The sequence below is a fragment of the Diplotaxodon limnothrissa genome, linkage group LG17, assembly GCF_057381915.1.
Source record: "Diplotaxodon limnothrissa isolate DT_005_m linkage group LG17, D_limnothrissa_male_GT1.1, whole genome shotgun sequence".
Lineage (NCBI taxonomy): Eukaryota > Metazoa > Chordata > Actinopteri > Cichliformes > Cichlidae > Diplotaxodon > Diplotaxodon limnothrissa.
This window is the reverse complement of record NC_140612.1, coordinates 5,626,502-5,687,449: the sequence shown is the minus strand read 5'-3', so window position 1 is coordinate 5,687,449 and position 60,948 is coordinate 5,626,502. Positions and strand designations below refer to the sequence as shown.

At 42.9% G+C, this 60,948-nt stretch overlaps 2 protein-coding genes across 2 annotated transcripts in view; one reads left to right on the top strand and one right to left on the bottom strand.

The window, feature by feature from the left end:
* Positions 1–266: 266 nt before the first annotated feature.
* Positions 267–37,637, bottom strand: arid2 (AT-rich interactive domain 2). The gene is made up of 21 exons (XM_085376015.1): positions 37,156–37,637; positions 36,939–37,032; positions 35,883–35,980; positions 22,972–23,105; positions 16,457–16,675; positions 16,054–16,121; positions 15,110–15,179; positions 14,748–14,998; positions 12,757–12,853; positions 12,447–12,656; positions 11,965–12,129; positions 8,984–9,062; positions 8,713–8,847; positions 8,159–8,388; positions 4,153–6,602; positions 2,315–2,469; positions 2,094–2,232; positions 1,895–1,980; positions 1,655–1,778; positions 955–1,046; positions 267–856 (listed from the first exon to the last, which is right to left on the bottom strand). Exons 1-21 carry the CDS (start codon positions 37,245–37,247, stop codon positions 745–747), a joined length of 5,100 nt encoding a protein of 1,699 aa, XP_085232141.1. The 5' UTR covers positions 37,248–37,637; the 3' UTR covers positions 267–744.
* Positions 37,638–57,144: 19,507 nt separating this feature from the next.
* Positions 57,145–60,948, top strand: part of gas2l3 (growth arrest-specific 2 like 3) — a 16,430-nt gene continuing 12,626 nt past the window's right edge. Inside the window, exons 1-2 of the mRNA XM_085375628.1 lie at positions 57,145–57,259; positions 59,459–59,514. Coding sequence (XP_085231754.1) covers positions 59,491–59,514 — 24 coding nt within the window. The 5' untranslated portion in view covers positions 57,145–57,259; positions 59,459–59,490. The remainder of the gene's footprint in view (positions 57,260–59,458; positions 59,515–60,948) is intronic.

Sequence of the window (60,948 nt, the reverse complement as noted above, 5' to 3'; positions counted from 1 at the left end):
ATATTCACAACATATTTACAAGATTCTTTTTCATTAATTGTAATGGTATTTATTTCAATAATAAATAAGTGAAAATATATTGACTCAAGTAAGAAAACCAAGCTACCAAGTGTCTAAAGGAAAAAAAACAAACAAACAAAAAAAAAAAAAAAAAAACAAATAAAAAAAATTCTCTGCGCCAGTTGCCAGCCGAGTCCTCCTCCACCCGACCCAGTGGGACACCTTCAGTAGCCCTGCCCCTTGCTCGACTCCCCGCCCACCCGTAATCTTCAGTCAACCGCCGCTCACGCCACACATGAGCTCACGTGACAGAGAAAAAAAAAAAAAAAGAATTAAGAAAAATAAAACTTGAACAGAATGTGCTCGTGTTTGGGGTTTCGTCGGTGGAGTCCCGTCGGTGAAGCAGTCTTAATGAGCTCCCCCTGGTGGACAGCTGGTGGAAGACCCCATGGCAGTTTTTTTTTTTTTTTTCACCCCCCTTTGTGTGTGTGTGTGTTTGCATGTGTGGAGATGGAGGGCGGGGGTTGTGAAACACAGGTTCAGCAAGGAGGGGAGGGGCGTGGTTTGGGGCGGGGGGGGGGGCGGCAGACGTGGCAGAAGGAGGGTTCCTTGTTCCGCTTCCCACCCTCTGCTCTCCCCCTGCGGACCCGCTACGGCTCACCGGCGGCTTGCTCCTCTCGTCACAGGAGAGGGACGGGTGGGTCGGTGGGGGATCAGAGAGTTGTAGAGGTTGTTCTTTTGCCGTCAAGCCTGGAGCGAGCGCGTCAGTTCGTAAAGGCATTTGGCGAGCGTGGTGGAAACCTCCATGTTACTTAGCGCGAGTACGGAGAGGTGAGTCTCATGCCTCTTTAACAACCTGAAACAAAGAAGAAAAGCCTTCAGCTTTTTTTTTTTTTTTTTTTTGGGGGGGGGGGGGTGTTATGCTAAATTCACTTAATGCAGCAGGTTACTCACGTGCGACCACAGTCAGAGTGCTTGGCGATGTTCTTTAACGTTAAGGCAGCAGTAAGTCGTATGTGTTTGGTCACTGGTCCCTCTTTCTCATCCTAGGGGAGGAAATGGTTAAGAAATAGAGTCACGTACTTATACACTAGGACATAAATTATGATCAAGTATGCTGACACTTTTGCCAGCAAATAAAAATTAGATACAAAATTTTCGGAACGGACGAGATCCAATCAGAACTAGTAAGTTGTCTAGAAAGGCGGGACAAGTTTGGAAGTGATCCAATCAGAAGTCTGCCCTCAGGATCAGTACACCTGGCTCATGAAAACATGACAAAATATCAACAGGAAGAGAAGAGCAAATAAGAACTCTCATCTTAGTTGGTGAATAAGTTCAGATTTAGTCTATTATAATCTTATGACGTTTAATCGACTAAAACTACCTCAAATACCTCAATCATGACTAAAAGAAAACAAGTGTCAACTTGAGCTTCTCCAACCCCTCACAGAATAGAAAACTACCAAATTCCTTTAGCCTCAGATTTCCAGTCAATCATAAGCAGCAAGATGATGGAAGCTTCAGAGCAGCTTAAGCCCTCCTCAGTCAAACATAAGAGTGTGTGTGTGTGTGTGTGTGTGTGTGTGCGCGTGCGTGCGTGCGCATATATGCAGGGAGAGATGAAGGTAGGCGTCAGCCTTGTTCTACTCACAGTGAAGTCCCTGAAGACCAGGTTTCGAGAGCCTCTGCGTAGGGCCATGAGAGCTGCGCTCGGATGATTGACGATTGCTTTCGGTGCTCGTGGTGCCGGAGTGCTGCCTGCCGCTGGCGGGGTCCTTCACAACACATCAGGCATTAATATTTTTCGAGCAGCGTGACATTTCCTTCTATGTTGAACATGATTTGTCTTTTAGTCTTACACATTATGATAAACAGAGACGGGTGTACATACTGGGAAGAAGTCTGATTGGGACTTTGCGCCTGCTGCTCCTCTAGCTTGAGTCCGGCTAGCAAAGCCTCTCGAGAACAGTGCTTATCCTGGGAACACAAGGAGCAGAAGCTTAATTTCATTTCTTTTTTTTTTTTTTAAAAGCCACTATCAAATAAGTAACAGCTAAAAAGTGCAAGAAATAGAAAGTAAGGAAATTTACCTGCAGATGTGTGATGAAGGACAGTCTCTGCCGGGGAAAAGGTTCACACCCTTCCCACAGACACTGCCCTCCATACACATCTTTCCCCCCGTGTTGCGTTGCTGCGTGGTAAAACACTTGGGAAGGTGTTTCAAACCACCTGAATAGGAGAAATTGGGAATAAATGAGGAGAAGCCTGAAAAAAGCTCAGTGAAAGTTAACAAGAGTGTGAATGCCCGTACCGTTTACAGAACTGCCACAGACACTTAAAGTTCTGCCCTGCTTTCCGGCTTTGCTCTGGCGGCACTGCGGAGGCTTGCTGTGCTGGGAGGTGAGGGCTGTGGTTACCCGCTGGTGCAGGCTGGGACGTGGGGGGCGGGGACGGGATAACAGCAGGCTGCGGAAGAGAGAGGGTTTCAGAAAAGCTGCTCCATTAGAAGAATGCTGCGGGCAGCATCACAGACAGCAGCTCATTTCAGCGAGAAAGAAACGAAGGCGTCACGATTGTTGGCTGAGATGTAACCACGGCCGGCTAATGGCAGGAGTTGTTCTCTCAGCCGCTTTGCTGTGGGAGGTGGGTATCAGCGAGAGCCACATGGTCTTAACTGGCCTCACCTTCTTAACCTCCAAAAACTCTGCGCTTTCAGAATTGGGTTTTCTGGTCTATGAAACTATGAGAAGCTTTACACTGAGCAGCAGCTTAAACGAGCAGGGTAACCTGTATCCACCTGCTGCTACTACTGTCAGACATTACTCTTATCCTAATGTAATGTGCACTCAAATTGTATACATACAGTTACAGCGCCAACTTAAAAAAAATAAATAAATAAAAAATCTTAAGCTACTAGCAAGAACATAACGAGGGAACCTTTTTACAGTGTTCTAGGGCTGTTTGATATAACGATATATATCGGATGACGATATAAAAACATCTATCGTTTAATTTTACGCTATCGTTTGTTTCGTGGTGTCGCAAAATAAACTGTTTACAGCAATATTTTTTTCATCGTTTTGATAGTCACAGTAGTGGGTATATTAATTTCTTAGAGTTCTCTCTTTCTCTTATATTTTAATATAACCAATATAATACGGACGGACAAGCGCCTGTTTTTATGCGTTGTCGTTAGCAACAATGACGGTAAAACCATCGCGTGTCCGCTTGCTTATTTTCCACGTAAACCTTCCACGTAAAGCTCAAGATCCTGTTGAGACTTTTCAGAATAAACTGAATCATGTGAAAGAGTATGCAGAGTATTTACGGCAAAAAACAGCCGTCAGGTGCTAAAAAATAAACCTTAGACTCAAACGTTAGAACAGAACATTTCCCCGCAGCACGCTGTGTAATAAATACTCAAAGAAAACGGCAGCCGTTACAACTTATGTCTAAAATGTATCGTTTCATGCATCAGTTAAAAACACTCAACTCTAGATAAAGGACGCCCAGTTGGAAACACTTCACGCAAGTCGAGCTGCCCGAGATTCACAGAATTTACAGAAAATGTTAAAGATGGCGCTGGCACGGCTGGCAGCCTCAACCCAATTTCCCTCGGGATGAATAAAGTATGATCAATCAATCAATCAATTTATGTCGTTATCGGGACGATAGATGTCTTATATCGGGATATGAGATTTTGGTCACATCGCCCTACAATGTTTTACATGACAGTCATTGAAGCGTCTTATAGTACTTCACAGTCACAGAGATCAAGAACAAACATAATTTCATGCATTTCAGGCTCATTTGTCATCCAGCAGAGGCATCTGGTATCATGTATTTGGCAAGAAAGAAAGCAATGCAGAATAAAAAGCAAATGTTCTTCCAGTCACTTTCTCTGCCCATCTGTACCATGTTTTGGAGCAGGAGATTTGAAAGAGTAAATGTAACTTAAGTGAAGCTGACACAGGATTTAACAAAAGACAAGCTACTGACAAGACTTGCTGATACAAATGCTTTAGTATTTACTTAGCGTGACAGAAAAATCAAGACACATTTTTGTGGCAGACCTAACACAGTCACACTACGAGAAGACGGCGCGGATAAAAGCGGTTTGTGGCGACACTAACCCTACAAGTGACTCACCGCTGTGCCAGCTGCCTGTGTGGGTGAGCAGTTCCTCTGCTGAGTGGCGTTCTCTATTGCTACTTTGGCTACTGTGCTTGGGTCTGTTCCTGCTGGCACCGCCACCATCGTGGCACTGCTGCCGGCGTTGTTGGGGTCGCTGATGGTGATGATGCGCACTCCCACTTTGTTGGGGATCCCCGAGGATGCCGTTGTTGCGCTGCGGTCCTCGTTCTCGGCCGGCCTCTTGAGGCCTCGAGCCTCGGGGGCCACCCCATTAGCAGGAGAGCCTGCAAGACTCTGGGAGGTAACAGTAACAGAAGGAGGGAGAGATGAATTGGGGAGCAGTTGCTGTCTTAGCACAGGCGCAGCATGGACCAGCCCCAAAGGTCCGTTGGTTAATTCCGAGGGGGGCCTGTTGCCTATTGCCTGGGGTCCGTTGGCCAGGCGCTCAGCCTGCTGGGCTTTGGCAGTGTCCTGCTGCGGTGGAGGAGGACTAGGAAGAGGGGGATCTGAGCTGTTGGCTTTCTCAGAGGGGCCCACCTCCCCATTCCCCCAGTACTGTTTGGAAGCGATGTGATTTGGAATGTTTTTGTTAAAGTTGCCGCCACTGTCACTCCGATCAAAGTCACACACCCCATTGACAAGAGTCTTTTTGGGGTCGGGGATTCCCTCGGGAGGGGTGTTTGGGCCTGGAGAGAGAGCCTGCTTCCCGTTAGCAGGGTGACTCTCCGTAGCGGGGCCATTGAGTGCTCCCTGGCTGTTCCCTGAGTGGTATGGAGGTAGATTCGACTCCATGCACTTCCGACCATTTAGCAGCTTGGCACCTTCCGCAACGTCACCGTTACTGGTTTTGCCCTTGGAGGCGTCTCCTTCTGCCAACGAGGAGTTCTCCATCACCTCTATCTTCCTCTCATGGACGTGCAGCCCTGTGGCATCTTTGGCCTCCTCCTCCTTTTGACAAATGATTTTGTCTCCTCTGAGTGGAGCTGGCAGTGGCGGTGGCGGTGGGGGCGGCGGCGGAGGTGGAGGAGCTGCCGGGGCATGTTGGGGCACAGTTCCAGTTGAGAATGGAGGAGGAGGGACACCTGGGGCCACAGCTCCCTGGCTGACAGCAGCAGTAGAAGTGGTGAAGCCAGTGTTGGGGACCACGGTGAATGTGACTTGTCCAGGAGGGGCAGGGCCCTGAATGATAGTAGCTCCCCCTGAACTGCTTGCAGAAATAAGCTGGCCTGGCAAAAGCTGAACCGTCTGGAGGCCCGGAGCTCCAGCAGCTGGAAGCTGACCTGGAACTAGCTGAACATTGAGCTGCTGAGGTTGAGACGAAGGATTTTGGGTGGTGTAGCTTGTCTGATAGATGACCGGTGAACTGGGGGTTATCGTGTTGTTGGGAGGGGGCACCTGTGGAGCAGGTAGGATTAGCTTTCCTCCTGGAGTAGAAGGTCCCCGCTTTGGAAGCAGTAGCTGTTTGATCAAGCTGGACTCAGTGGAGGTAGGCTGAGAGGAAGGAGGCTGGGAAATAAGCTGGAGAGGTGGCTGTTGTTGGTGCTGCTGTTGATGCTGTTGCTGCTGCTGAAGCCGTTTCATGGACAGTGCGTGGCTGACAGTTTGACTGGGCTGGACCTGGGTGTTGGAGTGAGAGGTGGGAGGTGGGCATGGATTGGAAGAAGCCCCGGGTTGCCCTGCTAGCTGGATAGTTTGGGTGCCAGGGATGGCAGAGGGGTTGGCGAGAACAATCTGGTGGATGGCAGGGGTGTAGGCTGGGCTCTGCTGGGGGTTGGGACTGACTATTACTACACTCTGCGCTTGCTGCTGAGGCTGCTGGTTGGGAGTAGCTATCGTAGCTGCTGGTCCACCTGACTGGTTTGGAGCTGGTTTGGGGGCGATATTCTGAAATGTGACTCGTGACCCCTGGGAATTGGGCACGCTTGTAATACTCAACCCCTGAGCAGCTCCCACCTGGATGGAAGAGGCGGGTGTGGATGCAGCTGCAGCAGCACACTGAGGTTCTACCTGGGGAGCTCCACCCTGAGGCCCAGACAGAGGAGGTGTTTGAGGCAGGGGTGGGTGCTGAGTCACGCCTTGTACCCTGGCGGTGAGGATATGGCCCTGTGGTACCTGCTGAAATAGCGTGACAGGTGCCCCAGTGGGGAGCATGGGGGAGTGTTGCTGCTGCTGTTGTTGCTGGGCCGCTCCTGGAGGGGCGGGGCTTTGAGGGGCGTGGTTCTGGGTGGCCGGTGCTGATGTTGGAACCTGGACCACTGGACCAGGCCGGACCTGCTGTGGCTGCAGTGCTGCCAGAGGATTTGGTGGCATCTGTGGAGGCACCTGCGGGGGCACCGGGTGTCGGGGAACAGTCGGGTGGCTTGCGGCAGGAGGTTCCTGTGCTGTGGAGGCCATGGATGGGGTGGAAACACCGAGGTTGAGGCTGGGGCCTGGAGGCCGGACGAACTGGGGCCCGGGAGGTAAGCCTGGTAACAAATGAACAGAGAAATACAAAAACATTGAGGAACAGGGTGAAACTCGTGTCCTATTTACTTACAGTATAAATCAGTAAATAAACTGCCTCCCATGACAACCAATTAACGCAAGGAAGACATTTCTGTTCAACACACATCATCGTTTGATTAATCACCCCGTAAGCCATATTTTGTGATTAAAGTTTCCCCATTCAGCACCAGCTGTAGTGTCTGTGATGTTCAGAAGCGCCCCACAATTTCAACAATATGGGAAAGTGTAGTTTTGGTCATTTGGGCAGGTTTTGCACCTGCAAAAGAGAAAACAGCAGTGCAGTGCCTGTTCAGGGACAACTTAAAAGACATGTCCTAAATGCATCACACACACACACACACACACACACACACACACACACACACACACACACACACCATGTGTGTGTCATTTTGCTAGGGCCAGTTCAAAACAGGCAGTTTGTGAGTTGCAGCATTCTCAAGAAGCACTTACACAAAGAACAGTGATGCAAGTGTTTAGTTAGCACAAACCACTGACAAATAAGAATTACAAGGAAGAAAAATATGTCCAGCTATCTTTAGAAAACCAGTTTGAGTGTTACACAATTAAAATGATTAAATGTCAGGGTTTTTTTTTTTTTTTTTTTACAACCCTCACAAGGCTCGTTTCAGGATCATCTTGGTTCTTGGGTTAAAGCTCGAAGTTTAAGTTAGTGTAAAGACTTCAAACTTAGATATAAGACTCTACGCTACGAATGCAATTCAAATCAGTTAAATCCGTTATTCATTTAGCGTCAAATGAGTCATACGGAGAAAACAATCAGACGACCACTTTTGGGCAAGCGCTTGGCAACAGTGGGAAGGAAAAAATAAATAAATAAAATGAAATAAAATACAACTCAGTCAAACAGAACGTTGGGAATGCATCAGTAGAGCAGCAGACACACTGCTTACAAATCAACTTTTAGCCAAAAGATGAGAGCTGCTCATCCAAACAGCCTCAAAGTTAGCATTGCGCTAATGCAGGCCCTCAATAAATCTGCCAAGCTGGATGTGGATCAGGCAAACAGTTAAAGAAACAGACTGACACGTTACAATAGTTATCAGCAAGAGTGTAAAAGACTAGCTCTAAATAATGTCTTCACTGTTCATTTCATGACCTGACGCAGCAAAGCTGCACTCTCTCAATTTCACTAGCCAGGTCCTCCAAGTAACTTCTTTTCCTTTGATCGTTTCCTCAATATATTTGCTTTTGTAATTAGTTCAGCCATCTCAGTCCCAGCGGTACCAGCTCTGCTCTCTACAACCCCGCCAGCATCCACCTCTGCACTATCACTATTCTGGTGTGTGTTATAGCTCCTATGACATTTAGATGTTTTCTGAGTTGTTGACCAAAACCTTTTTCTATTTTTTCCCCCTCTCTGAATCCCATCAAGTCTGAGCCACAGGCAAACAAATCATAAGGTCAGCATGTAAAGTGAGAAAGCAAAAGCTGGCTCTGTGTACAGGTTTATGTGTAGCTTTTATGTGAAAGTGATTCACTGTTATAGCTTTACCTGGGGGTGGGGCCTGAGGGTCTCCAGGTGCATCGTGTCGGGCTGCTGAAGGTGGCGGCGCCGATGCTGCTGCTGCTGGAACCGGCTGTTGCTGCTGCTGAGGCTGCTGGTAGTACAGCTGGATGGGCAGGGGGATCGACCGCCGCCTTAGCCCCACCAGGAGGATCTGAACTTGCCCGTTGGCCTTTGGCTCTTCTTGCCTCCGCATCGTGTGGTTGGGGAACACAGTCCTGTGGTGGCAGGAGTAAAGACACCCATAGAATTCTAATACTTGATTTGTGTATCTACACATCCATATTTGACTAAATCAGACATTTAAAGCATACAATTTTCACATTTTCTGGTCCTTCAAACCTTCAAGAAACTTGTGTCCTACAAAGCTGGAGGATGCATGTAATTATTACTTAAACTGATTTATTAAAGTTGCTCTATAAAATGAGAAAACTGTAGAGAATCTGTTGTGGCTCATCTCTGTTCAGAACACAGACATTAAGTGGTGTTTTACACTGGAGCAACATAGAAAGGATCAGACAGGAGGAGGAATCAGGACTGACCGCAGGCATTTGAGAAAGCCGGTGGAGTTCAAGATGTTGCTGCGGCCCATTTTACTGCATGTGGCCAGGTACTCTGAGTACATTTCAGATCGAGACACGGAGCCCTCTGGGTTCGTCTCAAAGTGTGCATTTAGCCTGTTTGGAAGAAGCAGAGAGCATCAACGGAGAGGGTTTAAAGCAGGGAGACACAGCAGCTCCTTCCTCACACTAAACTCTGTTTTTCCTTTATTCAAATTAAGACTGTGCACGACTAGGAATACATTCATCTCACCACTGCAGTGTAAACTTCTCCCCGTCCAGTTCAACAATGCCAGGCGGAGGTTGAGAGGATTGAACTGAAACTCTTGTTACTGAGGAGATAAAAATGGAAAAACCCATTTACATTAGAAACTGATTTAATGCTACAAACTGCACTGCAAAGCAAAAGGAAATTAAAGCTGCAAGCAGCGTTATGAGGGCCCTCGCACCCCCGGCGCGTCGAGCTACGCCCAACACCTACAACCAGCACCTCCGATCTGATGTCACATTGATGAAATTCATGCATTCAACCACCAGCTAACATTTCATCTCATTCAATCATGATTATAGTCGTCCCACTAGGTGGCGCTCTAACCATTACTGACAAATGGCATAACAAACATTTCCGAGCTCGAGTCTCATCACGCCTGCGACCTTTGGGACATATTGGACATTTTGATTTTGAGTGACAGCAGATTACTGCTTTTTGGCGAGTGACTGAAACTCCACATGCCGCCATGACCACCCCGTTTCCCTGAACGTAAAAACCTTCGCAATTTAACATCACAAAGGTCTTTAGATTCCACACACTGGAGATTGGTTCAATATGATGAAATCCCTTGGAGGAGTTCGTCAAAGAACGGTGCCTGGAAAGAGGGGAAAATGTCACAAAAATTACACATTAATTTTAAAATGGCTGACTTCCTGTTGGATTTGGGATATTGCTCCAAGAGACTTTTTTGTACATCTTGATATCTCCTATAAGCTTACCAGGTTTCAGTTAAAGTACAAGGCATGGAAACGGTAAAATCAGAGCCAAAATGTCACCTTCAATCCAAAATGGCGGACTTCCTGTTGGGTTTAGGACATTGCCATAATAGACTTTTTTGTTCGACTCTGAACGTTATATAGGTGTACCGACTTTCAAACTTGTAGGCCATACCCATACCGGGGGCTCGCGTTTTTCATTTTTCTAGGTGGCGCTACTGAGCTAATTTTCCCTGGCCATGTCTGAGAACATTAAAATACGTAAATTTTCACCAGACCTGACGCGTGTGCAAAATTTCATGAGTTTTCGAGCATGTTTAGGCCCTCAAACGGCCAATTCATTTGCCGGAATAATAATAATAATAATAATAATAATAATAAACAGAGCAATTACAATAGGGCCTTCGCACTGTCAGTGCTCGGGCCCTAAATATGCACCGACTCAATTTCAAGAAGGTAGTGCTACCCAGGCTAACCACTAGATGGCAGCAAAGTGATAACTTTGCAGTAGCAGGCCTGCAGAGTACAACTTAGGAATGACACTGCCAAGGTTAGAAGGGTTTCTCACACACACACACACACACACACACACACACACACACACACACACACACACACACACACACACACACACACACACACACACCCCCCTCTGAGGAGTTGTTGCAGTTGTTTTACATGTGCACTGCCTTTTTCCTGACACACAGACGCGTGTGGTAAAAACGCAACCCCGCATTTATTTTTAAGATAAATCAGTGACTTTCTGAAGTGTTGCATGTTTGTTTTACTTAAAGTTTGTATTTTTCTGTCTGCTTCAATGCACTGGTTTCACCACAGACACACAGAAAAAGCTCAAAAACATTTTACAATAGCTTCTTGAGTTGTTTTTAAACTGTGCCCCCTCTGCCATGGAGAAATCTGCAGGCCTGCTTTGAGTACTCATTGTGTAAAACCTGATGTAAAATGATGCAAACAGACTTCTGTTTGGTTTCCTGTTGGGTTCGTGCTGGTGAAGCTGCACTCCAGTAACTCACACGTACAGCTCACAGTTCTGAGGAATTATCCGATACCCTCTATCTGTACAGCACACCAACGACAGAGTAATCTCTGGTGGATTTAGTGGTGGTGCTTTGAGGGCATTTGCATTATCTAGACGCCTTTCTATGCTCTTTTTGCATAAAAACTCCTCTTCCATCTCGACCCCTTAGTATCAGATGAAAATGATACAAGGCAATGATATAGGCATACCAATTGTATTGACTTAAATTCCAGCTCTTAAAAGTTTTGATGCCGTCTAAAAATATCTTGTGTGAAGATTTTGAAAAAGGCCAATAGCGATACAACAGCTGTTCTTCAGCAAGCATGGTGTTTACTGCTACGTCAGTCTTTGTTGCCAGCAGCACATGGCTTCTCAGTAGTTTGGAGACACTATAGAGGATCAATGCAAAACCCAATGAGGTTACGGATCTGATGTGCCAATCAGATCCGTGGTTTGATCCCTGGCTCGTACAGGCTGCGTGCTGAACTAAGGGCAAAATACTGAACCCCTTAACTGCCCCGGATTCATCCATCAGACTACAAACACTCTATACAAGAACCATTCCATTTACCATAACATCTACTAAGAAACAAGCTAACTGCTTTGAGATGGGTAAACATCAGAAAACAATAAGAGGAAAATGTGGAAAGACTTCACGAGTAAGCAGGAGAAAAACGAAACCATTCCTCTTTAAAAAGTATAAAAAAAAAAAACCATCAAAGAGGCTTGTGTCCTCTCTGTGAAACACTGCTATACACAGATGTAATTACTCATGTTTGCAGAGGTCTGCAGGATCTCTCACAGCTCTTCATCAAGTTCAAACAGGAAACCCCTCCACCATCTCCTCTGTGTGTGTCCAGCAGACCTCTTTTGACTGTCCTGTCTCAAAGTCTGCTTGTAGTTTACAGACTCTTACAAGCTGTACAGTAACGACCTGTATCTGCACTTTTTCCCTGGATGATGCAGCTGGCATAAATATTAAGTTGGACCCAGAACGCTGATGTATGACTGACAGCCTAAGACCAGGTGAACTAACTGACAGCTCTATCTCAGGTGGCCACACTCAGCATCTTCACCATTTCCATCTGTTTGCTCTACATCACACCACTGAATGCAAATCAAAGCAAAACAAGCTCTTTTTAAATCTCCCCTCTCACTTCCGGGTGTGACTGTATTAAGCCATTCAGCTGTGTCAGACCACTGCTCACCTGGTGCTGGAGCTCCCTGCACGGCCGCGGGTACCTGCTCGACCAGCTGTGGTCGGACCTCAGCTGCCTGGTCGGCGTTCGCCTGATGCTCAATCAACCGCACCGCTGTTAGGGCGTCAGGTCCAAACGTATGAAGGTCTACAGATACTAACCGAACCAACAAGTCTGAGCAGGAGAAGAAAGAACATGGGGGAAAAAAAAGATTAAATAATGAACTGTGATTCATGAACAGCTACTTTAGTACAAGTCCTCCTTCTTGTGGCTGCTCCCTTTAGAGGTTGCCTCCATCTGACACCATCCCCAGCATCCTCATCTGTCACACCAACCCTCTGCATGTCCTCCTTTATCACATCCATTAATATATTTTAGAGCTGGAAATGAGCCTTCTTTAACAGTCAGGCTAGCATGACAAATTGGGAAGCAGACATTACCACAAGTGGCCTCCGTGAGTTATAAAGCACGAGGTAACGGTCGATTTGTACCTATGCTGTGGTCAACGAAGGCGATCTTGCTGCATGGGATCTCTCCGAGCTGTGCCAGCAGGTATAGCACCTCCAAGGAGGCCATGAGGAGCATGAGGTCCGGCAGGGTGAGGAGCAACATGACCTCCCTGTATGAGTCCTGGTCCACGTACTCACAGATTAGCACACCATTGTCCTCCACTTTGCTGAGGTTACCCAGGATCTCCATGGCTAAAAGACGCACAAAACACACACGCAGTTAATTAACCCATGATCCTTTGTACACAAAAATACTTTGCTAGAGGCAGAAACTAAAGTAGCAAACACCTACCTCTCATTTTGAGAAACCTGTCCCTGGACATCAAGCATTTAGTGATCGTGTGAAAGATCAGATGTGTCGTCCGAAAGTCAACGGGATCCAGCTGGAGCTACAAGAAGTCAGACAAGATTTATACAACGGTGCCATCATCACTCCAGCAAGTCAGCTGGCAAGACCTGCAACATTCATTAAAGACGTTTTACAGTGGACTCGCTGCCCCGCCGTGCTGAGAGCAGAGGAGGAGACAGGAAAGCCAACATTCAAATATTAAGTGCACTCAATCAAATCAAAGCACAAAGTTACTGTAATTTAAAAAAGAAAAAAAAGTACAAGGACACATGAATTCCATGATGGCAGCCACGATGTGTTGAGTATAACATATTAGGAAAGAGAAGGTGTTTGAAAATGTTTATATTTACATTCTTGCAGTATCGCATCTAAAACCCATGACTCAAGTAATGACATCAAAAGCTCAACTGTCTCTGTGAGGCACACAGTTTCCACTAAATATGGGCCACACGGACATGTTTTTTATACCAATAAACATTCAGTTTAAAAGGAAACAGGCCGTGGCCAGTGGCCAGGCTGTGATGCTCACTGCGGCCACAACTCAATTTGAAATATTTCTGCATGTTGAGTCTTCAGTATTTGTCTAAAGCCGATAAAAATAAATAAATATGAGAATTCACCCCGGTCTAATAAATATATAAATGTTATGCTGAAAGGCCAACAGTGTGGAAATGATGCTGATACACCATCTGTTGTCGTTTCTCCTGGAAACCTACAGCTACAGCTGATACACCACGTGTCTTCTAATGAATCTAGTAGATATGTCCGCATATTTATGAGCAGGAACTAATTTAATCATTAATCCATCTGATTTTGGAAGAATATAAGCATGTTAGGCTGTTCAGCAAGTGAAAGTTCGACAACAGTCACTGCTGATTTCCACTGCTGAAGTCCAGGAGCTGGCAGCGGTTAAGCTACTCTGGTATTCTTTATTTTTTGTCATTTATACACTCACAGGGCGTTTTATTATTAGGGGGTACCGGGTGGGACCTCCTATTGCTTCAGAACTGACTTAATCATTTTCAGCAAGGTGCTGGAAACACAGGCCAAAATCACTGTACTGGATCTTGTGGCTGTGGAAACCTATTTGAGTGCAGCGAACTCATTGTCATATTGGAGAGTCCAGTTTGAGATGATTTGAGTCACTGTGAACTATAGCCTCGGTTTCCTGTTCTTTGCTAAAAAGAGTGGCTTCTGTAGCTCATCTGCTTCAAGGTTCGATGTGTCGAGCTTTCAGAGTTTACAGTCCATCAGCAGTCTCTGAAATATTCAAATGCCTGTCTGGCACCATCAACCAAAAATAATAATACAAAAAAATCACCTTCCTTCACTATTCTGACGCTTGGTTTTAAAGCAGGTCATCTTAAACATGCCTGAATGCTTAAATGAGTTGCTACTATGTTATTGGCTGATTAAATAGCTGTGTCAGTGAGCATGTGAACAGGTGTACTTAATAGCATGCATGGAAGTAATCCTTGCCTCTACTAAGGTCAAAACATGAAATCACTTAGCTGGAAATGATCCCAGACTTTAAATATGTGGCTAACTAATGTCGGATACACCCGTCACGCTGTCATTTCTTGCATGCCACACTGGCAGCTTAAGAGAGAAATTGCAGATTGAACTGAGTCTATATATTTTTGCTGCTGTGTTTTGGTAAGGCTACAAGGGGTTTAGCTAACACATGAACTGCACTGAAGGACGCCATCACACTAACATCAACTCAACTTGCTGTTCTCAAGCTCCACTGAAGTATTTTGGGTAAGAAATGACAACTCTGTGTGTCACAGTGACCTACATTTGAAAGCAAATTTCCTTCATTTCTTGTTCAGCTTAACTACTTCACTGATCTGACACATATCCCTAACACGGGAAAGGGTACCTCCACGTGAAGCTATTTTTAGCACATTGTACCATCACAAACCCACACCTACCTCGGCAGCCACGTTGCCCAAAGTGTCCAGTCCGAGCTGTCGGAGTGAGATGAGGTTACAGTGGGCGCAGAGCAAAAGGAAGCGCAGGCACGTTCGGTTGGCCGCCAGCAGCTTGACGTTGGCCTCCTCGAAGGAGAGGTTACGCAGGATGACGGCAATCTGCAGCACCCGCTGGGCCTCCATGTCGCTGATGCCCGCGGTCCGCGGAGGGTGGAAGAGGCTCTGCCAGCGCTCCGCGCACGACGTACCATCTGCAGAGAGAACAGGAACAACTTACAGCGGGTGAGGGTATAAGCACATAGTGTATGAATGGGAGGGGTGCTCAAAGGAGGGACATGTGTACTGTATAAGTGTGCATTTACCTTGTGCTGGGTTGTTCTTGTCCCAGATCAGCTCCCTGACTTCAGCGTCCTCCACCACCTCTTTCCAGAACTGTGAACAAATAGAAGCTCTTAGCTGTGCGCTCCAAATTCAGCTAATAATTCAGCTGGATCCAAATTCAGCAGCAGTGGGTTTTTGGGATGGTCAGACTGCCTCGAACAGCCCTAATAAATCTGCAGCTACCACAGTGTGAGCATAAAAAAAACTAAGCTGGGGTATGAGTAAGTCAGTTAGACTTACTTAAGGAACAACTTTAAAAAGAGGGTGACCTCTGTGGTTGCAAAACAAACTTGAACTTTATAAAAGTGCAAGAAAGAAAAATGACCATACAGCTCTCATGATTTATGCTAGTAAACATTGTCAGTGGCATAGATCAGATCAGCTCACCGTGAAGCTGTAATCTGACACAAGACCTGCTGCCAGTCTTGTGCATGATTGAAATATTACAAAAACAGCCTGGCTCAAGACTTTTGCATAAGACTGTACAGTTTCAAAATAAATAAAAACAAGTCTTCAGTAAATTCAGAACAACCTGTAGATGTATTGTTGATTTGAGGTCAGCCTTCCAACAGGATACAAAGTATCTTTGACCTCACTGTGACCTCGTGACTTGGAGCCAAAGTAAAGCCTGTATGACTGAGGCAAAATTAAATCCTACAGTGCATTATTTGTCTGTCCTGACTCGACTTTTATGCATGCCTCTTAAATCGACTGAGATCAAAGTCATTTGACCTCCATTCTGTCTTAAAGATGCCTCAGAGAAATCCCTTTGTCAGGATTAAGTGCTGGATTCCTGCCAATCTTCACACTGTACAGAGTCACACGTGCTCTGTGGCTTCTCAGTATAAGCAGCGCACATTTAGCAGGAAAAGGTCGGAGAACATTAGACTTTTTGTAAAAAATAAATTAAAAATGTAGAACTTACCCTGACGAAGTCTCGGGAGGTTTTCTCCTTCCAGTCCATCCCAAACACCCCAGAGAAGCTGCCTAGCGCTGCAAAGACACAGAGGGATGTTAGAGGGAGCGCCTGGGCTTAGCATGGTATTATCTCTCTCTTTTCCCTTCTTCTTCAATTCCCCTTTGACAAATTATATTTAGGGGTTGCTAAGAAGACAGAACCTTTGATCCTAGAACAAAGAGGTGAGAGAGGGGAGGCGGCAAACTGGGAAAATATTTGGAGATTCATGCCCACAGAATAATTGCTCCTCTTTACGGAAGCACAATTAAAATGAAAATGCTTTTTTACTAAACCAAGGTAAACAACCTCAGTCTTTTTATCTAAATGTTATAATGCTACTGTTCAGTATGTGAAGAGCTGAGGAACGTACAGTCATCGAAGACGCCGGCGTGTGCCAGAAGCAACGTGACCAGTTTGGGGTCCTTGTCCAGCTGCATGGCGTGCTTGCTCTCGTTGGAAAGCAGCGTGCAAACGTTAACGGCAAAGTCCACTTCATTGGGTAGGCCCGAAAGGAGAGACAGCACCAGTTTGTTGTAGTCACATGGTGGAACGAAGTCCGTAGACAGTCCATAGCTTTGGCGGAGATAGTCTGAAGGGAAAAAAAAAAAAAAAAAAGGAGAATTAAATATCAGTGAGGTGGGAGAAATGTCACATACCTGCTTTCTATAGCAACCTCAAGCAAACAAACTCAGTTGAGGTTATACAAGTGCTGTACAGGTTATACAAAACATATTTTATACATAACAGTCACAGAGTCACAATAAACACACTAAAAAATCATCTAAAGTAAATAAGGCTGTTTGCTCTTTAAGGTGTCACCACCTTACTTAACAGATCCTGGATCGTGAAACTGATTGGAAGTCGGAGTGAGGAGACCAGCGTAGGTGTGATGTGATCCGGCCGTTTCTCCCCGTCAAAACACGAGCTGCTGCAATTTAGTGCAGCCAGGCGACAAAATAACGAGCGATCAGAGCCAACATATGAAGAATGCCAAGAGGTAATAAAAGCATGAATTACTCTGTCAAAGTCTTATGGCAGGAGCTAGGCCTTCACCTCACTGAGGAGCTTTAGCTGCCTTATTCGCTGTAGTCATTTTTACACGTGCTCTGTAGCCCTGAACCCTTCCAGGAGAGAGTGGGAACAAGCGCTCAACACCTACACTGAACTCGCCAGCTTTGTGGTACAAAGTCTGTGTGCTGATGTGAGCAGTGCAGGTCACACAGCAGTGAAGCGGTGAGCACTGTGGCCTCACAGTGTGGAGCCTGTATGACACCCTCCCCCTGCCGTCCAAAGACAGCCATGTTAAGATAAATAGTGACTGGCAATCTGTCAAGCTCACGACCCTGACTTTGACAAGCAGTTAAGATGACGGATGGGTGGATGGAGAACATGGCTGACAAAAACTAACGCTGTGTGCTACATTTTTACAAAAGGGTAAGTTCAGACTGTGTCGTGACATTTTTCAGAGTTCAAGTATGAGATCAGCTTCTGATTTAGCTGCGACGCTGTGAAGTAATGTCACCTGTGACATAAAAGAAGATGCGGTGGTAGTCACGACATGAGCGGGTGACAAGTGTGAAAGAAGCCAAAGTGTTAATTAGGAGGTTTAAAGTCAGGTAAGGTTCATCATGGGCCTCCTGTCAACAGCCATCAGTGACTCTGCAGTTGGTTTGGAGTTTTATTTGATTTTAAATGATCAACAATGAAGCAGGACAGCACATTGTATGAGTGTTTTCAAAGTAATGACAACATCATGTAAATCTGAGCAGTGAGAAGGCGGCGGCCTTCAGCCGGTCCCTCAGAGGACTACATTTGCCTGCACACTTTCAGCAAGTTCAGCCCCTGTTTCCATTTCCTTTAACTGAAGTTTCAGCAAACGAAATGGGCACGAAGTTGTTTTTAGCTCAGATTAGTCTGATGTGTCTGGTCTCGACTTATGAACACCCTTTAACTTTTAATTGCATCTGAATGTGAATCAGTCAGCCTCCATGATGAAGGTTTTATAATCAAAAGACTTGTAATCCCAACTGCTAGCTGTGTGGGAAAAACAAGGCCCGATTTCACTATTATTACTGAGAAGCTCTCCGGTGTGGAGGTGCAATCATTTTGTAAGCAAAGACCTGAGATTCCTCCCTGTGCTACTGCCGGATTTTCTGCCATCCATCATTTTGTGTGCATAGGTGTCATTTCCCTCCCCCAAACAGTGGCTATTTCACTGTGGTGCAGGGTCTTTGTAGACTGCTGCCTCTGGAAACCAATCATAACAGAGAGAGAGGGGGGAGTCCTGCTGAGTGAATCTGATTTCCATGCTGAAAAGGTTTGTGAAGCCAAATGTAATTCAGCTGAGCTGCCATTATAGCAGCTACGGCTCTATTCAGAAGCTGCCTGCCTGAGCTTGTCCTCCAGCACCTGCAGCGAGCCGGCCGCCGAACAGAGGCGCAGAGGACTGATAGACATCGGCTCGTCTGACGGGTGCAGGCTTTATGAGCAGGAATGAATTAACAGTTGTCGCGCGCCTCAGAGACAACAGCGTAAAGAGAGGCTCGGTGAGAGGTTTCCAGAAAAGCTGTCAAATAATTACCGCTCACTATGCAGTATAGTTATATTTAAATTCAGGGCCTGTGGTACAAATGGGCTTCATTTCTCAAAGATCTACCAGAGGCAGTGCACAAAAATCAGCCAGTATCCGCTCACTGCAGACACATCAGTGTCACTGTGAATAAAAGATACCTTCTTGCCATCAAGTATGTATGTAAGGGGTTTCATGATCACACCAACGGGACGCTAATATCGGTCTTCATAAACAATTTTATGGTAGCTTCAGTAAGTGTTGCAATGATAACACGAGGGCCATCCCACTTGTGCCGAAGCTTTGCTGCCATGATGGAAACTGGCAGCTGATAAATCAGCCACACATTGCAAACACCAGCCAATAGCAGCCTTGTTAATTGTTACTGGCCTAGCAGCGAATCAGAAGGCAGCGTCTAATCGGAATCTGTTGTGTTAAATCAGTTTTACAGCAGTTAAATGTTCAAAGATGGCGTAATTTCAAATGTTGGAGTTTACAACCAGCGTCAAAATGTTTAAATAAAAACAAAAATTCTAAATCAGCTCATAAAAGAAGGTAAAGAAATGCACATTTAACATTTATCGCTACGACTCGTAAATAATATAGCCAAGATGACCATGTGCCAAGCCTACAAGCATGCTAGCAACCTGTCAAAAGTCTCAACTTCAAGTTTTGCGAAGATGATTCCCAAAACGTTGAGGGCCAGACGTCAAACCAAAGAGTTTGGTGCATGGCGGCAAACATTCATGCCACCTTAAAAAGGCCTCATAGTTCCATATTATCCTAATAGAGCACATAGTTCTCACACTTAAAACTTACTTGTGATTCCTAAAGTTTCTAAAAGCAGAGCCCTTTAATCATGAGCCCCCTAGTCTGTGGAAACAGAGCTCATAGTTTGCATTTGGGCAACAGACGGTACTTTTACAGGCTCTACGTTTTTTACTGTTCTTTTTAGGCTCAAAACTTTATTTTCATATAGCTTCTTTAAACCCAATTCTGAAAATGTTGGAACGATGTAAAAAAATTTAAATAAAACCAATTAAATGACTTAAAAAGCTCATAAACCCATAAATGTTTTCACAATAGAACTAAGAAAACATGTTTAAACAGATGTTTTACCATTTAATGGGGATAAAAAGAATTCTAAGGCAGCAACAAAAGGCTAGAAAACTAAGATATCCAAAAAAGACGCAGCTGGACAAAGATTTTGCAACTATTTAGATTAACTGGCAGCAAGTTAGCAACATGCCTGGGTATAAAAAGAGCATCTTAGAGACCCAGAGTTCCACTCATCTGCAAAAAACTGTCTATAAATTGTAGAACACTTGTGTTCCTTAACATAAAATTGCAAAGCCTTTGATCATCTCATCATCTACAGCAAATACCATCAAAAGATTTAAGAGAATATGGAGAAATCTCTGTGCGCACCGAGCAAATGAATACCGGATGCCTGTCATCTTTAGTCCCTCAAACAGATGTGACTGACATGGAAATCACCGCATGGGCTGTTTAATGCTGCAATTAGCAGAGCAACAAACTGATGAACTCATTAATCTTCTGTAATCTATTTTCTTCTTAAATATACAACTTGTCAAATGTGTCGATGAAAATATTTTCCAATTCATTTGTAAGTTAAGTGCTAATGTATTTATAGGCAAAACCTGAGAAATTAAGCCAACAATGAAGCCATGATGAAATTGGTGGTTGCAGCTCTAACTCTGTGGTGGTCAGGTTAATACCATCTTTGTGTGCTGCTTAAAGTTAGGTGAATGTACAGCTGCTGTTTCGACCTTTAATGGTGAAAACAACACGCTGAGAGAACCACAAGCATAAAAAGTGTGGGCGTCGAAAATAAAAGTCGCCGTAAAGCTACGCAGAACTGTTACACTTTGTCATCATGAGCTCTCCTTCCATCATACAGATTACAACTGATTTAAAATTAATGGTTTGAGCCAAGGGCATGCAAGAGCGTTTGAGTATTACAAGCACAGAATTAGTGAATCATCACCGCTCAATACGACATAATACTTACAATCACAAGCTTTAGGGGAAAAAAAGCAGGAATAAAAGTGTTGTACAACAAGTATTATGGGGGAGTAACTGTTCTTTGGCTAGTGAATGAAGGTGGAAGGGGGGGAAAAAAGAAAAAAAAAACCTTACAAGCCGCAGTTAAGTTCACCACCATTTGTCGTGTTTTCTGCCCCTCCATGGTCGTGTTTTGGAGTCAATTAGCTCAGCGGGCAGCAAGGAAAGAGCCTGCGACTGAAAGGCTGGAGACTCTAATCTAAAGTGAGGCAAAGGGAAAACCAACAAGTGCTTCCCTCTTCCCTTCATCAATAACTGTTGTCAGGACAGTCAATTACCTCTGAGAGCAGCCCAGCGGTCAGCTCTACAACGTTGTGAGGCTAATGGATATCTCACACTGTGTGTGTGTGTGAGCGCCGCCTGACAAAACAGACAAGAGGCCGGCCTTGGATGCATACGCAGAAACATTTTGTGTGAAATATAATGTGACTCTTCAGGGGCTGCTTTTTGTAAAGAAAGTGGCTGCATGCCTGGCTTTGAAAAATAATTAGTCAACGCTTAGGTGTGTGTAAGCAACTTCCAAGAAAATGAAAAAGGCACAGACAAATCACTGCATGCTTCGCAGGCTCAGCTCAAACACAGCAGCACTTAGCAAGGTGAAATCTGAATTAAATGAGTCACTGTGTAACAAAAGGGATTAAATGAAAAGTACAATAAAGCAGAGTCGTGAATTGGACCAACAGCAGAGAGGCTCGACTATCCCACAGGTCGTTTACTTTAGTTATCCTGACACAAGACCAAAATGCAGATTTCTGCTAAAATAACGCAAATTGGTCTCTTTGGTTTTACTCGTACACAGACCAATCATGCTTAGATCGCTAGTCAACCTCTAAAGGAAAAAAAACACTCATATTTTAGAGTCTTTGAGCCTCTCATCGTGCCATCTTTCTCAGCAACAAATTGATTAGCCATCACAGATCAACAGTGACCGGCTGGTAGATGTCATTAGGTTTGCAGATAGAGGTTAACAAGGCAGACGCCAACTGTCTGAAGTAGTAACTGAAAGACAGACTGAGCTACGCCTCAAGAGCAGCCTGGCAGGCGAGCCGGTCCGTTCTCTCAATTGGACCAAAAACTACATAAGTCACCAAATACACTCGTTAAGAACAGTTCACGCACCTGTGCAGCCAAGCCAAGCAAAGTCTATGTGTGGGGTGAACTGGGCTGACACCAATGTCTGGCTTTTCCTGGCAAAGAATAGACCTTCACTGAATAACTACACGTAGCAGTAAAGAGACAACACAGTGTGTTTGAAATCCTGTAATATACTACAGCAAACCCTGCCAGGAGAATCAGGACTGAGGGGGTTTCCTGTGTAGTATTTGGACTGCAGAGAGTATGAAGTCTTGATTATATGCAGTCGTCGACACCTGGTTATTCAATGGCTGAGCAGTCATTCCTACCATTCAAAGTCTGCTGCCATGGGTAGTTGAACTATAATGTAAATTATCCACAGTCAGGAAAACAACCAGGCACGAGGTCATCTGCGTTAAGTCTGGCGATCACTGTAATTCTACATCAGACGGACCCAAGTGGATCCTGGTGGACTTGAGGTATAGTTGAGCCTTAACAGACCCAGTCTAAACAAAAACCCTGCATCTTAGCAGGTGGATCTGGCATCTGTGTAAAGCACAAAGGCTGTGGATGAAGGGAGAGCTGCCTGCCGAGAAACACACATAAGGATGCCCTACGCATGCTTAAAGGCTCAGACGTTTAAAACTAGAAAATTACAATTAGACCTTTTACAAAAGGCTGTATCACATGAGCTCATTAGTGTTTCTAACCTCCACAGCAGAACGAGCAAATGAAGCCTGCTTGATGCCAGAACATGAAAAGCTCACATGAATTTGTAACACACCACAGTGTGTCATCTAACACTATCGGAGACAAAGCTCTCCGATTCGTCACAATAAATTCAAGTGATGAAAACAAAAATCCTAGAAACAAATGGCAGAGTCGTATTTCTGTGCATATGCTTAACCTGAGGGCTGATCAGCTCTGCATTTGTTGCACACACCCAGCGCTGATGAAGTGATGCGCTGCTGCAATCATGCCTGTGTGAGGACTGAGTGCTTGAGTTAGCCAAAGGGCAGAGAGAGACCGAGACACAGATGGGATGAACTTCAGAGAAATGAACAAGTGAGAAAGAAAACGTATGCAAGCAGAAACTGGACACCTGTACGTGACACAGACGTGACAGAGAAACACAGTGATCACAGACAGGACTTTACCTGATACAATGTGTTGCTGGTAGTTATAAGAGTTGGGAATTGCACCGATTGGAAGAGAGGCTTTGGGATTCCCTGGCTGCGCTTCCTCGTCATCCTCGCCAAAGTGGTGGACTTTCTCATACTTCTCCAAGTATCTGTGCGGCGGGAAGAGAGAGAGAGGGAAAACAGGATAAGCAAACATCTGAGCTACTTCCTTTTCAAGGTGCAAGGTTGTTTTTTTTTTAATGCACACGGGCAGATTTTTGAGAGCACAGAAGGGCTGAAGTCGATGTTTTAGAGTTTTAAGTTAGTTGTTGGCTGAAGCTGTTCTAAGAATGAGGGCAAACAAAATTTCAGATTAACTGGACTGCTTTAGAAAATGTGAAGGAGAACTTTATTACTCTTAACTGCATCTTCATAAGTTATACTTCTTTTCCTGCTGACAAAGGCCTCCACCCATTCATGCTACAAAGTGAATGCGTAATGCAACAATTAAATGACAGAAAGTTCCTGTTTTTTCAGTATCCACTATAGAAATGTATGACTTTTACAGTAGTAAAAGATTACTACTACTACTACAGTAGTAATCTTGCTATTTTTTTTATTACAGGACAGTCTGTGCAATGAGCTAACAGAACTTTTTCAATAATGTTACACATTTATTTCTTACACTTTAAGCCCAAAGCATAATTTCTTTATCATGTCGAAAAGCAGAGGTATCATTTTCTACTTCTTTTTCTGATATTTAAAAATACCCGAGGGATTAAATGTGTCGCTAAACTTCTTTACAGTGACAGAAAGGAGAGCTTACGCTGGTCCAGCCCGCATAAGATCAAAGAGGGTCCGATGTGTGCCACAGTGTAAAATCAGTCTGACATCCCAGCTCTAAAGCTTTAGGAAACAGAGGCAACGCAAAGACCGTTTTCAATTTCAGCTTTTTCTAAATCCGGATCTCTGAGTCGGAGAACAAAAACAACAAATAACTTTTCTTCATACACACATTTCCTTCAGTGATATGGCTTTAAATAGCTCGGCGAGAAGAAGCCACAAAACAAAAGAGCAGCCGTGATGGCAAAGATGGAAAGAGCACAACTGGCAATGATTTGTTTATATAATAAAAAAAGGAAAGAAAAACCCCAACACAAATAATGCTCTGTGATAATCACACACTCTTGCATGGTGAAAAGTCCACTCTTGAATTTTCAGATAGTGCTAAACATGTGCAACTATGCCCGATAAAAAAAAACAACGAACAAACAAACAGTAAAACTAAAAGGAATGAAAGAAAATAACACTGTTTGTAGTTACTTCTCATAGTTGCGTTGGAGTAGGTTTATACTGTAAAGTGCCAACACTGAAGTACTACCATCCTTAAAGACACAGCTACTAGACGATACAGCCGACCGCATCCACAGTAATCTCTCACTGCAAAAAGCCACTGATTGGAAGAAGAAGAACCCACAAGCATAGGAGAAACTACACGAGGAAGACAGCAACTAGTGTGGCTGCCGACACGGATCTGAACAGACTGGCTGATACAAAGAGAGTCGGGTACGGAAGCACTTTGCGTTTGCAGCGGATAACCACTGGCTGATAACTGATTCTCAAATGATAACATCCAAATGATGCAATCATCCTTTTCAGACCACATGAGAAAATGCTTAAAATTTAGTAAAGCACCTAAAAGATCTCACAGAACTCAAGGTGAATGAGTTTCAGTTTGTATTAACATTATTCTCATGTCATCCTTAAACACACTTTAGCATTTTGTTGACATTCCTGCTGTGAAGTCAGCCGTGACCCCCTGTGTTTACAATGGCTAACGTAAGATAAATGCTTAAAGCTAATGTACTGTAACTAACATTACACCTTGTAGTCACATCAGTAAGCTACTCAGCAATCATCCCAGCATTTCAGTCTGTGTCCTGTCAGCAAAACATATTCTTAACATTTCCTGTTACTTTAATTTACAGATGAATGCTTTTATGTCCATTTTTGTGATTTATTTAGGCTAATAAGTCTAGCAGGTGGAGGGGATTTAGGGCAGTGTGTCAGATTCAGTTAATCTAGAGCTAAAGCAGAGTCTCTTTGAGGAATGCCCACATTGTTTCTGCAGACTCTCCTTGCTTCTGTTATGCATGTTGCAGACAGACGATTCACAGCTGGTCCAGCTGAAGAACTAAAAATGCATGGGTTGAGTGTCACTGGGTCTCCTACTAGGATGAGAAAACGTTGATGTGACCGACTCTGGACGTCTCTGTGGGAAATGTGTTACAATAAACTATTTGGGAGATACTAGAGTGAAGTAACTAAGGGAAATATGTCAATTAATGTAACACACTTCAAATTACAAGCAGAGTTGAAGAATGAGACGATGGAAGTAAGATCAACACCTGCTTTCACTGGAAACAACAAAAAATTATATAAATAATGTGCTCAAATTAAACTCAAAGCAATACAAGTAAAAGGAAAACATAAAAAAACAAAACAAACAACTAAAATTTCCGTAATGAATGCGACCTGTACGCAAAAATGCCCTGAGGCCTTTGGGGTCACTTTACTGCTTTACTTTATTAAAACTATGTTATGTTACAGCATTACCTGCTGGTGTTATTATGAGGAGTGCTTTGTGTCATCAAAAGGAAACGCCCCATTGCAATTAAACTCTCTCAAGGGTGTGCAGCCTACTACCCATTTACCTTTGAGTGATCTGACTTTATCTCATTGCATAACAAGGTGATATAGGCAGTATTTCCTCTAACGTAAAATTAGGACAGAGTTTGTTTGTTCCCTGAGTGTGGCAGCTAAAAGCAAATGTCTGCAACACCAGCATCACAAACAGGCCAGCACGGCCTCAACTGCGGCCCTCAAACCGGTTCTTTAAAATGTGAAGTCAAGCTCCTTACTGTGTGACTTATCACCCTGGCACCGAATCATGCAAATACTCAACTAGCTTCCAGCTCGCCAAAGGAAAAGGCAACACAATAAACACACCAGATTTCTCCCCCACCCCACAAAAATGCAAGAGTTCATGTTCACTCCTAAACTGCCCTGCAATCACTAGAACTGCAGAAACAAAGCAGGGAATGAAAGGAGCTAAACATCCTTTTATGGGCTCTGAAGTCTTAAGTAAAGAATGACATACAATGGAAATAAGCACACAAAAAGAAAGTACCGTCTTTGCATAACATGCACACCTCTCACAGTCATAAAGGGGGGCTTTGCATGCTTTCTTAAATTTTAAATGCCGCACTTTCCATGCACCTGAACTGCCGGTTGTTAGGCAACTTTGATTTCAAATGAATGAGCTACATACACATTTTCCTCACTTTTACCTGCTAAAAATCTATGGTAGAAGCAGCTGCAAGCCAAAAGCAAATTCCCTCTCATTCTTGGGAACTTCTCACTCAACTTGCATGGAAAAGAAAAAACGTTCCGAATGAGCATGTGACTGCAGATTCAGACTTTTTTACATATCATAAATACCTCGTAAAAATGTGCACAAACACCACACACACACACACACACACACACAGTAAAATACCTTAGTATTACCAGTGTGGCAAGCCCAGCTTGTGTGGCTGTGAGTCACCGAGCGAGTGCTGTTTCTGAATTAGGCTCTGCTAGTTCATCGTGGCCGAGGTAATCCCCCGTTCGCTGGCTGCCGGGTGACACGCTGGACTATAAATACACTCAGCCTTCATTTGCAGAGAGAGACAGAAAGTGAGTGAGGGAGGAAGAGCAGGAGAGCGATAGGGCCTACTCCCGACTGCAGCGTCATCAACCGCTGTCTGAGTACAAGCATGAAGAAAGGAAAAAAGAAAAAAAAAAAAGGGGGGGGGCATGGGAAGAGGGGAGAGGAATGGGCTGCAGATGCTTGTGCCTTCACTTCCCCTTTTTCCCCACCCTCATGCGCGCATTTTGAGAGAAACATCAGTCCCTTGCAGCTTCAGTAGCACGCGACCACCAGGCAGCACAAACCGCCGTGGCTTGCCTCAATATTACTACAACCGTTTAGGGAAGTGTGTGCATGTTTTTTTTTTTGTTGTCACAGAGCGCCTATTTTCCCTCCAAAATAAATGGGCTGAGCACGCCCGCATGGGGGAAACTCGCAAAGCGCGAGCAGTGATGAGCAGACCCCGGCGCAGACAGCTACTGTCATTAGCGTGGCGTTATTTACGGACATCTGGATCAGGGATTGGGCACTCTAGTCTTCAGTTACTCTCAACTACCCAAATGCCCCCAGTGCGTGTCAGTGTATGAGAGTGGACTGCCCCCTGCTGGACGAGGACGCTGAGATTACAAACACACACAAAGTGAAAGTTTCTGCAGAGAAATGTTTGCTGGGGTTTAATGGAGTTGGCTGCCCAGCGCAGGCTGAGGGTGGTTTACTTTGTCAATAATCACGGGAGCGATTATGGAGGTCACTGAGCCAACTGAGAGCGGGATCACTGACAGCACTAACCATTTGTTCAACTTAAAGCCAGTACAGAGCATACATGTCAACTGACTCATGATGATGCAAAGTTGCTTAAAGAAGACTAATCTTTTCCTCACTTTCTAACATGCATATAGCGTATATAAAAAGGGTGGAGACACCTTAAAAAAATTGCCAAAATTTCAAGTATTGATATCAGCACACTTTTTCTCCTTTTGGCGCTGAAAAATGTCAGTAAGCACAGAAATCCTCATACAGTCGTTTCATGCACTGCTTTGTTTACGAGTGGTGGACAGTCAGAAGAAAGCTGCCTTAAAAGCAGAGCAGCTAAAGCAGAGGAGATGTAACGATGCCCAGTATGAGACATATAAAGATTATTTTGAACTGTGAGTCATGCAAAGCCACTCCTGTAGAATCCACTAATAAAAATTTGGCATTGAGAATGAAAAGCGCCACATTGGCACTGTGCTCTGCTGAATGGAACCAACGCTAACTCGTCAAGGAAAAGTGTGACCCGAGTGTCTCTATCTTTTTTGGAAAATCCTGACATGAGCTGTTAAAGGGTCCTTTCCGCTGAAAAGGATGCCTCGGCTACATCGGACTTTGCGATGATAGCTTTTCACCACGCAGGCACATCATTGCCTTGAAAATGGAGATGGTGACCACTCACACATTTTTTCTAAAACCAGTTATTTTGTAACACTATAAATAGTAGGATGAATCATTGGTATGGCTGTATATTCAGAACTAGGGCTGCCACGATTAGTCGACTAGTCACGATTACGTCGATTATCAAAATCGTCGACAACTAATTTAATAGTCGACGCGTCGTTTGAAGATTTGTAAGATCCCAGAAGACACAGGAATAAGTAGTAGGATTTAAGAGTGTAATAACGGACTGAAGATGGCAGCACTGCATGTACAAGGATGCCAGCTGCCGTTAAACCCCGAAGAAGAAGAAACTGTGTCCCAGAATTCATAGCGCGGCCCTGCTCAGTTTCCAACAATGGCGGCAGTTAGTTAGTTTTAATGTTACTCTTATTATTCTTTCTGGGTCACAAAATAAACATTTAACATATTTTCAGACGAGAATGTAGCTGTGTAAACTTCAAACATCTGCTCAGTTTATCAAGACACCACATATTTTCAAAAGCGCTCCGACGTTTCCGGAGACGTCTGTTACCCACTAGCTCGTTAGCTAGCCGGAGTTACAGGCTCACTAGAGCCGGTGAGAACACCGGACTCCCGGCAAATCGTTTTCAAACCCACCCCATCTTTCGCTACTCAGGTTAAATATATATAAGTCACTTAGAGAACTTAAAAATGATATTGTTTGGCTTTTTTCAGTATTTTATTTGTTCCTGAGTAAATCGGTTTGGCTGAGATTAAAGTTACAGTTTTTACACAGCTTAATAAACGTCAAGCAGACAACTGATTATCAGAAGTGTGAGATGCTCGAGAATATACTCAGGTGTCCTGTTATATTTTAGATAGCAAGGAGCAGACGTCTGAGTTTACTAAACTTCTCCAAAACAATCTGCAAACTTCATTAAAATTTAATAAACTATCATCTTGTCTTTATTTTTAGTTAGCACATACCTTAAACACTTAAAGCTGTAGTGATGATAGTTATATAAGAGCAGATGCATGCTCGTGCAATAAGCTGTACGTTTTACGTTCAATGGATGCATGATCTGATTAGTCGACTAATCGCAAAAATAATCGGTGACTAGTCGACTATCAAAATAATCGTTTGTGGCAGCCCTATTCAGAACATGCTAAAGTGTGATCCATCCAAACTGTAGCTGTGATTGGTTTTGTGGGTTCCACTATTGCCCCGACAAGAAGAAATCAAAAAGTATTTATAATTTCATTACTAAGGACATTTGTTTATATAATAAATGTAAAAGCTGCAATATTACACTGAGGGATTTTCTAGGCTGTTAACTGTCTGGCTGATAAAATTGGAGGGAAAACAAAAATCTGCCTAAGTGGTTAGTCTGAATGTGAGAAAACAGTTCAAACTGAGCACAGTCTAATGGATGAGGTTAGAGACAGTCTGTGCAAATATTGTGTGTGCATTTAAGAGTAATTTGAAACAGTTAATTACATTCTTCAGTAAACCAGTCGTATTTTAAATGCAGTTCATACATGTGGCACTTTAGGCTGTGCATAACACAATGACACGTGTTTACTATGTGTGGCCAACGCGATCAGAACGACAAGAGTCATTTAAAATAAATAAATTAAAACCTTCCCAAAAGCAGACACATTTTCTCGTTTGGCTCTGAAGTTATCTGCTTTCATTTCTTCATCACATCCCATCTGCCTTCACGGGTCCCGAATGCAGCAATGAGACCCTTTTAGACACTTAAGGGGGATCCACACAGCAAGCGCGGGGCAAGTGGGACCAGCGAGTGGGCTGGTCAACCCTACTAATATGTCAATCATTATTTTCCTTCACTCTTATTGGTAGATGCTTTGATCACTTGTGTCAAAGCTGTGGAAAGCTTAATCTGGGAGGCACGCCTGCAGAATAATGACTTTGGTCAGACAGACAGGTATCTGTAGGTGACACTTTGGAATCATCGGTTAACTCAAGCTGTACACTGACTCATACTTCTAGGGGCCGACAAGCAACATGCAGTTTACCTGTATGGTCGACTAGTGGCCCACATTCCTAAAACACAACATGCTAAAACAATTATTGAAGTCAGTGCTACTTCAGCTTACTGGGAGCGTGCTCAGCTTTAGGTTGCCAACTGGCTCTGGCTCTCTTGTAATTTGCCTCCCCCACCCCTCCTCACTCAGACCATCAGTCTATAGATCTTCGCTGCACAAGGTGCTTTGACTGCTCACGACTTTGAAGCCACATCTATTAATGTAAGATGTGACGGTTAACCTGAATGCCACCTTCCCTCAATTTGAATGCAGCCATCAGTGATATGCCTGTGCCTCCCCAGGTCAAAGTCTCCCGTGAGAAGGCCTATGAAAACAATAACACTTGTATGGGCTTATAAAGTGTTTCTCACTAGTGCTTGCTTTAATTGTCTATATAGCATGTACATAATCTTATCATGGGTGTCTTCCAGCACTAGAACATTAGAGATTTACTCTTTAGAGAGTTTACTCTTTTAAGACACGGGTTGCTATTAACTTGGGATTGACTAAAATACAGAGAATAAACTCCAGTTAAAAGCAAACCGCAAGCTAAGTCATGCAGTTCTTCTAAAGAGCTTAAGAAAATGGCAAAGTCTGGTTGTGGCTCTGCCAAATACATCTGCCTGTTAGCAAGGAAACTGAGAGAAGGAGATTAGGCTATCAGTGGTGGCCAACACTGCTGGAGGGCAGGTCAAATTACAGACAGACCCAAAAAAAAAAAAAAAAAAGTCCCAAGAGCCTTCAGATGTTATCTGTGATAGAAGGTTTGCTCTTGTATTGTGCAACATCTTCTACTAATGCGTATAAAACCACAGGAGGCAGCACTGGTCCACATGCCTCTCTCGATAACTCATCTTCATTTAGGCGACCCTGAGCAGCAGCTAGGATGGAGCAGGAGGAATACAAAGAGAGCTAATGCAAGCCAGATCAAACGCCACTTCATCCAGATGTTTCAGGAGAACTTACAGGAGGCTGTGCAGCATGGCACAGGAAGCAGTGGCACCAAACAGCCATCACGGTGCATGGCATAATCTGATAAAACGGTGTGAAAATTAACACCTGCTAGAAAAATATGTGTGCAGTCCAAAAGCTGGGCAATAGTTCAATGTTGTGTTTTCATTGGTTTGTTGCCTTCTAGAAACAGCAATATCACGTGTGTAAAGCTAAAGACCTGATGTTTAACGAACTGCACAGATATGTGTCGTTAGCGGTGATTCCACACTTTATCTGGAAGATCCGTGTAGAATGTGTAACAGCTGATTTATTGGACATTTATCAACTTGTTTGTTTTTACCATTAACCATTACTCTAAGACCAGAATCAGCCATTAACTGCTTCCCCAAAAGAGGATTTCGCCCTATACCGGACATACTCCAGCTCCACCAGCTCTGAAAAGCCATTCTAACCAGAACCTGCAGCAGGTGGAGAACTGGTTCATGTGTCATGCTCACCAAAGCTACAATGGCAGAGGAAGAGTCCATACATGGCTACAAATAAAAGCAAACAAACAAAAAAAAAAAAAAAACAGGTGTGACTTCATATTTAATTTGAGAATGCATGCATGTCTCCTGTTGCAGTGCACATGCACTCAAATGCAACCTACCATAAATAACACATCAATCTAAACCGACTGCCACCATAGACAGTACAAAAGATTGCTTTTCAGACCCAAAAGCTACATCAAAGTCAAGGTACAAGTGCCTTAGACATACATCCTTTCAGTGAACACCAGGGGGTGATCCCCAGGGTGGGGGGAGACTAACCAGAACATAAAGTCCATGTTGTGAATTTTGCTCATTTTAAGAGTCAGAAAACGTGTGACCGACAACCCATTAACCAATGAGTTTTAGTCATATCCATTCCTACTCGTCACATCTAGTTTGAAAACACCAACAGGGCAGCGGTGAAAGTATCCCAAACCAAAAGCAATGTCTATATTTCATTCTTCGATTGCAATGTAGATCTATTAACAGATGTTATCCCTGAAAGTTGCAGTTACTTCAAAAGGTTTCGGTCTCTTTGGGCAAAGCATGGTTCACTATACAGACAGAGTGACAGGACACAAGATCCCCAAGGCTGATACGATTCTATTCATTTGACACTTTCTCCTAAGAACATAGATTCAAATAAGCATAAATTTGCATTAATCATAATCCACTAGCAGTGATGTCATGCTCACATGAGTGTACCACCTTCTAATTGTAAGGGTCTAAAAGAAGGGTCACAAGGCAGAAACGGTTGAGAAATGCACAGCTAACAGAAGAGGACTTGATGTGAAACATCCTACTATTGAGTGAAATGAATAAACCCATGAGCGGGATTGCACCTGCTTCTCCGTGTTGCTGTTAGCTTTTAAAGAGTGGTCTGCACAAGAAGCACCCTGCTGAACTCTGGAGACAGATCGCTTAGTGTTGGCTGATTCAGCATCAAGCAGTATACACAAAGACCTGTTTCTGTTTGTCTAACCACAGTATTGAAGGAAAAAAAAAAAAAAGCAAACTCATAAGCATAGCATGAGTCAAAAGGTGAATCCAATTTGAAACACTCATGAATGAACACGTGTGCTGATCAAATCAGACTTATGATTTCAAAATAAATGCATTTTGAAAGAAGGCATTTGGATAAGTAAATATAACACAAGGGGCTTTCTGAAAACTCTCCCCGTTTAACAGTTTAAATGTGTTACTGAAAGCCAGAATAAGCCATAAGTACAAAATAAAACAACTGATAAATTGTCCATTTGAGCTTTTGCAGAAGCTGGAGTGAATGTTCCTTGATGTCAGGTTCAAGGGCCCTATTTCCTCCCAATGGGGTTGCAGCAGCGAGGGCAAACAAAGGTTAAAGCGGGGTATCCGTCACCTGACTTGGTTTCTAGGTACAGCACGCCTCAGTTTGGGAACAAAAAGTAGTCGAAGACTAAAGCTATTTCAAAACACTCTTCATTCACTCTCAAATTACAGAGTTTGCCCGAACAAACTGCATGATGGTGTATTAGTGGGAACAACAACAACAAAAAAAAAAACAAGGTTGTGAAGGTTCAAAGTTTGCTCCAAACCACTTCCAAATAATATGAAACTACTAATGGAAGAGAAAACCGTGGGAGACGTGAAATTGTGTTGACTGAGAATCACTTGAATCGTTGCAGCCATGGGAAAAAGTGGAAGCAGTGTTGAGTAACTGGAGGCCAATCCAGCAAAATTCAGGGTAGAGTACATATAGATATGTCAAATTATAGAAGGGGGAAAAAGGTAGCAGGCTGACAGGAACAGATTTGGAGGGGAAACGTATAAACTGGCTGCAGTGATGTAGCAGACTGTCCTATTATCTCCCCAAACTCCTTAAATCCCTTTAAATTTTCACACTTTTTCATGTTGTGTACAAGTCCTGGCCATATTCAATATATTATTTAACACTCTCCTTCACCGCCCTCCCTTGGACAACATCCTTCTGTATGTCTGACTGACTGATCAGGGATTTTCTTAATGTCGCACCTCTTATTTACATATGTATCTCGTGCCCCAACACTGCCAGTAAACGAGCCCAAAAACAGAGCTGCGTCTTGACTGCGCCCTCAGAGTGTCAGAGTGATCTGAAGCTGGTGCTTTGATCCAGACACGAATCCATCCACCCCTGAAGTTGAAATGAAATCAGCGCCATTGGTGAAGATTGATGTCAAAGCAGCGCTCACAACACGTTGAAAACGAGCTGGAAAAATGTTTCTGGCACGCGTCGCTCACTTATTACAGTGACATTCAGATATCAAATAGATGGCAGTGGGAGCTGGCACTGAACTTCAGCGCTGCTTATTACTCTGCGCTGAGTGGGAAGCGCTGACCAGAGAGGGGGGCCACATCGTGATCGTCCCATTCATTCAGAGAAAAGAAGTCAGGGCAACAGGCGGTGCGATCCTGGTGAAGGTTTTCAGAGCTGTACTTTTCTACCTGGGAACTCTTGGAAAATAATTCAGAGAGTGGATAAAATAAATAAGGAATGAACACTTTAAGATGGGCCTGTTTAAGATAGCAGACTTAAAAAAAAAACAAAAAAAAAAAAAAAAACTAAACTGCACCCAACCTGACAATGCCCTTAATCATCACTTATAAAACACAAACTGTTGCCTGTGTGTTCACAATAGTTAAAGGAGCAAACATTGCTCACAAACTGCCAGGCTGTCAGTGGTTACAGCTGGTCATTCAACTGGATAATCAAGGTTAACTGATATTAGCAAACATCCACCCAGCTCAAGTGTCCTTGAGAGAGAGAGAGACACTGAATCAGACACTGAATCTGAACCCTGTGTACCTGCCTATGACCTCTGAACCCCCTGCGAGACAGCAAAAGAGAAATTTCCTCCACAGCATTTACAACATTCACCCACTTTTTGCCAGGCAAAAGTAAAAAGGGGGGGGGGGGGGGGGGGGGGACAGCATGCAGGGAAGAGAGAATAGTCTCTTCATTATCAGCGGCAGTTGAAGCAAGACAAGCCCTCGCTGCCCGCTGCCTCTGACATCCACTACACCGAGCCACCTCAGATAAACTTTAGAAAGCAGCTCCGAAGGCTCTCGTGACACAAGAGCGCAGCAGCTGTAAGCGAGGCCTCCTTTCCTCTATGTCTCATCTTCCTTCCCAATATTATAGGCAATAATTACAGTGACTAAGCTCAGCGAGACAGGTGAAAGAGTCTCAGATGGCCGTAACGTTTATTTATATCATTTTCTGACTCAAGTTTGCATCTGGTATTTATGAATGTGGTCTTGACATAAAATAACAGCTGCATTTATTGCTCAAATTGTCCACGCAAAGCAAACTTAAAGAAATCCAAAAGCTGTTTAATACTAAACCTGTTAGACACAGGCAAAAAAAGAAAAGAAAAAAAAGTCTTATGTCTGTTAAGTTTTACTTAGGCTGTGAGGATATCTGCATAAATCCCAGCACAGAAAACCAAACAACTTTGCACTGCAGCTACTTGCACTGTAGTAAGAGGAGGACTAGAGACGACCAACTGCTGTCTTGTCAGAGGTCAGGGCTTCCTAGTGGACCATTGCACCAAATCACATGATCATTTGCTTGAGAAAAGCTGTCTTGTAACGCATTCTGCCATTAACACTGATATGTAGCAGGTTAATACTTTGTAACCAAGGAGGTATTAAGACTTTGACCAATTCTAACTGCATCCATAACTGTGGGTAATCTGTGAACTATCAGCAGATAACTTGTTGACATAGAAACTTGCAAAATATCCACGAGCGGATTACAAGTGTTTCACTGCAGGTGTGATCCCTCGTAGGCAGGTGCTGGTGAGGGGAACAATCGTTGCATGCATGAGGAAAGGAGTACAGCGAAAGAGGCCAGCACCAAAACCACAAATGCCAGCTGTTGGAGAAGGCAGACTCTCATCATGACAGATAACTTGGGTTAAGAGTTTTGGAGGGGGGCTGTGTGAAATGCACATCAGAGCCCACATATCTGCTCAGTGGTGCATCAAAACCAAATGTCCTCTCCTGGCTACAACATTTTCACCAGTTTGACATACAAAAATCCTGCTTTAAACCGTGCTCCAAAAAAAACAAACAAAAAAACAAAAAAAAAAACAACGCTACGATCCACACTTGACAGCCCTCACATTTAAGACTGGTGTTCTTATCTAGCCCTGCCACAGCAAAAGTACACAATAGAAACTTAAGCTGCCTGACACAATGTTGTCCTAGTGCAGGTTCCCAGCAGAGAGGCGCAGAGAGGGCTGGATCCTGCATGCTGACTCCATCTCTACATTTGTAAACACTTCCCACATGCTACCTGAGAGGACAAGAGCTGCATGCTCCGTGCCACTTACCGAAGGTAGTACTGTTTTAAAGCGAATGCAGCGTTGGAACAACTCCTCGGAAAGTTAAACTCCTCTCCAAGTTCAATCCATTGGTTTTTGTCAGATACCTGAAAAGAAGAAATGAGTTCGTTAAGAGATGAAAAACACCGGCGAACCACAAACAAAAAAAGAGCGGTTACACCGACAGCAAGCCATCTGGTCTGCCACAGGTTCCCCCCGCAAAAAAAAAAAAAATGAGGCAACACTAGAATCATTAATCAATAACTTTTGGAAACTGCTCTAAAATATTTTAGGAGGAGGGAAAAAACACCAGAGTGTTTAGTATAAAATTATTATTTTTATAAGTTTAGCCTCACATGTGTTTATTAGCCGTGCTTATTTACAATTGAGTACAATAGGTACAACTGCCTGACTCCCTTTAGGTCATTATCGTTACTGTTCAGGCTAGTTAGCACTGTAGCTAACGAGCTAACTTGACTTTCCTCATTTTTGGCGTTAAAACCTAGCGGGGCTAAACTCCAGCAAACTGCCCCCGGCGGTAAACAAATGCTTTAGCTTGAGGCGACCCGTTTGAATTAGGAGTGGGCTTTTGGTAGCGTTTACTGTATGCACTGCATGGGCCTGTGAGGCCTACATTTTGTCATCAGCCATGAAGCCGAAGAAAGATGGCTATGGCGAGAAAGAAAATTCAGGCTTCCCCCCCCCCTCCCGGGTGAAAACTACCGGTAAAACCCCGGGCGAGACGCCGCGACCTAAGCGGTGTTTTCCTAGGCCGGGCTCCGAGCCGATAATCGATGTTAAACGTGCCCGCTAATTTTGAGTCGCTCCAACTGCACTCTGACTCGGAGCGGTTGTACACTCAATTCAAACCACACACAACAACACAAGCCACCACATTACATAGAGATACATGGCAAACTAGCACAAGGCCAACACCGACCCACTAACGCTGTTCTGGAAGCTTACACTTGTCCCGTGTTACCCATACGGAGTTGTGGAGTGGTCCACCGGGAAGTCCACGGAAGGCAGAGTGTGGAGAAAATAACACTTTTAGTTCGCACTCACCTTAGCAAAGCCACCTAAAGAGACGACTCTGATATAGAGAGCATTCAGATCCAGCTCTTTCCCACCCACGATAGGAATCTTCTTGAACGGCGATCTGTTGGAAAAACACAAGAAATAAATCCACATTTGTTTAAATAACACTTCTGGCAAACTCGCCGCTGCATGCAATGGTGATTTAAAGTTATATTTCTTGGAAATAAAGACGCCCCAATCTCACCCTCTGCTTTGGTGAAATTGCCGCAGCTCGTCCAGGAAAGCCTGTCCTTTCCTTCGCTGATCTAGTAGATTTTTCCCCGTCGAATTTGCCATTGTTTTTGCATGCAAAAACGGTTATACCCCACTTCAGTCGCTTCTTAAGACACCAAGGATCCCATACTCCGCCGGCGCTCAGTCATTCGCCAAGCTGAGTGTTTAAAAAAGTTAAAGAAATAGCTGATAGCAAGAAGAGCGGCAGCTCGCTAATAAAGACTGATGCACACAGAAAGCAAGCCCGATTCAAGCCCGTACTAAGTTCCAGCGAACAGTCGCAAATACGACCGATTTACCGGCAGGTTAGAAACGCCATGGCAGAAGGTGTTGAATTAATGCTTTTGGTCGCGGTTGTATTCGTTTGGAGTGGTTTGACAGTGTGTTACGGACGCAGCTCCGAGGCTATCGCACACACTGTAGAGCGGCAGAGGGATCCAGTTCTCAGACAAAAAGATGTGAAGGCCGCGGAGGCCGGCCTACCATGCGTGCAGCGACCTCTATGCCCGAAAGAGGAACTGCACCGTCCAGAACCGAGCGACCGCTGGAACAATAGAGACTGTTTTCTTTTTTAGGGACCGTCTGCCCTCTTCCCTCCGTGTGGAAAACGGGTCAGGAGGTACTTGGAAATGTCCCGTGGGGGAGGGGATAATACTAATTAATTGAGCACCCTTATTTTACCAATAAAATACGAGAACATATTAATCGCTGAATATTTTTATAAAAGGGAAAAAAATGCAGTAAAATTATTTCAAAATAGCCTTTACAGAAACTCTTTATAAACTGACAAGATATTTTTATTATGCTTTTCTACAGTAGAATAAGAAGTAAAGATACACTGTTCATCTCCTTCAGAAATGAATGAATATAGCGATCAAAATATCAGTAAATTAATAATAGTCTTTATATATGTTTTTTTTTTAAATCCTGTAAACAATTTCCCTTTTAATGGTGATATTACCTAAATGTTTACATTGCACAGTATCCTGGTGCAGAGATCAGGGAAATCTTATATGTTCACAGTGACTGTGTAGCATTTATGGTGGTGCAAAATTTCCCTGCACACTGTAATTGCTAACTTTAAAGTTAAGGTTTTGGGTAGTTTGCATATGTTCAATACAGTCTTCAAGTTTGTTTGTTTTTCCTGCCATGCTGCTTTCTTTTTTCTCTTTCTTTTTCTGGTAAGCTGCCACTATCCCTTGCTGACCACTTCAAAACGACTTTATCTCACGGGATGGTTGGAAATTACTCCTGATCCCTTTTTCCTACAACTGCCAAGCGGATATCTTCTTGATGGGGTTACATTCAACCATTACACGTACCCCTTTGCTCAATGAAAAACCTGTCACAAAATGGCGGAGACGTACGTTAGCAGACCCCATTTTGAGGAATTGACACTAGACAGTGGAAAAGTGCATGTCCCTGCGCGTGGTTTTCGAAATTGGGCTCTTTTTTTGCAAACAATGTGCGGCGCAGCGGAGCTCACCTCGCGTCTGTTTGGACTCCCCACCCGTCAACCGAATTCTGGGCTAACGTGTCGGTTAGGCGCTAGCCCGTTAGCTTTAGCGAGCGTTAGCAAAATTCGTCACTAATCTTTTCTGAGGGAATCGCGCAAAGCCAGCTACTCTGTCATATTTTACGCCGACGTGAAATCTAGTTCTACTCTTTTTCCACTGCCACTCGATAATAAGCGCTTTTTCTGGAAAGAAATTGTTGCCTCCGTGAACTCTTTGGACGGTAGCGGTGCCTGCTTCCTACTTTAGCCTGTCAGATTCCAATCCCCTGTAATCACTGCTAACAAAGTTACCTCTCCGTATGCCAGCTGCTTACATAGAAGCTCACAAACAGGCAGCAAGGATGCATATTTTCCCTACATTCATCAACCGCTAAAACCCTTTTATTACTCTCAAGAGATTTGGCTAACAATCTCTAGCCTTAACAGAAGGCTAACACTGTTAAGGGCGTGCTAAGTTTTGTAGCTACAGGCTAGCCGTGGTGCGTGCGTGCGATCACAGAGCAGTTGTAGCTAAGCCAAACAGCATTTAAAACTTAATTTTAACAGTCGAAAATTGTCAGTAAATTGTTTTTTATTATATTTGGATTTTTGGGGTTAATGCTACCACCACCGACCGGTTTTGCCGAGATAGCAAATGTAAATGCAGAGCGAAATGGTCGTTTATTACGCGTTGTCAGTAAAATGGATCTCTGCTAACATTTAGGGCAGAAACGTTCGTAAATGCTGTGACAGTTTACTGTCAAACACCAAAATGTTTATTCTGTGCATTTGAGTGTCATAAGTAAACGAAAACCAGCGGAATTGATTAACAACTAATAAAGAGTGGAATTGTTGGATACTGCGTTCAAATTTTAGAACTATTCTTTTAGAATAGTTAAGATTTTAACAGAGCCTGCGTTAGTGGCTTTATTCTTATAGTGAAGTACTTTTGAGGAATTTTTTTGGACTAAACAAGTGAATAAATACTACTTCTAAAGATTAGCTGTTTGTTCTAATAAATCCTTAGCCTGTTGTATGATAAATCACAGGAACCTTGAAATGCTTGCATGGTTCAAGAAAGTCAATCACCTTATACTTGTTTATAAGTAGAAAAGTTTTATCAGCTAATCTCCAGCTCATTTCCTTCCTCCCACAATCATAAATGTACCAACTAAGGTGAAAGAAAAATACTACAAATCACATTCACCATTATTAATTCATATCCCTAAAGCGCACATTGGGGAACAACATAGCTCTGTCTTTCCTCCATTCATTATAATACATTAATGAAGCGATGAATAGTGTGCTGTGGCTGCATTTGAAAGCTCCACAATCAGTTATGCCATCACTACAGAGGTCCTCATGTGATGTGACAGTCAGGCCTCTCATGACATATGGCGCAAATGGGGGCAGTTAGCCCAAGCTGCCTGCAAGCACGCAGACAAAAGATCCCAGTGGGATGCTAACCGCATGTAACGTCCTTACACTTCCCTCCACCCTGTGGCCTCTGCCGGAGCTCTTATCGCACAGGAGTCATAGTGTTGAGAAGCCGTTTGGTGGAAAAGGGCTCCATCTTCTGGTAGACAGGCATTGTGTGGAGGGGTAGTGAAGAGTCCCCTCATTGCCTTAGGAACATAATGAGGGATCAGTTGAGAGATTTTAAACTGGATACAGTGCTACAGTTGGAGCAGGATGCATGCTGGGAGATTAAGGGAGGGAGCTGCATGGGGTGGAGACTGATCCTAATGCAGATGGAAATAGTGTAATTTAAAAAGTTGGTTGTAGAATGAAAATAAGTACTTTAATTTTGGTTATTGATCAGGTTGCGTATTTGTGTTAGTATGTAAATCAATGAGACAACAGGCCTGTCTCTTTACTGTGAACATGACTTCAAAAATCCCTCCAAGATGGAAATAAAAGGACGTTATGGAGGACGTTGGAGTCGGATGATTCTCTGCGACACAGATACATTGTATCATAGTTGGTGATAATATGTAACATTAAAGTGTTTCCATATCTGTTTCGTGGCAGCAGACCTGAGTCAGTGACCCACTGCCTGTCAAGTAAGTGGTGCAGGAGGCGGTCAGGATTAGTCATGGCAATTTTATTTATATAGCACATTTCATTATGTGCCAGCTCAGTGTGCTTAACGTAAAAGATAAAAGCCTATATAGATCTAATATACCTTAAAGCAATAAAAACAACAATAAAACCTTGCCAAGAACCTTGGGAAGAGTTGAAAGATGTGCAGCTGATGACCTGAGAGGTTTGATTGGGTTATAGACAGCAAGTCAGAGATGTACTGTGGTGCAAACCACTGAGAGGTTTATGAAGTAACACAGGGTTTTTTAAAGGAAATTCTGTATTCATGAAGTGATGTTGATGTGTTTAAAGTTCTGTACATTCTGAACAAGCTGGTGTCGTTCTACTGATGGATGTATATGACGAATGACTGTTCAGGGACCTCCTCTCATGATTCAAAAAGCATTTCAGAGTTGCTCTGTTGGAGTCACCGTCTCTGATGATGCTCCGCCAGCAGATGGAGAAACTGAAAAACTGAAGCCCAGTAAAGAGAAAAAAACTTGGACTAGAACAATAAGCGAAACTCTCCTCCCCAAGCTGCCAAGGAGGAAAGATGTTATTCACATGATTCTTCTCTACGGATACAATAGTTTGGTATTTTACTTTGGTAAAATAATGCATAAAATTCAATGTTTTCATGCTGTTAATTTTTTGGGTGATGCAGTATCAAATTGTATTTTTTTAAGATGTACTAATTAGTTGATATTATCTTTATATATATTTATTATAAAAATATAATAATGTGAATAAAACTTATTTTAAAAAGGTTCTGACATATTTGTGTCACAGCTAAGGGAGGGTCAGTGCCACCCCAAGGCCCCCTTTAGACGCCCTGCTTTGCATCACCCACACTCCACCATTGCTGTAGAGTGATCCAAATGTAATAAAATCACAATGTTGTCGATACTTAATGATTTTCACATTACAAGGATCATTCCAACTTACAAAACAGAGCTTTCATCAAATCATATTACAAATTATAAATCATAATCATAATTCAAATGAATTAAAAACCGGGATTTGGACCCAGCCGTCCAAAAACATGGCCCTTCTTTTTTTTTAACCATTTTGCTGTTGTCTAACTTGTGCCCTTTGGGTCACTGCCTCTCTTTGCAAGATAACGTGGTGGTTCAGTGGTTGCACTGCTGGTTTTACAGGAAAGTGTCCCAGGTCATGGTCTGCACTTGTTAGGTTGAGTTAGGCAGGCATAGTTCCTCCTGTGGGCGGAGCCTCGTCTTCCCGCTCTTAGGCCACCACACCTGTTGCTCACCTGCCGCCTCATTTAACTGAATTTTTGAACCAGCCTCTGCCTGGATAGTCTGTGTGGTAATTGGACTCCTCGAGTGTTCCTGACATTAATGTCTTTGTTTCCTTGCAATCCAGAGCTCTCTGTGTGGCCGAGGAGTGGCCTTCTCGCTGGATCTACTCTCTTGCTGAACCCAAGCTGGTTCATTCCGTCTGAAATCTCCCATTAGTTCACTCCCTGCCTTCATCCACCTACCTGCCCACCCTCCTGTCTCCTCCACTACCACCCTCAAGCAAACTAGTGCCGCTTACAGGAGTCTAAGCTTATTTTAGATGGCTAACAATCTAAAATAAGCTGTTCCTTACACGTCTAATCTTTAAAAGGATCGGAAATTGTCACAACAGGTTACGATGGGGGAGATCTTAAAGGCGTGGTAGAATTGCTGTGACTGCTTTTAATGTTGCTCTTTTAGTGATATGTTATTGCACATGACGCACATGTTAGTGTTCACTTATCTGTACTGAATATCAGTTGTGTTTTCTTATTATTGTATGTTGCAACATCTGCTGCCCTTTAGACCAGGTGTCTCTTAAAAAATACATTTTAATGTCAAGGAAGCTTTTATGTGGACAAATGAAGGATAATTACCCCAAAAACAAATTTAAAAAGATGAGATTGGAAGTGCTTTGTAAAAAGAAATCACTGAATCCACAGATCTCAGCCTTAGAAGGAGAAAGTGCCAGAGTCTGGCACACAGTGTTGCAAAATCTGTGTCCCTTTGGTGCTTGTCTAAAAAGTCAAAACCTGAATCTTAATCCTGAATTTTCTGTCTTGGCTTTTTCTCGAGAAATGTCCTAAAATAACACTTGTGCATTTGGACACAAAACTTAGCCCAGACTGGGAACCTCTCACCCAATGGCAGACAGGCTGGCTGATGGGGATAAGCTCACTAACCCCGAATTGTATAAGTGATGGACATTAAATGTAATTTCTTCCATTTAACTTTACCATCAGAAAGTGAAAACAGACATAAAGCGAATAAGAATGCAATTTGCAGAAATAATAAAGTGCAGTAATAAAGTTTTAAAAGGTTCAAGGTAGAATCTAGTGTTTTGCGCTATTATAAAATGTCACACCTCTTTAAGTGAATTTCTTACTCTAGAAGCACAAACTAAAAGGAAAAAGCAGCACAAAAAATGATTCTCCCTCCACTATGCTCTCCTCACAAATGTTCTTTGGTCTCTTTTTGTCCTCTTTTTCAGAGAGATTAGCAGCAGACAGTAGGATTTGTAGACAGGTGCTGTTATTAGGACTGTTGAACACTCACTTTCTGTATTTTCTGTAGTCTTTTCCTCTTTTGCAGGGACTCGTCGATGGTCCTGTGAAAGTTTTTGCAATCCACATATGATCCACACCAGCCATTCATTCTAGAAAAGAGCAAACTTTGTCAGTAAACAGACTTGACCTTTTTTTTTTTTAAAGTGGGATGATCTCTACAAACCACAGTTTTTTTAATTATTGGATCACTGGACTCTCAGTAGCTTATGGAGGAGCTGTTTTTTCGGAATTCAGATACCTTTCCATGCATTGAAACATGAAAAGTAAATTATTTGTTTTTAATTTAGTTGAATTGTTCGTCTAGATTTGTGAATTCTGTGAAATTCCAGTAATCCCAAATGCTTCACAAACATTTTGTCCCAGTTGGATGCTGATTTAATGTCACAATATTGTGGCAATCCCTTTTGGCCTTGAATGATTAGCTGAGCGCAACTATGAAGAGGATGAAAAGTGGAAAGGTTTTTGGTGCAGTTGACATACCTTTAGAGGGATGAAGATTTTTAGGAGAGAGATCAGTGGACTTTCTAACCAGACTGTTTAAGACAATCTTGGAGAGTTAGGATGACTGAAGAATGGAGAAGACGTGCACTGACTGATGTGCAGAGCTGTAGTAACTAAAGAGGGTTAGAGGGAAGTTGCTTAACCAAATCATGAAGCTGTGGGGAAGAGCTGTCGAAGCTAGGCTCAGAACAAAGGTGACAATCAGTGAATAGCAGTATGACTTCATACTAAAAAAAGAAAGAGTGTACAGATGTGATGTTTGCTTTGAGTTTGATGGGGAAGTATAAGAAAGTCAGAAGGAGCTGTGCTATATCTTTGTAGATGAAAGAAAGAGTATGATAGAGTACCAAGACAGGAAGTCAGGAGTGGCAGAGGAGTATGAGGACAGTGAGACGGTATGGAGGTGTGTGATGGGAGTGACAGAGGGGTTCAAGGTGCTGCTGGTGGGATTAGACCTGCTCTGACCCCCTTCTTGTTTGCAGCGGTGATGGGCATACTGACAGTTAACGTCAGGCAGGATTCTCTGTGGACTATGATATTTGTAGATTGTGATCTATAGTGAGATTAGGGGGCAGGTGGAAGAGAGGTTGCAGAGGCGGAGTTATGCACTGAAGACAGAATACATGTGTGTGAATGACACGGAGACCGATGGAAAGGTGAACATGTCAGGAGCAGAGATCTGTAAGGTAGATTTAAATCCCTGGGGTCAACCATCCAAGGCAATGAACAGCACACAGGAGAGGTGAAGAAGCAAGCATAGGTAGGATGTAGTAAGTGAAGCAAACTCAGAAAAGAATGAATACCTGTACAGTATGTCATCTCTGTTGCAGTGCAGACAAAATGTTTGTATGCAATGACAACTGTTCACTGTCACTAGGTGGCACTTATGTGTCACTAGATATTCTGGTCTTATGAATGGTTTACAGTCCGACTTAACTGGAGTGGATAATTATTACTAATATCAGTAACAGCTCTGTTCTCATAAAGTGTTAAGCTGAAACTGGCACGCCCGAGTAAAATCCAGAAATTGATTGTTAAACGTCTGAATTGCCACCATAAAAAGGCTGATCTGGCAATAAAAGAACACCCTCTGAGTCACCCTCTTACTGCCAACCGGCACTTTCCCGGTTTGTAGGAAGTAACTGTGGCTCACTTGTAATAACAGAAACACACAGATTTGAACAAACAGAGAAAAAACATCACAATGCAGAAAGAACTCAGCAGTGAGGAGTGAAACATGGATTGGAAAACAGACTTTGTCCTCAGCTTCAACTAGTATTACAAGGCTGTTTCAAGCTTATTAATAACGCCTGGTTTGGCTTGAATTATGGTAGTATTAGCAAATATTGTATGGCCATCATGAAATTTCATGATTAAAAGGAGCAGCTTGTTGTGAAATGTCAAAATCCATTACACCAGTAGCATTTAACAAGTTTCACGTGTGTTTTCTATTTGACAGCTGAACATTATTCAGTTTCAGGAAACTTAAAAACGGCATCTGACAAGGGTGTGGCTGAAACTCAACACAAACCTGACCTCTTTTCCCCTCAGGAGACCCTGAATAGTACATTAAAAAATACTTTGATGTGTGTGAAGGGACTCATCCTCTTATTGTTGGCTACAAAGTAGGGCAGTGTTTGTTCTTCTTCTTCATGTGTTTGACACATATCAACCAGGACTGGCACACTTTTCAGGGACTCCAAAACATCAAGCTAGACGTCTGCCTTTGCATCTCCCACATTTTCCAAAATAAAATATATATTTTTTGCTAATCCTGTAGTGAACATGTTTAAATTAACCCTCATTCACCATTTACCTTACAATTTCTATCTTTGAATTGCCACTCTACTGCCATGTGAACTATGTGGCACCAATAACAGCACAATACACTTGTTTATTGTTGTGCCCCAGCATTTATCTTCTTCTCAGTCTTGCCATCTTAATACAGAATCAGCTGGCTTCGCTCAGCATTTCAATGTATTTACTGTGAGCAGATCAATGTGAATATCGATAGCAATCCTGGTATTGGTATCAGATTGATACTAGTGCGATAAAATCGATACTGTCAAGAATCGGCTGTGCACAGCAGGCAGGAGAGGACCCAAACGCAGACTCGCAGATGGAACGTGAACTCAAAACAAACCTTTATTTGCTTAAAGGAAAGTAATACAAAACTATACTGGGAAATTATATGAACTGAACACACAGAGAGGCACACAGGGAAACACACAACCATTAGGGAAAGCGTGGAGACGCTGACAAAAATAATTTGCTGTATTGCACACCAATACCATGTGCACCAGTATTTCTGCCACCTGTCTGTATCTTTGAGAGAGAGAAATGCACACAATGAAACTCAGTGATGAAATGTTTGTACTTTGGAGCAAAGCAAGCCCATTTTATCGCAATATTAAAGCAGCATTGGAGTATTGGAGTTAATGTGAGGTACAGGTTTCTATATGTTTGCGTTTAACTCTGCTCAAAGTATTTTGAAGAGGGAAGCTGGAAAAATGGGCCGGAGCCCTCAAAATCCCCTAACGGTATAAAAAATTGGATTGTAGAATACTATATACGCTTATGTTCAGTATATTTTTATAACTTTAACTAATTATAACTACACAAATGCTTGCCCATTTAATTCCAGAGAGAATTGTTGCACTCTTTAATACAACATGACCAAGAAACAAAAACAACAAAAACACAGAAGAAGAAAAGGTGAATGTTTGAGCCTATAGTTCATTTCAGTCATTGGTTGTTTCAAAGAAAACTCCTACTGGAACGCCTTCACCGCTGAGTTATGCACTTTTCCCATGTTTTTTCTTTCTATGAATGGATTTCAGTAAAATGACCCTCAGGTGAGGCTGAGGCTCCGCCCCCAGCAGAGCGAACGCTCTGATTGGCTGGTTCGAACAGCGCTGCCCACAAACATCCAGCAGCAGTGGCGACTCTGGAGAAAATTAGTGGCGAGGAGTCACACAAGTCAACATTTCCACAAGGAGTAGAAGTTTTTCGTCAAGAGTCTGCTTCCTGCTCAGCCGCTGGTAAGTCTGAAACTGTTACTTTCTTTGTCACAGGAAATAAATAAAAGAAGGAAAATGTATCTGAAAGTTTTCGCCTGTGCAGAGGTTGTCTGCGGGTCCTCCCGAAAATCTTTGAGGGAGCCTCGTGGACTGTGCTAACACGGTTCCGACTAAAGCGCCGTTATTTTTCCAGAACCAGAGAATATAAACTGAATTATATACGGGTTTTAATAGGTCTCTGAATTAAAATAAAAATATTCAGACGTGTTCCTGACTGTGTCTATTTTGTTTTGGTTTTTTTGTTGTTGTTTTTAGAGAAAACTCTGTTTTTGAAGCACAGGTCAAGTTTGCTTTTAAAAGTTGGTTGCCTATTTTTTTTATTATTATTATCGTAGTTAACTGTTCTGTGGGACAGTTGCTTTTCTCTTCATACAGACTGTAATTATGTTTTGAGGCACTTTGCAAACCATTTCGCATCCTTGAACTGTAAAGATTCCTCTTGACAGGTCTGTGCGTGCTGCTGCGGTGTGTGTGGCGACGCCTCCCGTTATGGAGCAAGGCCAAATTTAGGGTGGGAATAAATAGTTAAGAGGATTAGCAGTTTACTAGTACATATCTAACCTAGGAGACTGTGTGTGTCGAGGTGTTGCAGGGGTAGAGGCTGAAGGCGATGATGTGTTTGTAGAGGAGGGTGGATCGATATCAACACCGGTGTTGGTATCGATGCTAGCTTGATAGGATCGATACTTTGTTTCTGTCCTCTAATTCAGTATGTAGCCAGCTGACTTGTCTTACATAATTACATATCTTTAAAATATATTTTTTGGAAATGCAAAAATACACTTCAAACATACGTTATGTAAAATGTCTGAACTTTTTGTGTTAACTGTAAGTTCTGTTTTATTTTTAGCCTATAGCACGTTTAGACATAAGACGTTGATCCAAAAATGTGTGCAGAATTTGGTGAACCTGGCCCTGTATTTATTTTATATTGGATCGATACCAACATTTGCAGTATCGCACAGCATTATGTTTGTTGACAGTAGAGTAATATAAAGAGTAGGTTAGATTAGCGGCTCTCATGCAGCTGTTTTTGCATCAAAGAGCGCCCGCTGTGCCCACACAGTGAAGAGGGAGTACTTTTACATGAAGTCTCGGGTCCTTGACAATCCTCCTTTCCTGCTGGAGGAAGAGGGATGAAGTAAAAGACCCGCAGGTGCTTCCTGCAAAGAGTGTAACAAAAGGGAAGGACCATTCACACATTGCGCCATAGGTGCTGGCAATCAGTTCATGGTTGTTTATTTTTGTCTCACAACAAGAAGACTTTTTTCTTTTTTCCCCTGCTGCCTTTAGCTCGTCAGCCTCAATAACAAAAAAGAAAATGAATATTTTAGCATTTTATAGACAGATCCTATATAGTACATCATATCTGTTAATCTCACCATAATTGCTGGGTGTGAACATGCCGCTGGTTTGACCTGCACAGTCCGTTTAGAAAGTGACTTCGATCATTAGGATTAGCATCAGTGATCAGGTTAATGTACTTGTTGTGCCAGGTTTAGCTCTATTCACACTGCTGCTATTCTTAGATGCCCAGATGAAATCCTGTTATCAGGCTGGACTTTATCCAGCATCTGAAAGTTGAGCCACGCAATCCAACTGTTAATGTAGTGCTTGTTTAAAACAAACAAACAAAGGGCTTCTATTTTTTTGCTCCTTGTTGGACTTGTTGAAACCATTACTGTTCTTGTTAGCTGAAGTCTGTATAGTTGTCGTCATTGGTGCACCACGTTAATGAAGGGGAAAAAAGTAATAGTTTTATTTCAATTTTGTTTTTTTCACAATCATTGGGGGCATTACCATTAGGCTTACCATTAATCACATCGTTATTATGGTTCGGCTTACCATATTCTTATACCAGCGCTAATGCTGAGTTTGGGGTTTTTTTTTTGTTTGTTTGTTTGTTTGTTTTTTTGGTTCTTTTTTTAGGTTGTGACAAGTCCACACCATCCGAGGCTGACCTGTAGCTCTCGCTGTCAGACGTTCCTGGGCTCATCTTGTAGCTGGGTGTGCTAAGAAAACATAAATGCACGGTGTCACTGATAATGAAATGGAACACTTTTCTATCTCATAAAAATTCATATCTGTGTTTATCATTATTATGGAAAATGTGATATGCCCCACCCCTACCATAATCTAAGCTCTGGTATACTCTGCTGGAGGAGACCAAAAGGAAGCAAAAAGGAGACTGATGACTACATTTGTTTGCAAGGTGGTCTCAAACACAAATCCAGATAATTTCTAATGTTGATTTATGTTTGATAAATGTGTAAATATTCAAATGTTTGAAAATACGTATATGAGTGGTGTGTTCACAGGTTTCTTTGCTGAAAAATTGCTACCGGTAATCCACAATTAAATGGCTGGTTTTTGAAGTCCTCTAGAACAGAGGTCCCCAACCGGTCCGTGAGTCGTTTGGTACCGGACCGTAAGAGTTGAGGCTCAGGTGTGAAATTTATGGTTTTCAGGGTTTTTATTGGTTTTAAACAATAAAAACAATTTATTTATTTTTTTTAAATTGTTTTTATCATTAACTCCGTTTCCCTGGAGCTTTTCCCGTGTGTTATGAATGAATCTTCCCTTTTTGGTACCGGTACTGGTTTTATTTTGTTGTATTTACACCTTATAGGCTGGTTTTGTTGAACTTGTTGACTACTTTTTTCTTTTTTTTATTAAATTTGATTCCCTTGGCACTGTGCTCTCATCTAGACTGTAATCTGTCTCCAGATTGACAACAATACAGTGGCTCACTTTGTTTCAGACATGGCTGTCGTTGGCCTGCTCTTGATAATTGAGTGCACACATGAGCAGCAACCTCATTTCCAGCTATCTTCATAATCACCATCTGCTTGATCTTTGGCATCAGGCCTCATGTTTTGGACCTGCCAAGGCTCCCTGAAGCCCCTCATCCCCTTCCTGTAAGCTATATCCTAAATAAATGAGGGCTAATCCAAGATTTCATTACCATCTCTATTGTGTCCACACATGCAGCATCTCAGCCCATATGTGCCCACAGCATGTTTAACTCATTAAGGCCTGCTTTGTCTTGTGTGTGAATTTTAAAAAAAACCCCAAAAAAACAAAAAAAGTAAGGGATGCTGATGCTTGATAGGTGGAGGTCTGTAAATGGTGCAGAGCGCAGCTGACATGCATGCATTATTCATAGGTGGTGTTTAATATCCAGAGTCGTTCAGTTGTGCAGTAATTGGAATGGTGGTGGGATCAGCTGGAGCAGCAGTTAAACCATTAGTGTCTGCAAGAAGAACTCCATTGATGATTGTCTTCAGATCTATTAAAATCTACAACTACTTGGTCCTCGGTTGAGGAATTATTAAATAATATTGTTTGTAACCTGCCTCTCTCTAAAAATATTTAATTCCCAATTACTTTGTTTGCAATTGGTAGTAATCAGCCGCCCCTTCTTTAAGCCTCTTGCAGCTTTAGTGGGTGCAGCGTAGCTCAATGTGAACTTTTGCTACGCCTGCTGCACGCTCTGATTAAACGCAGGGCCCGCCGGTATTACTGCTTTCTAGCATGTGAACTGTCTGAACAAGGATGATCATTTGTTAGTAAGTCTTTTTTTTTTTTTTTTTTTTTTCAGATAACAAAAATTGTCTTGTTTCAGTTGCGCCATTTGGGGCTCACCTAAAAATGTAACTTGGTGTGAGTTATCTGGCTTGGGACGGGCAGTAGGAGTGTTGGGGCTGGTGACCCAGTGGGCAGGCTTATATAATATAACTGTAGGGAACACAGACTTTGAAAAGGTGCATGTTTATGATTTATCTGAGAGGGAACTTTAGATTTGTGTTTTGTTTTTTTTGGTTAAAACTGTGTACATACTATAGAAATCTGGAACATTCAGCACTCTCTGAACTAGCTGAACTCAATTATTTCACGATTTCACAGTTGAGTTAAGCTCATTTGACTAGTTCGTTTTTTGTTTTTTTGTTTTTTTAATGAAATGAATAAAGGATCAGCTGACTGATTCAGCTGTAAATAAACTTTTTGTTTTAATGTATAAATTAATGTATAAACATTTAAATACACTATAAAAGTAAATGTGTTGTAGGCAAATCATCTTGCATTCAGATGCTGTAGCTGCTTCTTTTGGGGGGGGTTTCCCCTCCTGATCAGTCCTTCCACCTCATCTTGGCACCAGTGAGGCTCATTGTGTTAAAGGTGCCCCAGATTTTAAAAGTTTCATGCCCTCTTAAACTGATTTGTTACTGAACAAAAATGTGGCTAATAAGGCTGAGCTCAACAACCACTCGACCTTTTACATCTCTCTGGCCTGACTCTGTGAAGAATTGATAATGGCCAAGATGGATGTTTTGGGCTATAGGGACTTATCTGAACTGACCCTGATAAGACCTGTAGCATAGCAACACTGAGGCTCTGTGTGTGATTATTGACAGATGTCGGACATGGCAAAAGATAATGTCCGTGTGCCTGATTTTTCATATTATCAGTAAGGAAAATGATTAACTAACATGTTTACAGTGGAAAAGCATAGTCTGAGTCTGGCCACATTTCTGCAACTTTTTCCTTCCAGGTTTAACTTTCAGTACACAACGTCACATCCCAGGTCACTATTAATTCAATGAACTCATGGTGTTGTGCTTGTTCTAGCATTCACTAATAAATCTGTTTGGCTCTATTCTTCAACTGTGGTTGAATTGAAGAGGTCAGTGTAGTTGGTGTACACGTGAGGTCAGCAGACACAGCTCAGAGTAGGGATCTTGCCAAGTGTGGTGCATTTTAAGTGTTACCTTGCCTTGTCAAACACTGGTGATTGACGCAGCCAACTGACGGCTGCGTCAATCACCCATTCACATTCTTATCTAAATGTGAATGGGACATTATCACCACAACTGTGAAATTGGGGGAAAATGTCTGTTTGAACTGATGTTTGAAGCTTTGCAGCTGGTGTAGAACTTGGTTAGAGAAGGGGCTTGTTGCATTTTGGTGAAATCTGAGTCTTGACCAAGAAATATTTAATTTTTTTTTTTTTTTTTAGTAGCTGTTAAAAGCTTAAAGCTCACTACAGATGAACAGAGTTGTTTGTCCTACAGCGGCCACTGTAGGTAGGACTGTGCACTTGAATTGGGAGCAATAAGAGAACAGAATTCATACTGCAGTCTGCAATCTACCGATCCCTAGTGGTGGTATTTTACACAATGTACTAAATAATGATGTGGACGTCGGAAAGGCTTTTCATAAATATGAGATCTTTTTGAATAACTGAACTTGGTGTGTTTTGGATAAATGCATGACTGATTATATCTTTTGTGGAAAAGTTTGACTCCTAGGATGATTTTATTTGTGGTATTCCTTTTTATTGACCTAGACTTGGCTTCAATAATTTTCTTCAGCGGTCAAGGTTGTGGAAAGCTGGGTAAAAAGCCTGATCCTGAGTCAGCAGAAAGGGGTTTTGAAATCCTACAGTTGACCTGGTAACATGTATTGAGCCATGGATTAGCATCAACAAATCAAAATGGATTGGCAGGTGGCTCCCACTCATTTGAGCCTTTAAGATGGGCTTTGCTCCCACTGACTCGCCTCTAAGGAAAGGCTGCTCCAATGAGGACAAAGGAGTCAAGTCCAAGAAATGATTGAAAGGGAACGAGTCTTTTTACTGTGGAAAACCACGATTAGCAAGCCTGTGCAGGCCAGGGGTGGTGGTGGCTTTAGACAGAATAGTTTAATTAAAGATGCAGGGCTTAGTTAACTCACAGACTATTGAAGTATATTTACTTTTTCATTCTCCTCAACTGAATAAATTTCCTTCTGAACACAGTGCAGTTGGGCCCCATCTGTAATGAAAAGGAGGGAGACCAGGCTCCAAATGAAATGCTCCTTCGACAGAGTAATTAAGTCCAGACACAAAGGGCTCAGCAGGAAAGAGTTTAATAGGGGAGGAGTTGGTATTCTCTTGGGGTTAGTCGGGTCCAGCAGAACTTCTTTGGACTGCAGGAAGGCAAGGCAGCAGAGGGTTCACTGGCCCACAGCCACGTCACACTGTGGGTAAAAAGGACTGGGATATTACTCATCTATTTTCTCTGCTGGTGGTATTACATTAACCAGGCCATTGCTTTCACATTAAAAACATCTTAACTAAAAGGATGTCCAGCAGAATCCTTGTAGATTTCTAATTTATAGAAGGCCTGAATGTCATAGAAACAAACTGGCTTGTATGATTGGTATTACTGGTATTGGTCCGCTTCAGTCAATCTCTATGGATGTCCATGCTGACGTCCTGATTAGATATGTTAGCACGTTGGAGAAAAGAAGGTATGTGGCATCCATAACACATTATTATTATTATTATTATTATTATTATTATTATTATTATTATTATTTTTTTTTTAATACTGATGGACTTAAGTCATGCACTAATGAGACATGAGTTCTTCTACATCTCAAGAGATCCCTCGAGGACTTTTGGAGTTCACATGGCTAACTTTTCCTGTATCTTTACCCATGTTTACTCCATTTCCACCCCCCACCCACCAACACGTACACAGTGTCATCTAGTGGAAAATCAAAAGGACATCACCTCCCGAAACATTCTACTTTTAACTCATTACGTAATCTGCTCTCATTTCTGTTTTGCACTTATGCACGGGTGAGCGCATGAATCGCTGGAGCGCTGCAGGCAGCATGTGTGCGCAACGTGCTGTGTGTGTTGTGGTGACGGAGCGTCGTGGAGGTGGATGCGCTCTGCTGTCTGGAATAGCGTTGATCCTCTTAAATGATTACTGGCTACGACTGGAGAGAGGCGATCTGTGTTGGTAACATGCGGACAGATGCCTCATCCCCACCCTCAACAAAATGTGCACACAGCATCTATGTTGAGTTACGCTGCAGGGAAGCTCCAGCTAGGAATATTTCCTTTAAGTCCTATTAAAGTCTGAGTATTACGCATTATCTGAAACTGCATACACACTGAAGACTGCAGTGGTCATGTAGATGGACCATCTTGAAAGGGGCTTCTTTCTACACCAAGGGAGTAAAACCTGTAACAAAGTGTTTCTTACTCATAGCTAAGGCTGGGCCATATCATACCGTTCATGGTAATACTGGTATAATGTTGGGCAACGATAAGAAAATGAAATATCGCGATGTGGGTAAAACGCGCATGAGCAGTGCCTTTGTTTTTATACGCACATGGCAGGAACGGAGAATGAGAAGGGCGAAAGCGGATTGTTGAATGAAACGGATGAGCCAGAATTGGTTTGTAAAAATGCTGCAACTTCAGTGGTGTGGAACTGGTTTAGCTTTCGTCTGTCAGATACACAACAAAGCACTATTTTTGGTAGAGCATGCTAGCGGGCCGTCGTTATTACCATGTTGTTGTTTTTTTTTTTTTTTTAAATATGGCACACTTAAAATCAATCCTTTGATTTTTCTAAAAATCGACAGTGCCCCTTATAATCCCGTGTACCTTATGTATGAATAGGGATGGGTATTGTTTAGGTTTCATCCAATACCGTTGCCAAACCGGTACTTTTGAAACGGTACCGGTGCTTAAAGAACGGAGAACACAAAATTGGTCCAAAAACCTCATGTTCAGCTGTTTTTGTTTGTGTGGTTTTTTTTTTTTTTTTTTTTTTTTTTTTTTGTAAAAAGATAACAATGTTAGCCTTTTCTGCAGCTATGGGGCATATATGGTATCACTCTTGGCTGGAAGCAGTGCTTAAACAATGGAAAAAAAACACAAACTTTGTCCAAAAACCTCTCATGTTTAACTGTTTTCCACTTTTTCTTTAGTCATTTTTGCCTTTTTGGCCAGGGTGAAGGGAGTATCTGCCATCAAACAAGAGGACAGCCGCATGTAGCTATGATGAGGTTTGCTAGTTCACCTTACATGCATTAATGTAATAACGTGGTTAGCCTACTCAACGTAAATTACACACGAACAACATGAAGCTACTCACGCAGAGAAGAACGGCTGCTGCTGCATCATCATCCTCATCATTTCTGCTACACTGGCAGGGCTAGGGGCCAGGACTCTCCTCTTCGTGTTTTTGGGGGATGTTGCATAACAGGCAACCCACCCGCAGTAGATGTGCTCGGTGTGAGGTCTCACAGCAAGCTATCAAATACGGCGCATTTCTCAGCTTTTTTAAAAAAAACGCTATGCGTCACCAGGTGTTTCATCGGATTTGAGGTGTTACCTCCTTTGACAGTATCACAGTATCAGCTTAAAGCACTTGTTGCAGGCTGCTGAGTTTGCATATTTTGCTGTGAAGTACAGCCAGACTTTTGACCGCTTTGCCTTGGGCATTTTTAATCTGTAGCTCTGCTCTAAAAGAACGTACGTACCTGGCCCCGCCTACTATCCTCGGAAACGTAAAATGATTGGCTAGAATTAAAAGTGTATTACAGCTCAGGAAAAAAAAAAAGCACCGAAATGTGCGCTGCTTTTCGGTCTGGTTACTACCGTTTATGTCAGAACCGGTGCCATGATGGCACCGGATACCGGTACCCATCCCTATGTATGAATTCTGGTTGTATTTAGTACAACTTTGCTAAGCTACGAACCCGCACCGCTTGATGGCTCTTGATTTTAAGAGCCAGGATATTGAAGAAAAAGAAAAAAAAATCCTGTCGACAAGAGCTGTAAGTTGATGAAGACTCATTCCATATGGATTGAAGAGTGCTGATGTTCCCTGATGTTTTCCTCTTATCTAAATGTGAATGGGACATTATCACCTGCCTGAATTAGTCTGAGATTGATAAAATTGATCTCAACCTTACCCTGATCCCAACCAGTTATCTCTGCTATGCCAAATCATTCCTACCCTTAAGCTTTACCCCAATGATAAGTGCGCTGTAGCAAATGCACTAAATTACATGGAAACGTGGTTTAGAGGGGAACAGACTGGGCCCTTTTTTTTTCTTCCCTCAGACGACCTTGGAGGAATGTGCGTGGTAGTTCTCAGTGTCATAGAGTTAAACACTGCCCTTTCCAGTGTGCCACACCAAAGTTCACCATAGTGAAATGTGCTTTGTCTTCGCCTCCCCATTTTTTGACTTCAGCTCTCGCCCTCCTCTGTGCTTGACATTTGACTGTGTGTGGGTGCCTTTGGTCTCTATAGGAAATCGTGCTCTCAGGCTCTGCTGGAGCCCCAGATGCACACAACTGGAGTCCAGAGCCAAAGATTTGCCCTTTGTCCAGTGTTGTTGAGCGTGACCCGTCACGAATGCATGTATGCCGAAAAGAAGCAGAGCCATTCTGGATCTTTAGAACTCTAAATGTCGCCATGTTTTTCCACTGCCTCTGGGTATTTTGCTTTGTAGCCCTGAGGTTATGTCCAAAGCGTGCTTTAAAAGACTTCACTGAAATCCTCTTAAGCTTGACGTAGATGTAACAAATCATGCTTCTCAGTGCTCGGTCTCTGACCTAATCTGTCAGTTATTGCCAATACCCATACTGCAACAGTCACACACATTCCCCTGAACTTTATCTCAAATCTTAAAAAAAAAAATGTTGTTTGATCTTGAGCAACACCAGGAATTACTCGGAGAATGTTGTGATATCTTGCAGAGAATTAGACAATCTACAGATGCTGTGGCAAGTCAACAATCTGGGTTTGATTGTCTACTTGAAGCTACTTGAAACAACTGTGTCAGACCAACATCTGGGCATCTGATCCGATGATGTCATGTGTTCTGCTTTTGCCGCCTTGAAGTTTACTCTTTGAGGCAGTTTTCTTGAAGCCCTTTCCACATGGATGCTAATGTCATTTTCCTTTGCACCTGCGGCTTAACAACTGGAGAGGTTCTTACTGTTGGCCTGCCTCCATCCTCAAACACTCTGCTGGGTACTGGCTTGGAAGATTGTGTGGATGCTCTGGTGGGACAAGCCTGGGGGGGTTAGGGTTAGGCACCCTGATTGGAGAGTTCCTCATTTGGTTACTGGTTTTGAGGTGTGTGTGTGTGTGTGTGTGTGTGTGTGTGGGGGGGGGGGGGGTGGGAGAGTGGCAAGCTAACAAAACAATGGATGCTTTGTGAGAGGGGTCCCACCGTGACAGGATTGTTGGGGGGAGGAAGCAAGGGGGTGGTCAGGGCTTAGTGAAGCATAGCCACTTGATTAGTCAGGGCTCTCCCTTTGCACCTCCTCCCATCCATCTCTCGTCCCACCCTCCCTCCTTGTCATTCTCTCACTGCTTTTCCCTCCCCGCTAACTCGTGGAAGCAGAGACGTTGGAGCCGCTCTGCACGGACACATCGCAGGGTTTTCGGCTCGTCATTGAGGATGTTTTGGACGTTGATCAGAGTTGCTTGTTGCAGCATCTTCCCTGACTGTCCGAAATGTTTGTTGTTCTCAGGTAAGTTGTCTCGTGTTGTCATCCTTTCTAGTCCACCCCGACCTGTCCTTGGTCGCTGACTTGCATTTCATCTCCGCTGGGCTGCAGTTGTGGTATTGGATGACTGTGCACAGTACTGTCGGGCTGGCTTCTGATGAACGAATCATTTCAGTGTCAGTTGTAGCGGTATTTTTATGTAAAGCTGCAGGAATGTATCTTTTTTATGTCAGTTTTATCAATCTGTTTATGACAACATCAGTGGAAAACACCAGAACAGTGAAATCCTGCAGTGTAGAAGTTTCACAAACCCATTTCACTTTCCATTTTGTGGTGGATATCAGCTGAGGTTTGTGTGTCCAAGGAGAATGTAGGGGTTGGTGTTGACAGACTATTGCCTCAGCTGCGTTGACCAAATTGTCAGTGTTATTAGGATCTCCATGCTTGGGATTGCTTTCTCACCCCACCCACTGTCTTTCTTTGTCAAACATACACGCCCTCGGGGACATTGGAGGGTCAGGGTAATCCCTCACATCCTGTGTGGGGAAAAATGCAGAGCAGCACTCCATCACTCCCTTTGTGAGAAAGTTTGATTCCCCCTAAACTCATTGCATGTCCTGCAAAAACAGCATGGACCTCCTTTTTAACGCAGAAGGTTGTTTGCTGTTTATATCTTTAACTTCCTTCTGTTATTTAACTCAGCACAGTCACATTTGGCTTTCCTGTCTAATTCGTTAATAAAACAGGCCCTCTGTGACTGAGAGATGAAGGAAAGCTATGAAAATTAAGTTTGGGAGAAGAGCCACATGGAATGGACTTTATGAAATAATCAACATGTGTCCAAATGGAGCTTAGAAGTCACTGTTCTCATAGGGCTCTGCCTTGACTCCAGAGTCCGCATGTTCCAGTGTAGGGTTGGCCAATAAGCAAAATTTATTGATTATAGTGCTGCACCTTCATTATTTGTATTGATTTATTTTTTTGTACAGTCACTGAAATGTCAGAAAGTCCTGATTGCTAACAGCACACATTATCTACTCTTAAACTGATTTATTTATTTATTTTTTTTGACTCACCAGCAAGACAAAGCAGCTTATGATTGGCTACATTGCCATTTCCACTTTGGATAAAGTTTGTAATGATGTTGTCATACACATGAAGCCGTAGTATTGGCAATACTTCACTTGATTTTAACCTAGCTAAATTACCAACTGTGTAAATTCTTCCAGCTAATACATAATTTGTCATTTTATCCTCACCTAGCTTTTGCTGTATGGGGGTTTGCCAAAGTACTGATTAAACAGCTAGTCAATTGATTAATTTTTTGCATCATTCATAAAAATGACATGCCAAACCTTTTCCAGCTGTATTTTATGTTCATCATATTAATGGATGCAAAGATGTCACTTTGGTGTTTGGGGAAACTGAGATTTATTACATTGTTAATTTTAGGCTCATCATTAAGCAGGTTTAGCAACAGTGAGTGGCTGTCTAACTTGCAGGTCTTGTTGGCACACACAGCTTACATGTAGTGAAATGTGCTGTATAAATAATATTAGATTACCTGGATTTTACCCTGCTCTGAATATTAGTGCAATTTTTTTTTTAAACCCTCAAAGTTGGATAAATGAAGAACATTTTCCCCCTCTGTACGAATACAGAACGCCATATGTTCTCAGAATGAGTTTCATGGTGGAACCAGTTTTTAGAGAGAAGCCGGTTAGTCATCCACCTCATACTTGTGCAGCATTTCTCTTTGCTGTCCAGCAACACCAAGGTCTCAAGACTCTTAAGTGGATACCACTCCCACTGCTGTTTCAAAAGAAATGCCTAAAAAGCATGTCTTTTCATGCTGCACTAAAGTCAGCTAATCACCTCCAGATCCATATTAAATGCATCAACATGATGTGTTTATGCAGGAGTTGGTGAACTGTTCCTTTAAAACTCCCTTAGGTAGCTTTTAATCAGATACCCTGTGCATCTTGATTAGCAGTTTTCAGGAACGCAGATGCAGCTCTCTGGAATTTCTTGTTCGCATTCTTTATGTAAAAGGTAAATAAAAACAGCACAAGGATTTTTATTAAATTGAAAATGGTGCAAAGACAACACAAGATGTTTAAACACATTGTCCTTATTAGCATTTGCTGTTACGTTTTGCACTGTTGTAACTTCATTTAGTCTGAGACCTGTGTTTTTCTTTTCTTTTCCTTCATGTTTCTACAGAATGAAAAGGGGAATCATCTAGGATCAAAGTAATGGCTGTCCAGGCTGGCATCCAGGTAGGCTCATCCCCCATCTCAAGTCTGATATACATGAAGGTCACAAACACATGGATGTTTAATTTCAGTTTAAACCAGTGCTGTCCTCATTCTGGGCTTGTACAGCCACTATATATTTTAGCACATGCTGTAGTGCTAACTTGATTTTGAGTCCTTATCGTAGCGCCCCCTTTGGGCCAGTCAGAGCCTCAGTGCTATGCTGAGGGAAGAAGTTCCCACATACTGCACATTGTGGTGTTCAAATTAAAGAAGTGCAGACATCTGTCTTTCCACTCAACAACTGTGGTGAGCCCACCTGTGTTGCAGCATGCCATCTTGTTTTTGTTATGCATGTCTGACGTTCCACTGCTCAGACCCTGAGGAGTTTCCCCGCACATTTTTAAGGGGGGAGTGGGTGGAATGCACAATGGTTTTTATATATTTGTTTGTTTGTTTTTCTTTCCCCCTCTCTCTACCCCTCCCAGCAACGAAGTGTTACCCATCCCAAAAACCAAAACAACACATGTATCATATTACAAATTTGTCACATGCTTTTCTCTGGTCTGGAAAGTCCTGGCTCTCGCTGCCTGTCTTGGACTGAAGATATGCAAAATATGTATCTCAGTGCTATGTGGATAACATGTGGCAGGAAAGCTCTCTGGCTGATGCCAATGTGTTGATGAGGCTTTTGGGAGCTGTCGATGAACTGTGGTTGGATGCTGCAGATTAAGAAAAGTTTACGTTACTTAGAAAGTTTGCCTGCGCCAGATAATATTCAGTTTCCTTTGTAGTTTATGTAGCACAGTCTCTTTTTAAGTTTTCTTTTGTTTTCCCCAAATAATGGTTTGGTAGCACCAAACTATAATCTCAGTGAAATTTGGAATGTAAAAAACAAGCTGGGTAAATGAGAGTATAAAGGAAAAGATTTTGCTTGCCCAAAAAATGCATCGGCTGTTCACATGTGGAAGGAAGGTCCTTCTTTATAACTTTTAATTTGGATTATCAGACCTTTAGCAGCATCTCAAGTAGGGATGGGTATCGTTTAGGTTTTATCCGATACCGGTGCCAAATCGGTACTTTTGAAACGGTGCCGGTGCTTAAGCGGTGCTCGAACCGGTGCTTAAAGAATGGAGAACACAGACTTTGTCCAAAAACCTCTCATGTTCAGCTGTTTTTTTTGTTTTTTTTTGTAAAAAGATAACAATGTTAGCCTTTTCTGCAGCTTTGTGGCATATATGGCATCACTCTTGGCTGGAAGCAGTGCTTAAACAATGGAAAAACCACAAACTTAAACCCTCTCATGTTTAACTGTTTCCCACTTTTTCTTTGGTCATTTTAGCCTTTTTGGCCAGGGTGAAGGGAGTATCTGCCATCAAACAAGAGGACAGCCGCATGTAGCTATGAGGTTTGCTAGTTCACCTTACATGCATTAATGTAATAACGTGGTTAGCCTAC

What these genes read in the sequence shown, in the direction of transcription:
- arid2 (XM_085376015.1), bottom strand. Translation starts at nt 37,247, where the DNA reads ATGGCAAATTCGACGGGGAAAAATCTACTAGATCAGCGAAGGAAAGGA. An exon ending in CCTCCCGAGACTTCGTCAGG is followed by an intron (nt 15,180 to 16,053) that starts GTAAGTTCTACA and finishes ATTTGTTCACAG; the next exon opens with TTCTGGAAAGAGGTGGTGGA. An exon ending in GAGAAGTTTACACTGCAGTG is followed by an intron (nt 8,848 to 8,983) that starts GTGAGATGAATG and finishes TCTTCCAAACAG; the next exon opens with GCTAAATGCACACTTTGAGA.